A 72,089-nucleotide genomic window follows, 5' to 3' on the forward strand; every position below is an offset into this window, starting at 1 on the left:
TTCGCCGAGTGACGAGGCATTTGGCACCCTTAAGAGAGTCATAGTTACTGCTGCCAGCTGCTCGACCTACTTTCTTTCTTTCCACTCATTAATTATTACTGTGGTCAGTCCTGCAGGGGCAATATGCCACTACATGTATACCTTAACGTTGTCTGAACTACCTTAACGAAGATATTCTCGAGTTTTCAAAAAAAATTACACATGGTGACGAGGCATTTGGCTACCTTAAGAGAGTCATAGTACCCCTGCCTGCTGCTCCCACTTTTCTAAGCCCTTTCTCTCTATCATTCTTGCTATTGCTGTCCTACAGAACCGATGTGCCACTATATGTCCACGTCAACGTCGTCTCTGTTACTCCCACTACGAGTCTCTCGAGTTAGCAAATGTACCTCGCCGGATGACGAGGCATTTGGCTACCTTATAAGCGTCATAGTTACTGCAGCCAGCTGCTCCCCCTTCTTTGAATCTTTGCTCCCTTTAAATCGTACTGTGGTCAGTCCTGCAGAAGCGATCCGCCACCACCTGTCCATGTTACCGTTGTCTGAGTTACCTCAACAACGATTTCCTCGATTTTTCAAATAAATTTCGCCGAGTGACGAGGCATTTGGCTACCTTAAGAGAGTCATAGTTACTGTTGCCAGCTGCTCGACCTACCTTCTTTCTTTCCACTCTTTAATTATTACTGTGGTCAGTCCTGCAGGAGCAATATGCCACTACATGTAAACCTTAACGTTGTCTGAGCTACCTTATCGAAGATATCCTCGAGTTTTCAACAAAAAATTTCACATGGTGACAATTCATTTGGCTACCTTAAGAGAGTCATAGTACTCCTGCCTGCTGCTCCCACTTTTCTAAGCCCATTCTCTCTATCATTCCTGCTATGGCCTGTCCTACGGAACCGATGTGCCACTATATGTCCACGTTAACGTCGTCACTGTTACTCCCACTACGAGTCTCTCGAGTTAGCAAATGTACCTCGCCGCATGACGAGGCATTTGGCTACCTTAAGAGAGTCATAGTTACTGCAACCAGCTGCTCCCCCATCTTTGAATCTTTCCTCTCTTTAATTCGTACCTTGGTGTCCTGCAGAAGCGATACGCCACCACCTGTCCATGTTACCGTTGTCTGAGTTACCTCAACGACGATTTCCTCGAGTTTTCAAATAAATTTCGCCGAGTGACGAAGCATTTGGCTACCTTAAGAGAGTCATAGTTACTGCAGCCAGCTGCTCCCCCTTCTTTGAATCTTTCCTCCCATTAAATCGTACTGTGGTCAGTCCTGCAGAGCGATACGCCACCACCTGTGCAAGTTACCGTTGTCTGAGTAACCTCAACAACGATTTCCTCGAGTTTTCAAATAAATTTCGCCGAGTGACGAGGCATTTGGCTACCTTAAGAGAGTCATAGTTACTGCTCCCAGCTGCTCGACCTACTTTCTTTCTTTCCACTCTTTAATTATTACTGTGGTCAGTCCTGCAGGAGCAATATGCCACTACATGTAAACCTTAACGTTGTCTGAGCTACCTTATCGAAGATATCCTCGAGTTTTCAACAAAAAATTTCACATGGTGACAATTCATTTGGCTACCTTAAGAGAGTCATAGTACTCCTGCCTGCTGCTCCCACTTTTCTAAGCCCATTCTCTCTATCATTCTTGCTATGGCCTGTCCTACGGAACCGAAGTGCCACTATATGTCTACGTTAACGTCGTCACTGTTACTCCCACTACGAGTCTCTCGAGTTGGCAAATGTACCTCGCCGGATGACGAGGCATTTGGCTACCTTAAGAGAGTCATAGTTACTGCAGCCAGCTGCTCCCCCTTCTTTAAATCTTTCCTCTCTATAATTCGTACCTTGGTGTCCTGCAGAAGCGATACGCCACCACCTGTCCATGTTACCGTTGTCTGAGTTACTTCAACGACGATTTCCTCGAGTTTTCAAATAAATTTCGCCGAGTGACGAGGCATTTGGCACCCTTAAGAGAGTCATAGTTACTGCTGCCAGCTGCTCGACCTACTTTCTTTCTTTCCACTCATTAATTATTACTGTGGTCAGTCCTGCAGGAGCAATATGCCACTACATGTATACCTTAACGTTGTCTGAGCTACCTTAACGAAGATCTTCTCGAGTTTTCAAAAAAAATTACACATGGTGACGAGGCATTTGGCTACCTTAAGAGAGTCATAGTACCCCTGCCTGCTGCTCCCACTTTTCTAAGACCTTTCTCTCTATCTTTCTTGCTATGGCTGTCCTACAGAACCGATGTGCCACTATATGTCCACGTCAACGTCGTCTCTGTTACTCCCACTACGAGTCTCTCGAGTTAGCAAATGTACCTCGCCGGATGACGAGGCATTTGGCTACCTTATAAGCGTCATAGTTACTGCAGCCAGCTGCTCCCCCGTCTTTGAATCTTTAATCCCTTTAAATCGTACTGTGGTCAGTCCTGCAGAAGCGATACGCCACCACCTGTCCATGTTACCGTTGTCTGAGTTACCTCAACAACGATTTCCTCGAGTTTTCAAATAAATTTCGCCGAGTGACGAGGCATTTGGCTACCTTACGAGAGTCATAGTTACTGTTGCCAGCTGCTCGACCTACCTTCTTTCTTTCCACTCTTTAATTATTACTGTGGTCGGTCCTGCAGGAGCAATATGCCACTACATGTAAACCTTAACGTTGTCTGAGCTACCTTATCGAAGATATCCTCGAGTTTTCAACAAAAAATTTCACATGGTGACAAGTCATTTGGCTACCTTAAGAGAGTCATAGTACTCCTGCCTGCTGCTCCCACTTTTCTAAGCCCATTCTCTCTATCATTCCTGCTATGGCCTGTCCTACGGAACCGATGTGCCACTATATGTCCACGTTAACGTCGTTACTGTTACTCCCACTACGAGTCTCTCGAGTTAGCAAATGTACCTCGCCGCATGACGAGGCATTTGGCTACCTTAAGAGAGTCATAGTTACTGCAACCAGCTGCTCCCCCTTCTTTGAATCTTTCCTCTCTTTAATTCGTACATTGGTGTCCTGCAGAAGCGATACGCCACCACCTGTCCATGTTACCGTTGTCTGAGTTACTTCAACGACGATTTCCTCGAGTTTTCAAATAAATTTCGCCGAGTGACGAAGCATTTGGCTACCTTAAGAGAGTCATAGTTACTGCTGCCAGCTGCTCGACCTACTTTCTTTCTTTCCACTCTTTAATTATTACTGTGGTCAGTCCTGCAGGAGCAATATGCCACTACATGTAAACCTTAACGTTGTCTGAGCTACCTTATCGAAGATATCCTCGAGTTTTCAACAAAAAATTTCACATGGTGACGATTCATTTGGCTACCTTAAGAGAGTCATAGTACTCCTGCCTGCTGCTCCCACTTTTCTAAGCCCATTCTCTCTATCATTCTTGCTATGGCCTGTCCTACGGAACCGATATGCCACTATATGTCTACGTTAACGTCGTCACTGTTACTCCCACTACGAGTCTCTCGAGTTGGCAAATGTACCTCGCCGGATGACGAGGCATTTGGCTACCTTCAGAGAGTCATAGTTACTGCAGCCAGCTGCTCCCCCTTCTTTAAATCTTTCCTCTCTTTAATTCGTACCTTGGTGTCCTGCAGAAGCGATACGCCACCACCTGTCCATGTTACCGTTGTCTGAGTTACTTCAACGACGATTTTCTCGAGTTTTCAAATAAATTTCGCCGAGTGACGAGGCATTTGGCACCCTTAAGAGAGTCATAGTTACTGCTGCCAGCTGCTCGACCTACTTTCTTTCTTTCCACTCATTAATTATTACTGTGGTCAGTCCTGCAGGGGCAATATGCCACTACATGGATACCTTAACGTTGTCTGAGCTACCTTAACGAAGATATTCTCGAGTTTTCAAAAAAAATTACACATGGTGACGAGGCATTTGGCTACCTTAATTGAGTCATAGTACCCCTGCCTGCTGCTCCCACTTTTCTAAGCCCTTTCTCTCTATCATTCTTGCTATGGCTGTCCTACAGAACCGATGTGCCACTATATGTCCACGTCAACGTCGTCTCTGTTACTCCCACTACGAGTCTCTCGAGTTAGCAAATGTACCTCGCCGGATGACGAGGCATTTGGCTACCTTATAAGCGTCATAGTTACTGCAGCCAGCTGCTCCCCCTTCTTTGAATCTTTCCTGTCTTTAATTCGTACTGTGGTCAGTCCTGCAGAAGCGATACGCCACCACCTGTCCATGTTACCGTTGTCTGAGTTACCTCAACAACGATTTCCTCGAGTTTTCAAATAAATTTCGCCGATGACGAGGCATTTGGCTACCTTAAGAGAGTCATAGTTACTGTAGCCAGCTGCTCGACCTAAATTCTTTCTTTCCACTCTTTAATTATTACTGTGGTCAGTCCTGCAGGAGCAATATGCCACTACATGTAAACCTTAACGTTGTCTGAGCTACCTTATCGAAGATATCCTCGAGTTATCAACAAAAAATTTCACATGGTGACAATTCATTTGGCCACCTTAAGAGAGTCATAGTACTCCTGCCTGCTGCACCCACTTTTCTAAGCCCATTCTCTCTATCATTCCTGCTATGGCCTGTCCTACGGAACCGATGTGCCACTATATGTCCTCGTTAACGTCGTCACTGTTACTCCCACTACGAGTCTCTCGAGTTAGCAAATGTACCTCGCCGCATGACGAGGCATTTGGCTACCTTAAGAGAGTCATAGTTACGGCAACCAGCTGCTCCCCCTTCTTTGAATCTTTCCTCTCTTTAATTCGTACCTTGGTGTCCTGCAGAAGCGATACGCCACCACCTGTCCATGTTACCGTTGTCTGAGTTACCTCAACAACGATTTCCTCGAGTTTTCAAATAAATTTCGCCGAGTGACGAGGCATTTGGCTACCTTAAGAGAGTCATAGTTACTGTAGCCAGCTGCTCGACCTACCTTCTTTCTTTCCACTCTTTAATTATTACTGTGGTCAGTCCTGCAGGAGCAATATGCCACCACATGTAAACCTTAACGTTGTCTGAGCTACCTTATCGAAGATATCCTCGAGTTATCAACAAAAAATTTCACATGGTGACAATTCATTTGGCTACCTTAAGAGAGTCATAGTACTCCTGCCTGCTGCACCCACTTTTCTAAGCCCATTCTCTCTATCATTCCTGCTATGGCCTGTCCTACGGAACCGATGTGCCACTATATGTCCACGTTAACGTCGTCACTGTTACTCCCACTACGAGTCTCTCGAGTTAGCAAATGTACCTCGCCGCATGACGAGGCATTTGGCTACCTTAAGAGAGTCATAGTTACGGCAACCAGCTGCTCCCCCTTCTTTGAATCTTTCCTCTCTTTAATTCGTACCTTGGTGTCCTGCAGAAGCGATACGCCACCACCTGTCCATGTTACCGTTGTCTGAGTTACTTCAACGACGATTTCCTCGAGTTTTCAAATAAATTTCGCCGAGTGACGAGGCATTTGGCACCCTTAAGAGAGTCATAGTTACTGCTGCCAGCTGCTCGACCTACTTTCTTTCTTTCCACTCATTAATTATTACTGTGGTCAGTCCTGCAGGGGCAATATGCCACTACATGTATACCTTAACGTTGTCTGAGCTACCTTAACGAAGATCTTCTCGAGTTTTCAAAAAAAATTACACATGGTGACGAGGCATTTGGCTACCTTAAGAGAGTCATAGTACCCCTGCCTGCTGCTCCCACTTTTCTAAGCCCTTTCTCTCTATCATTCTTGCTATTGCTGTCCTACAGAACCGATGTGCCACTATATGTCCACGTCAACGTCGTCTCTGTTACTCCCACTACGAGTCTCTCGAGTTAGCAAATGTACCTCGCCGGATGACGAGGCATTTGGCTACCTTATAAGCGTCATAGTTACTGCAGCCAGCTGCTCCCCCGTCTTTGAATCTTTAATCCCTTTAAATCGTACTGTGGTCAGTCCTGCAGAAGCGATACGCCACCACCTGTCCATGTTACCGTTGTCTGAGTTACCTCAACAACGATTTCATCGAGTTTTCAAATAAATTTCGCCGAGTGACGAGGCATTTGGCTACCTTACGAGAGTCATAGTTACTGTTGCCAGCTGCTCGACCTACCTTCTTTCTTTCCACTCTTTAATTATTACTGTGGTCAGTCCTGCAGGAGCAATATGCCACTACATGTAAACCTTAACGTTGTCTGAGCTACCTTATCGAAGATATCCTCGAGTTTTCAACAAAAAATTTCACATGGTGACAATTCATTTGGCTACCTTAAGAGAGTCATAGTACTCCTGCCTGCTGCTCCCACTTTTCTAAGCCCATTCTCTCTATCATTCCTGCTATGGCCTGTCCTACGGAACCGATGTGCCACTATATGTCCACGTTAACGTCGTTACTGTTACTCCCACTACGAGTCTCTCGAGTTAGCAAATGTACCTCGCCGCATGACGAGGCATTTGGCTACCTTAAGAGAGTCATAGTTACTGCAACCAGCTGCTCCCCCTTCTTTGAATCTTTCCTCTCTTTAATTCGTACATTGGTGTCCTGCAGAAGCGATACGCCACCACCTGTCCATGTTACCGTTGTCTGAGTTACTTCAACGACGATTTCCTCGAGTTTTCAAATAAATTTCGCCGAGTGACGAAGCATTTGGCTACCTTAAGAGAGTCATAGTTACTGCTGCCAGCTGCTCGACCTACTTTCTTTCTTTCCACTCTTTAATTATTACTGTGGTCAGTCCTGCAGGAGCAATATGCCACTACATGTAAACCTTAACGTTGTCTGAGCTACCTTATCGAAGATATCCTCGAGTTTTCAACAAAAAATTTCACATGGTGACGATTCATTTGGCTACCTTAAGAGAGTCATAGTACTCCTGCCTGCTGCTCCCACTTTTCTAAGCCCATTCTCTCTATCATTCTTGCTATGGCCTGTCCTACGGAACCGATATGCCACTATATGTCTACGTTAACGTCGTCACTGTTACTCCCACTACGAGTCTCTCGAGTTGGCAAATGTACCTCGCCGGATGACGAGGCATTTGGCTACCTTCAGAGAGTCATAGTTACTGCAGCCAGCTGCTCCCCCTTCTTTAAATCTTTCCTCTCTTTAATTCGTACCTTGGTGTCCTGCAGAAGCGATACGCCACCACCTGTCCATGTTACCGTTGTCTGAGTTACTTCAACGACGATTTTCTCGAGTTTTCAAATAAATTTCGCCGAGTGACGAGGCATTTGGCACCCTTAAGAGAGTCATAGTTACTGCTGCCAGCTGCTCGACCTACTTTCTTTCTTTCCACTCATTAATTATTACTGTGGTCAGTCCTGCAGGGGCAATATGCCACTACATGGATACCTTAACGTTGTCTGAGCTACCTTAACGAAGATATTCTCGAGTTTTCAAAAAAAATTACACATGGTGACGAGGCATTTGGCTACCTTAAGAGAGTCATAGTACCCCTGCCTGCTGCTCCCACTTTTCTAAGCCCTTTCTCTCTATCATTCTTGCTATGGCTGTCCTACAGAACCGATGTGCCACTATATGTCCACGTCAACGTCGTCTCTGTTACTCCCACTACGAGTCTCTCGAGTTAGCAAATGTACCTCGCCGGATGACGAGGCATTTGGCTACCTTATAAGCGTCATAGTTACTGCAGCCAGCTGCTCCCCCTTCTTTGAATCTTTCCTGTCTTTAATTCGTACTGTGGTCAGTCCTGCAGACGCGATACGCCACCACCTGTCCATGTTACCGTTGTCTGAGTTACCTCAACAACGATTTCCTCGAGTTTTCAAATAAATTTCGCCGATGACGAGGCATTTGGCTACCTTAAGAGAGTCATAGTTACTGTAGCCAGCTGCTCGACCTACCTTCTTTCTTTCCACTCTTTAATTATTACTGTGGTCAGTCCTGCAGGAGCAATATGCCACTACATGTAAACCTTAACGTTGTCTGAGCTACCTTATCGAAGATATCCTCGAGTTATCAACAAAAAATTTCACATGGTGACAATTCATTTGGCCACCTTAAGAGAGTCATAGTACTCCTGCCTGCTGCACCCACTTTTCTAAGCCCATTCTCTCTATCATTCTTGCTATGGCCTGTCCTACGGAACCGATGTGCCACTATATGTCCTCGTTAACGTCGTCACTGTTACTCCCACTACGAGTCTCTCGAGTTAGCAAATGTACCTCGCCGCATGACGAGGCATTTGGCTACCTTAAGAGAGTCATAGTTACGGCAACCAGCTGCTCCCCCTTCTTTGAATCTTTCCTCTCTTTAATTCGTACCTTGGTGTCCTGCAGAAGCGATACGCCACCACCTGTCCATGTTACCGTTGTCTGAGTTACTTCAACGACGATTTCCTCGAGTTTTCAATTAAATTTCGCCGAGTGACGAGGCATTTGGCACCCTTAAGAGAGTCATAGTTACTGCTGCCAGCTGCTCGACCTACTTTCTTTCTTTCCACTCATTAATTATTACTGTGGTCAGTCCTGCAGGGGCAATATGCCACTACATGTATACCTTAACGTTGTCTGAGCTACCTTAACGAAGATATTCTCGAGTTTTCAAAAAAAATTACACATGGTGACGAGGCATTTGGCTACCTTAAGAGAGTCATAGTACCCCTGCCTGCTGCTCCCACTTTTCTAAGCCCTTTCTCTCTATCATTCTTGCTATTGCTGTCCTACAGAACCGATGTGCCACTATATGTCCACGTCAACGTCGTCTCTGTTACTCCCACTACGAGTCTCTCGAGTTAGCAAATGTACCTCGCCGCATGACGAGGCATTTGGCTACCTTAAGAGAGTCATAGTTACTGCAACCAGCTGCTCCCCCTTCTTTGAATCTTTCCTCTCTTTAATTCGTACCTTCCTGCAGAAGCGATACGCCACCACCTGTCCATGTTACCGTTGTCTGAGTTACTTCAACGACGATTTCCTCGAGTTTTCAAATAAATTTCGCCGAGTGACGAAGCATTTGGCTACCTTAAGAGAGTCATAGTTACTGCAGCCAGCTGCTCCCCCTTCTTTGAATCTTTCCTCCCATTAAATCGTACTGTGGTCAGTCCTGCAGAGCGATACGCCACCACCTGTGCATGTTACCGTTGTCTGAGTAACCTCAACAACGATTTCCTCGAGTTTTCAAATAAATTTCGCCAAGTGACGAGGCATTTGGCTACCTTAAGAGAGTTATAGTTACTGCTCCCAGCTGCTCGACCTACTTTCTTTCTTTCCACTCTTTAATTATTACTGTGGTCAGTCCTGCAGGAGCAATATGCCACTACATGTAAACCTTAACGTTGTCTGAGCTACCCTATCGAAGATATCCTCGAGTTTTCAACAAAAAATTTCACATGGTGACGATTCATTTGTCTACCTTAAGAGAGTCATAGTACTCCTGCCTGCTGCTCCCACTTTTCTAAGCCCATTCTCTCTATCATTCTTGCTATGGCCTGTCCTACGGAACCAAAGTGCCACTATATGTCTACGTTAACGTCGTCACTGTTACTCCCACTACGAGTCTCTCGAGTTGGCAAATGTACCTCGCCGGATGACGAGGCATTTGGCTACCTTAAGAGAGTCATAGTTACTGCAGCCAGCTGCTCCCCCTTCTTTAAATCTTTCCTCTCTATAATTCGTACCTAGGTGTCCTGCAGAAGCGATACGCCACCACCTGTCCATGTTACCGTTGTCTGAGTTACTTCAACGACGATTTCCTCGAGTTTTCAAATAAATTTCGCCGAGTGACGAGGCATTTGGCACCCTTAAGAGAGTCATAGTTACTGCTGCCAGCTGCTCGACCTACTTTCTTTCTTTCCACTCATTAATTATTACTGTGGTCAGTCCTGCAGGAGCAATATGCCACTACATGTATACCTTAACGTTGTCTGAGCTACCTTAACGAAGATCTTCTCGAGTTTTCAAAAAAAATTACACATGGTGACGAGGCATTTGGCTACCTTAAGAGAGTCATAGTACCCCTGCCTGCTGCTCCCACTTTTCTAAGACCTTTCTCTCTATCATTCTTGCTATGGCTGTACTACAGAACCGATGTGCCACTATATGTCCACGTCAACGTCGTCTCTGTTACTCCCACTACGAGTCTCTCGAGTTAGCAAATGTACCTCGCCGGATGAGGAGGCATTTGGCTACCTTATAAGCGTCATAGTTACTGCAGCCAGCTGCTCCCCCTTCTTTGAATCTTTAATCCCTTTAAATCGTACTGTGGTCAGTCCTGCAGAAGCGATTGCCACCACCTGTCCATGTTACCGTTGTCTGAGTTACCTCAACAACGATTTCCTCGAGTTTTCAAATAAATTTCGCCGAGTGACGAGGCATTTGGCTACCTTAAGAGAGTCATAGTTACTGCTGCCAGCTGCTCGAAATACTTTCTTTCTTTCCACTTTTTAATTATTACTGTGGTCAGTCCTGCAGGAGCAATATGCCACTACATGTAAACCTTAACGTTGTCTGAGCTACCTTATCGAAGATATCCTCGAGTTATCAACAAAAAATTTCACATGGTGACAATTCATTTGGCTACCTTAAGAGAGTCATAGTACTCCTGCCTGCTGCACCCACTTTTCTAAGCCCATTCTCTCTATCATTCCTGCTATGGCCTGTCCTACGGAACCGATGTGCCACTATATGTCCACGTTAACGTCGTCACTGTTACTCCCACTACGAGTCTCTCGAGTTAGCAAATGTACCTCGCCGCATGACGAGGCATTTGGCTACCTTAAGAGAGTCATAGTTACGGCAACCAGCTGCTCCCCCTTCTTTGAATCTTTCCTCTCTTTAATTCGTACCTTGGTGTCCTGCAGAAGCGATACGCCACCACCTGTCCATGTTACCGTTGTCTGAGTTACTTCAACGACGATTTCCTCGAGTTTTCAAATAAATTTCGCCGAGTGACGACGCATTTGGCTACCTTAAGAGAGTCATAGTTACTGCTGCCAGCTGCTCGAAATACTTTCTTTCTTTCCACTCTTTAATTATTACTGTGGTCAGTCCTGCAGGAGCAATATGCCACTACATGTAAACCTTAACGTTGTCTGAGCTACCTTATCGAAGATATCATCGAGTTTTCAACAAAAAATTTCACATGGTGACGATTCATTTGGCTACCTTAAGAGAGTCATAGTACTGCTGCCTGCTGCTCCCACTTTTCTAAGCCCATTCTCTCTATCATTCTTGCTATGGCCTGTCCTACGGAACCGATATGCCACTATATGTCTACGTTAACGTCGTCACTGTTACTCCCACTACGAGTCTCTCGAGTTGGCAAATGTACCTCGCCGGATGACGAGGCATTTGGCTACCTTCAGAGAGTCATAGTTACTGCAGCCAGCTGCTCCCCCTTCTTTAAATCTTTCCTCTCTTTAATTCGTACCTTGGTGTCCTGCAGAAGCGATACGCCACCACCTGTCCATGTTACCGTTGTCTGAGTTACTTCAACGACGATTTCCTCGAGTTTTCAAATAAATTTCGCCGAGTGACGAGGCATTTGGCACCCTTAAGAGAGTCATAGTTACTGCTGCCAGCTGCTCGACCTACTTTCTTTCTTTCCACTCATTAATTATTACTGTGGTCAGTCCTGCAGGGGCAATATGCCACTACATGTATACCTTAACGTTGTCTGAGCTACCTTAACGAAGATATTCTCGAGTTTTCAAAAAAAATTACACATGGTGACGAGGCATTTGGCTACCTTAAGAGAGTCATAGTACCCCTGCCTGCTGCTCCCACTTTTCTAAGCCCTTTCTCTCTATCATTCTTGCTATGGCTGTCCTACAGAACCGATGTGCCACTATATGTCCACGTCAACGTCGTCTCTGTTACTCCCACTACGAGTCTCTCGAGTTAGCAAATGTACCTCGCCGGATGACGAGGCATTTGGCCACCTTATAAGCGTCATAGTTACTGCAGCCAGCTGCTCCCCCTTCTTTGAATCTTTCCTGTTTTTAATTCGTACTGTGGTCAGTCCTGCAGAAGCGATACGCCACCACCTGTCCATGTTACCGTTGTCTGAGTTACCTCAACAACGATTTCCTCGAGTTTTCAAATAAATTTCGCCGAGTGACGAGGCATTTGGCACCCTTAAGAGAGTCATAGTTACTGCTGCCAGCTGCTCGACCTACTTTCTTTCTTTCCACTCATTAATTATTACTGTGGTCAGTCCTGCAGGGGCAATATGCCACTACATGTATACCTTAACGTTGTCTGAGCTACCTTAACGAAGATATTCTCGAGTTTTCAAAAAAAATTACACATGGTGACGAGGCATTTGGCTACCTTAAGAGAGTCATAGTACCCCTGCCTGCTGCTCCCACTTTTCTAAGCCCTTTCTCTCTATCATTCTTGCTATGGCTGTCCTACAGAACCGATGTGCCACTATATGTCCACGTCAACGTCGTCTCTGTTACTCCCACTACGAGTCTCTCGAGTTAGCAAATGTACCTCGCCGGATGACGAGGCATTTGGCCACCTTATAAGCGTCATAGTTACTGCAGCCAGCTGCTCCCCCTTCTTTGAATCTTTCCTGTTTTTAATTCGTACTGTGGTCAGTCCTGCAGAAGCGATACGCCACCACCTGTCCATGTTACCGTTGTCTGAGTTACCTCAACAACGATTTCCTCGAGTTTTCAAATAAATTTCGCCGAGTGACGAGGCATTTGGCTACCTTAAGGGAGTCATAGTTACTGTAGCCAGCTGCTCGACCTACCTTCTTTCTTTCCACTCTTTAATTATTACTGTGGTCAGTCCTGCAGGAGCAATATGCCACTACATGTAAACCTTAACGTTGTCTGAGCTACCTTATCGAAGATATCCTCGAGTTATCAACAAAAAATTTCACATGGTGACAATTCATTTGGCTAACTTAAGAGAGTCATAGTACTCCTGCCTGCTGCACCCACTTTTCTAAGCCCATTCTCTCTATCATTCCTGCTATGGCCTGTCCTACGGAACCGATGTGCCACTATATGTCCACGTTAACGTCGTCACTGTTACTCCCACTACGAGTCTCTCGAGTTAGCAAATGTACCTCGCCGCATGACGAGGCATTTGGCTACCTTAAGAGAGTCATAGTTACGGCAACCAGCTGCTCCCCCTTCTTTGAATCTTTCCTCTCTTTAATTCGTACCTTGGTGTCCTGCAGAAGCGATACGCCACCACCTGTCCATGTTACCGTTGTCTGAGTTACCTCAACAACGATTTCCTCGAGTTTTCAAATAAATTTCGCCGAGTGACGAGGCATTTGGCTACCTTAAGAGAGTCATAGTTACTGTAGCCAGCTGCTCGACCTACCTTCTTTCTTTCCACTCTTTAATTATTACTGTGGTCAGTCCTGCAGGAGCAATATGCCACCACATGTAAACCTTAACGTTGTCTGAGCTACCTTATCGAAGATATCCTCGAGTTATCAACAAAAAATTTCACATGGTGACAATTCATTTGGCTACCTTAAGAGAGTCATAGTACTCCTGCCTGCTGCACCCACTTTTCTAAGCCCATTCTCTCTATCATTCCTGCTATGGCCTGTCCTACGGAACCGATGTGCCACTATATGTCCACGTTAACGTCGTCACTGTTACTCCCACTACGAGTCTCTCGAGTTAGCAAATGTACCTCGCCGCATGACGAGGCATTTGGCTACCTTAAGAGAGTCATAGTTACGGCAACCAGCTGCTCCCCCTTCTTTGAATCTTTCCTCTCTTTAATTCGTACCTTGGTGTCCTGCAGAAGCGATACGCCACCACCTGTCCATGTTACCGTTGTCTGAGTTACTTCAACGACGATTTCCTCGAGTTTTCAAATAAATTTCGCCGAGTGACGAGGCATTTGGCACCCTTAAGAGAGTCATAGTTACTGCTGCCAGCTGCTCGACCTACTTTCTTTCTTTCCACTCATTAATTATTACTGTGGTCAGTCCTGCAGGGGCAATATGCCACTACATGTATACCTTAACGTTGTCTGAGCTACCTTAACGAAGATATTCTCGAGTTTTCAAAAAAAATTACACATGGTGACGAGGCATTTGGCTACCTTAAGAGAGTCATAGTACCCCTGCCTGCTGCTCCCACTATTCTAAGCCCTTTCTCTCTATCATTCTTGCTATTGCTTTCCTACAGAACCGATGTGCCACTATATGTCCACGTCAACGTCGTCTCTGTTACTCCCACTACGAGTCTCTCGAGTTAGCAAATGTACCTCGCCGGATGACGAGGCATTTGGCTACCTTATAAGCGTCATAGTTACTGCAGCCAGCTGCTCCCCCTTCTTTGAATCTTTGCTCCCTTTAAATCGTACTGTGGTCAGTCCTGCAGAAGCGATACGCCACCACCTGTCCATGTTACCGTTGTCTGAGTTACCTCAACAACGATTTCCTCGATTTTTCAAATAAATTTCGCCGAGTGACGAGGCATTTGGCTACCTTAAGAGAGTCATAGTTACTGTTGCCAGCTGCTCGACCTACCTTCTTTCTTTCCACTCTTTAATTTTTACTGTGGTCAGTCCTGCAGGAGCAATATGCCACTACATGTAAACCTTAACGTTGTCTGAGCTACCTTATCGAAGATATCCTCGAGTTTTCAACAAAAAATTTCACATGGTGACAATTCATTTGGCTACCTTAAGAGAGTCATAGTACTCCTGCCTGCTGCTCCCACTTTTCTAAGCCCATTCTCTCTATCATTCCTGCTATGGCCTGTCCTACGGAACCGATGTGCCACTATATGTCCACGTTAACGTCGTCACTGTTACTCCCACTACGATTCTCTCGAGTTAGCAAATGTACCTCGCCGCATGACGAGGCATTTGGCTACCTTAAGAGAGTCATAGTTACTGCAACCAGCCGCTCCCCCTTCTTTGAATCTTTCCTCTCTTTAATTCGTACCTTCCTGCAGAAGCGATACGCCACCACCTGTCCATGTTACCGTTGTCTGAGTTACTTCAACGACGATTTCCTCGAGTTTTCAAATAAATTTCGCCGAGTGACGAAGCATTTGGCTACCTTAAGAGAGTCATAGTTACTGCAGCCAGCTGCTCCCCCTTCTTTGAATCTTTCCTCCCAATAAATCGTACTGTGGTCAGTCCTGCAGAGCGATACGCCACCACCTGTCCATGTTACCGTTGTCTGAGTTACTTCAACGACGATTTCCTCGAGTTTTCAAATAAATTTCGCCGAGTGACGAGGCATTTGGCACCCTTAAGAGAGTCATAGTTACTGCTGCCAGCTGCTCGACCTACTTTCTTTCTTTCCACTCATTAATTATTACTGTGGTCAGTCCTGCAGGAGCAATATGCCACTACATGTATACCTTAACGTTGTCTGAGCTACCTTAACGAAGATCTTCTCGAGTTTTCAACAAAAAATTTCACATGGTGACAATTCATTTGGCTACCTTAAGAGAGTCATAGTACTCCTGCCTGCTGCTCCCACTTTTCTAAGCCCATTCTCTCTATCATTCCTGCTATGGCCTGTCCTACGGAACCAATGTGCCACTATATGTCCACGTTAACGTCGTCACTGTTACTCCCACTACGAGTCTCTCGAGTTAGCAAATGTACCTCGCCGCTTGACGAGGCATTTGGCTACCTTAAGAGAGTCATAGTTACTGCAACCAGCCGCTCCCCCTTCTTTGAATCTTTCCTCTCTTTAATTCGTACCTTCCTGCAGAAGCGATACGCCACCACCTGTCCATGTTACCGTTGTCTGAGTTACTTCAACGAGGATTTCCTCGAGTTTTCAAATAAATTTCGCCGAGTGACGAGGCATTTGGCACCCTTAAGAGAGTCATAGTTACTGCTGCCAGCTGCTCGACCTACTTTCTTTCTTTCCACTCTTTAATTATTACTGTGGTCAGTCCTGCAGGAGCAATATGCCACTACATGTAAACCTTAACGTTGTCTGAGCTACCTTATCGAAGATATCCTCGAGTTTTCAACAAAAAATTTCACATGGTGACAATTCATTTGGCTACCTTAAGAGAGTCATAGTACTCCTGCCTGCTGCTCCCACTTTTCTAAGCCCATTCTCTCTATCATTCCTGCTATGGCCTGTCCTACGGAACCGATGTGCCACTATATGTCCACGTTAACGTCGTCACTGTTACTCCCACTACGAGTCTCTCGAGTTAGCAAATGTACCTCGCCGCATGACGAGGCATTTGGCTACCTTAAGAGAGTCATAGTTACTGCAACCAGCTGCTCCCCCTTCTTTGAATCTTTCCTCTCTTTAATTCGTACATTGGTGTCCTGCAGAAGCGATACGCCACCACCTGTCCATGTTACCGTTGTCTGAGTTACTTCAACGACGATTTCCTCGAGTTTTCAAATAAATTTCGCCGAGTGACGAGGCATTTGGCTACCTTAAGAGAGTCATAGTTACTGCAGCCAGCTGCTCCCCCTTCTTTGAATCTTTCCTCCCATTAAATCGTACTGTGGTCAGTCCTGCAGAGCGATACGCCACCACCTGTGCATGTTACCGTTGTCTGAGTAACCTCAACAACGATTTCCTCGAGTTTTCAAATAAATTTCGCCAAGTGACGAGGCATTAGGCTACCTTAAGAGAGTCATAGTTACTGCTCCCAGCTGCTCGACCTACTTTCTTTCTTTCCACTCTTTAATTATTACTGTGGTCAGTCCTGCAGGAGCAATATGCCACTACATGTAAACCTTAACGTTGTCTGAGCTACCTTATCGAAGATATCCTCGAGTTTTCAACAAAAAATTTCACATGGTGACGATTCATTTGGCTACCTTAAGAGAGTCATAGTACTCCTGCCTGCTGCTCCCACTTTTCTAAGCCCATTCTCTCTATCATTCTTGCTATGGCCTGTCCTACGGAACCGAAGTGCCACTATATGTCTACGTTAACGTCGTCACTGTTACTCCCACTACGAGTCTCTCGAGTTGGCAAATGTACCTCGCCGCATGACGAGGCATTTGGCTACCTTAAGAGAGTCATAGTTACTGCAACCAGCTGCTCCCCCTTCTTTGAATCTTTCCTCTCTTTAATTCGTACCTTCCTGCAGAAGCGATACGCCACCACCTGTCCATGTTACCGTTGTCTGAGTTACTTCAACGACGATTTCCTCGAGTTTTCAAATAAATTTCGCCGAGTGACGAGGCATTTGGCACCCTTAAGAGAGTCATAGTTACTGCTGCCAGCTGCTCGACCTACTTTCTTTCTTTCCACTCATTAATTATTACTGTGGTCAGTCCTGCAGGAGCAATATGCCACTACATGTATACCTTAACGTTGTCTGAGCTACCTTAACGAAGATCTTCTCGAGTTTTCAAAAAAAATTACACATGGTGACGAGGCATTTGGCTACCTTAAGAGAGTCATAGTACCCCTGCCTGCTGCTCCCACTTTTCTAAGACCTTTCTCTCTATCATTCTTGCTATGGCTGTCCTACAGAACCGATGTGCCACTATATGTCCACGTCAACGTCGTCTCTGTTACTCCCACTACGAGTCTCTCGAGTTAGCAAATGTACCTCGCCGGATGACGAGGCATTTGGCTACCTTATAAGCGTCATAGTTACTGCAGCCAGCTGCTCCCCCTTCTTTGAATCTTTAATCCCTTTAAATCGTACTGTGGTCAGTCCTGCAGAAGCGATACGCCACCACCTGTCCATGTTACCGTTGTCTGAGTTACCTCAACAACGATTTCCTCGAGTTTTCAAATAAATTTCGCCGAGTGACGAGGCATTTGGCTACCTTACGAGAGTCATAGTTACTGTTGCCAGCTGCTCGACCTACCTTCTTTCTTTCCACTCTTTAATTATTACTGTGGTCAGTCCTGCAGGAGCAATATGCCACTACATGTAAACCTTAACGTTGTCTGAGCTACCTTATCGAAGATATCCTCGAGTTATCAACAAAAAATTTCACATGGTGACAATTCATTTGGCTACCTTAAGAGAGTCATAGTACTCCTGCCTGCTGCACCCACTTTTCTAAGCCCATTCTCTCTATCATTCCTGCTATGGCCTGTCCTACGGAACCGATGTGCCACTATATGTCCACGTTAACGTCGTCACTGTTACTCCCACTACGAGTCTCTCGAGTTAGCAAATGTACCTCGCCGCATGACGAGGCATTTGGCTACCTTAAGAGAGTCATAGTTACGGCAACCAGCTGCTCCCCCTTCTTTGAATCTTTCCTCTCTTTAATTCGTACCTTGGTGTCCTGCAGAAGCGATACGCCACCACCTGTCCATGTTACCGTTGTCTGAGTTACTTCAACGAGGATTTCCTCGAGTTTTCAAATAAATTTCGCCGAGTGACGAGGCATTTGGCACCCTTAAGAGAGTCATAGTTACTGCTGCCAGCTGCTCGACCTACTTTCTTTCTTTCCACTCTTTAATTATTACTGTGGTCAGTCCTGCAGGAGCAATATGCCACTACATGTAAACCTTAACGTTGTCTGAGCTACCTTATCGAAGATATCCTCGAGTTTTCAAAAAAAAATGTCACATGTTGACGAGGCATTTAACTACCTTAAGAGAGTCATAGTACTCCTGCCTGCTGCTCCCACTTTTCTAAGCCCATTCTCTCTATCATTCCTGCTATGGCCTGTCCTACGGAACCGATGTGCCACTATATGTCTACGTTAACGTCGTCACTGTTACTCCCACTACGAGTCTCTCGAGTTGGCAAATGTACCTCGCCGGATGACGAGGCATTTGGCTACCTTAAGAGAGTCATAGTTACTGCAGCCAGCTGCTCCCCCTTCTTTGAATCTTTCCTCCCTTTAAATCGAACTGTGGTCAGTCCTGCAGAGCGATACGCCACCACCTGTGCATGTTACCGTTGTCTGATTTACTTCAACGACGATTTCCTCGAGTTTTCAAATAAATCACGCCGAGTGACGAGGCATTTGGCTACCTTAAGAGAGTCATAGTTACTGCTGCCAGCTGCTCGACCTACTTTCTTTCTTTCCACTCTTTAATTATTACTGTGGTCAGTCCTGCAGGAGCAATATGCCACTACATGTAAACCTTAACGTTGTCTGAACTACCTTATCGAAGATATCCTCGAGTTTTCAAAAAAAATTTTACATGGTGACGAGGCATTTGGCTACCTTAAGGGAGTCATAGTACCCCTGCCTGCTGCTCCCACTTTTCTAAGCCCTTTCTCTCTATCATTCTTGCTATGGCTGTCCTACAGAACCGATGTGCCACTATATGTCCACGTCAACGTTGTCTCTGTTACTCCCACTACGAGTCTCTCGAGTTAGCAAATGTACCTCGCCGGATGACGAGGCATTTGGCTACCTTATAAGCGTCATAGTTACTGCAGCCAGCTGCTCCCCCTTCTTTGAATCTTTGCTCCCTTTAAATCGTACTGTGGTCAGTCCTGCAGAAGCGATACGCCACCACCTGTCCATGTTACCGTTGTCTGAGTTACCTCAACAACGATTTCCTCGAGTTTTCAAATAAATTTCGCCGAGTGACGAGGCATTTGGCTACCTTAAGAGAGTCATAGTTACTGTAGCCAGCTGCTCGACCTACCTTCTTTCTTTCCACTCTTTAAATATTACTGTGGTCAGTCCTGCAGGAGCAATATGCCACTACATGTAAACCTTAACGTTGTCTGAGCTACCTTATCGAAGATATCCTCGAGTTATCAACAAAAAATTTCACATGGTGACAATTCATTTGGCTACCTTAAGAGAGTCATAGTACTCCTGCCTGCTGCACCCACTTTTCTAAGCCCATTCTCTCTATCATTCCTGCTATGGCCTGTCCTACGGAACCGATGTGCCACTATATGTCCACGTTAACGTCGTCACTGTTACTCCCACTACGAGTCTCTCGAGTTAGCAAATATACCTCGCCGCATGACGAGGCATTTGGCTACCTTAAGAGAGTCATAGTTACGGCAACCAGCTGCTCCCCCTTCTTTGAATCTTTCCTCTCTTTAATTCGTACATTGGTGTCCTGCAGAAGCGATACACCACCACCTGTCCATGTTACCGTTGTCTGAGTTACCTCAACAACGATTTCCTCGATTTTTCAAATAAATTTCGCCGAGTGACGAGGCATTTGGCTACCTTAAGAGAGTCATAGTTACTGTTGCCAGCTGCTCGACCTACCTTCTTTCTTTCCACTCTTTAATTATTACTGTGGTCAGTCCTGCAGGAGCAATATGCCACTACATGTAAACCTTAACGTTGTCTGAGCTACCTTATCGAAGATATCCTCGAGTTTTCAACAAAAAATTTCACATGGTGACAATTCATTTGGCTACCTTAAGAGAGTCATAGTACTCCTGCCTGCTGCTCCCACTTTTCTAAGCCCATTCTCTCTATCATTCCTGCTATGGCCTGTCCTACGGAACCGATGTGCCACTATATGTCCACGTTAACGTCGTCACTGTTACTCCCACTACGAGTCTCTCGAGTTAGCAAATGTACCTCGCCGCATGACGAGGCATTTGGCTACCTTAAGAGAGTCATAGTTACTGCAACCAGCTGCTCCCCCTTCTTTGAATCTTTCCTCTCTTTAATTCGTACCTTGGTGTCCTGCAGAAGCGATACGCCACCACCTGTCCATGTTACCGTTGTCTGAGTTACTTCAACGACGATTTCCTCGAGTTTTCAAATAAATTTCGCCGAGTGACGAAGCATTTGGCTACCTTAAGAGAGTCATAGTTACTGCTGCCAGCTGCTCGACCTACTTTCTTTCTTTCCACTCTTTAATTATTACTGTGGTCAGTCCTGCAGGAGCAATATGCCACTACATGTAAACCTTAACGTTGTCTGAGCTACCTTATCGAAGATATCCTCGAGTTTTCAACAAAAAATTTCACATGGTGACGATTCATTTGGCTACCTTAAGAGAGTCATAGTACTCCTGCCTGCTGCTCCCACTTTTCTAAGCCCATTCTCTCTATCATTGTTGCTATGGCCTGTCCTACGGAACCGATATGCCACTATATGTCTACGTTAACGTCGTCACTGTTACTCCCACTACGAGTCTATCGAGTTGGCAAATGTACCTCGCCGGATGACGAGGCATTTGGCTACCTTCAGAGAGTCATAGTTACTGCAGCCAGCTGCTCCCCCTTCTTTAAATCTTCCCTCTCTTTAATTCGTAACTTGGTGTCCTGCAGAAGCGATACGCCACCACCTGTCCATGTTACCGTTGTCTGAGTTACTTCAACGACGATTTCCTCGAGTTTTCAAATAAATTTCGCCGAGTGACGAGGCATTTGGCACCCTTAAGAGAGTCATAGTTACTGCTGCCAGCTGCTCGACCTACTTTCTTTCTTTCCACTCATTAATTATTACTGTGGTCAGTCCTGCAGGGGCAATATGCCACTACATGTATACCTTAACGTTGTCTGAGCTACCTTATCGAAGATATCCTCGAGTTTTCAACAAAAAATTTCACATGGTGACAATTCATTTGGCTACCTTAAGAGAGTCATAGTACTCCTGCCTGCTGCTCCCACTTTTCTAAGCCCATTCTCTCTATCATTCCTGCTATGGCCTGTCCTACGGAACCGATGTGCCACTATATGTCCACGTTAACGTCGTCACTGTTACTCCCACTACGAGTCTCTCGAGTTGGCAAATGTACCTCGCCGGATGACGAGGCATTTGGCTACCTTCAGAGAGTCATAGTTACTGCAGCCAGCTGCTCCCCCTTCTTTAAATCTTTCCTCTCTTTAATTCGTACCTTGGTGTCCTGCAGAAGCGATACGCCACCACCTGTCCATGTTACCGTTGTCTGAGTTACTTCAACGACGATTTCCTCGAGTTTTCAAATAAATTTCGCCGAGTGACGAGGCATTTGGCACCCTTAAGAGAGTCATAGTTACTGCTGTCAGCTGCTCGACCTACTTTCTTTCTTTCCACTCTTTAATTATTACTGTGGTCAGTCCTGCAGGAGCAATATGCCACTACATGTAAACCTTAACGTTGTCTGAACTACCTTATCGAAGATATCCTCGAGTTTTCAAAAAAAATTTTACATGGTGACGAGGCATTTGGCTACCTTAAGAGAGTCATAGTACCCCTGCCTGCTGCTCCCACTTTTCTAAGCCCTTTCTCTCTATCATTCGTGCTATGGCTGTCCTACAGAACCGATGTGCCACTATATGTCCACGTCAACGTTGTCTCTGTTACTCCCACTACGAGTCTCTCGAGTTAGCAAATGTACCTCGCCGGATGACGAGGCATTTGGCTACCTTATAAGCGTCATAGTTACTGCAGCCAGCTGCTCCCCCTTCTTTGAATCTTTGCTCCCTTTAAATCGTACTGTGGTCAGTCCTGCAGAAGCGATACGCCACCACCTGTCCATGTTACCGTTGTCTGAGTTACCTCAACAACGATTTCCTCGAGTTTTCAAATAAATTTCGCCGAGTGACGAGGCATTTGGCTACCTTAAGAGAGGCATAGTTACTGTAGCCAGCTGCTCGACCTACCTTCTTTCTTTCCACTCTTTAATTATTACTGTGGTCAGTCCTGCAGGAGCAATATGCCACTACATGTAAACCTTAACGTTGTCTGAGCTACCTTATCGAAGATATCCTCGAGTTATCAACAAAAAATTTCACATGGTGACAATTCATTTGGCTACCTTAAGAGAGTCATAGTACTCCTGCCTGCTGCACCCACTTTTCTAAGCCCATTCTCTCTATCATTCCTGCTACGGCCTGTCCTACGGAACCGATGTGCCACTATATGTCCACGTTAACGTCGTCACTGTTACTCCCACTACGAGTCTCTCGAGTTAGCAAATATACCTCTCCGCAAGACGAGGCATTTGGCTATCTTAAGAGAGTCATAGTTACGGCAACCAGCTGCTCCCCCTTCTTTGAATCTTTCCTCTCTTTAATTCGTACATTGGTGTCCTGCAGAAGCGATACGCCACCACCTGTCCATGTTACCGTTGTCTGAGTTACTTCAACGACGATTTCCTCGAGTTTTCAAATAAATTTCGCCGAGTGACGAGGCATTTGGCTACCTTAAGAGAGTCATAGTACCCCTGCCTGCTGCTCCCACTTTTCTAAGCCCTTTCTCTCTATCATTCTTGCTATGGCTGTCCTACAGAACCGATGTGCCACTATATGTCTACGTTAACGTCGTCACTGTTACTCCCACTACGAGTCTCTCGAGTTGGCAAATGTACCTCGCCGGATGACGAGGCATTTGGCTACCTTAAGAGAGTCATAGTTACTGCAGCCAGCTGCTCCCCCTTCTTTGAATCTTTCCTCCCTTTAAATCGAACTGTGGTCAGTCCTGCAGAGCGATACGCCATCGCCTGTGCATGTTACCGTTGTCTGATATACTTCAACGACGATTTCCTCGAGTTTTCAAATAAATCACTCCGAGTGACGAGGCATTTGGCTACCTTAAGAGAGTCATAGTTACTGCTGCCAGCTGCTCGACCTACTTTCTTTCTTTCCACTCTTTAATTATTACTGTGGTCAGTCCTGCAGGAGCAATATGCCACTACATGTAAACCTTAACGTTGTCTGAACTACCATATCGAAGATATCCTCGAGTTTTCAAAAAAAAGTTTACATGGTGACGAGGCATTTGGCTACCTTAAGGGAGTCATAGTACCCCTGCCTGCTGCGCCCACTTTTCTAAGCCCTTTCTCTCTATCATTCTTGCTATGGCTGTCCTACAGAACCGATGTGCCACTGTATGTCCAAGTTAACGTCGTCTCTGTTACTCCCACTACGAGTCTCTCGAGTTAGCAAATGTACCTCGCCGGATGACGAGGCATTTGGCTACCTTATAAGCGTCATAGTTACTGCAGCCAGCTGCTCCCCCTTCATTGAATCTTTGCTCCCTTTAAATCGTACTGTGGTCAGTCCTGCAGAAGCGATACGCCACCACCTGTCCATGTTACCGTTGTCTGAGTTACCTCAACAACGATTTCCTCGAGTTTTCAAATAAATTTCGCCGAGTGACGAGGCATTTGGCTACCTTAAGAGAGTCATAGTTACTGTAGCCAGCTGCTCGACCTACCTTCTTTCTTTCCACTCTTTAATTATTACTGTGGTCAGTCCTGCAGGAGCAATATGCCACTACATGTAAACCTTAACGTTGTCTGAGCTACCTTATCGAAGATATCCTCGAGTTTTCAACAAAAAATTTCACATGGTGACAATTCATTTTGCTACCTTAAGAGAGTCATAGTACTCCTTCCTGCTGCACCCACTTTTCTAAGCCCATTCTCTCTATCATTCCTGCTATGGCCTGTCCTATGGAACCGATGTGCCACTATATGTCCACGTTAACGTCGTCACTGTTACTCCCACTACGAGTCTCTCGAGTTAGCAAATGTACCTCGCCGCATGACGAGGCATTTGGCTACCTTAAGAGAGTCATAGTTACGGCAACCAGCTGCTCCCCCTTCTTTGAATCTTTCCTCTCTTTAATTCGTACCTTGGTGTCCTGCAGAAGCGATACGCCACCACCTGTCCATGTTACCGTTGTCTGAGTTACTTCAACGACGATTTCCTCGAGTTTTCAAATAAATTTCGCCGAGTGACGAGGCATTTAGCTACCTTAAGAGAGTCATAGTTACTGCAGCCAGCTTCTCCCCCTTCTTTGAATCTTTCCTCCCATTAAATCGTACTGTGGTCAGTCCTGCAGAGCGATACGCCACCACTTGTGCATGTTACCGTTGTCTGAGTAACCTCAACAACGATTTCCTCGAGTTTTCAAATAAATTTCGCCGAGTGACGAGGCATTTGGCTACCTTAAGAGAGTCATAGTTATTGTTGCCAGCTGCTCGACCTACTTTCTTTCTTTCCACTCTTTAATTATTACTGTGGTTAGTCCTGCAGGAGCAATATGCCACTACATGTAAACCTTAACGTTCTCTGAGCTACCTTATCGAAGATATCCTCGAGTTATCAAAAAAAAATGTCACATGTTGACGAGGCATTTAACTACCTTAAGAGATTCATAGTACTCCTGCCTGCTGCTCGCACTTTTCTAAGCCCATTCTCTCTATCATTCTTGCTATGGCTGTCCTACAGAACCGATGTGCCACTACATGTCCACGTCAACGTCGTCTCTGTTACTCCCACTACGAGTCTCTTGAGTTAGCAAATGTACCTCGCCGGATGACGAGGCATTTGGCTACCTTATAAGCGTCATAGTTACTGCAGCCAGCTGCTCCCCCTTCTTTGAATCTTTGCTCCCTTTAAATCGTACTGTGGTCAGTCCTGCAGAGCGATACGCCACCGCCTGTGCATGTTACCGTTGTCTGATATACTTCAACGACGATTTCCTCGAGTTTTCAAATAAATCACGCCGAGTGACGAGGCATTTGGCTACCTTAAGAGAGTCATAGTTACTGCTGCCAGCTGCTCGACCTACTTTCTTTCTTTCCACTCTTTAATTATTACTGTGGTCAGTCCTGCAGGAGAAATATGCCACTACATGTAAACCTTAACGTTGTCTGAACTACCTTATCGAAGATATCCTCGAGTTTTCAAAAAAAATTTTACATGGTGACGAGGCATTTGGCTACCTTAAGGGAGTCATAGTACCCCTGCCTGCTGCGCCCACTTTTCTAAGCCCTTTCTCTCTATCATTCTTGCTATGGCTGTCCTACAGAACCGATGTGCCACTGTATGTCCAAGTTAACGTCGTCTCTGTTACTCCCACTACGAGTCTCTCGAGTTAGCAAATGTACCTCGCCGGATGACGAGGCATTTGGCTACCTTATAAGCGTCATAGTTACTGCAGCCAGCTGCTCCCCCTTCTTTGAATCTTTGCTCCCTTTAAATCGTACTGTGGTCAGTCCTGCAGAAGCGATACGCCACCACCTGTCCATGTTACCGTTGTCTGAGTTACCTCAACAACGATTTCCTCGAGTTTTCAAATAAATTTCGCCGAGTGACGAGGCATTTGGCTACCTTAAGAGAGTCATAGTTACTGTAGCCAGCTGCTCGACCTACCTTCTTTCTTTCCACTCTTTAATTATTACTGTGGTCAGTCCTGCAGGAGCAATATGCCACTACATGTAAACCTTAACGTTGTCTGAGCTACCTTATCGAAGATATCCTCGAGTTTTCAACAAAAAATTTCACATGGTGACAATTCATTTGGCTACCTTAAGAGAGTCATAGTACTCCTTCCTGCTGCACCCACTTTTCTAAGCCCATTCTCTCTATCATTCCTGCTATGGCCTGTCCTACGGAACCGATGTGCCACTATATGTCCACGTTAACGTCGTCACTGTTACTCCCACTACGAGTCTCTCGAGTTAGCAAATGTACCTCGCCGAGTGACGAGGCATTTAGCTACCTTAAGAGAGTCATAGTTACTGCAGCCAGCTTCTCCCCCTTCTTTGAATCTTTCCTCCCATTAAATCGTACTGTGGTCAGTCCTGCAGAGCGATACGCCACCACTTGTGCATGTTACCGTTGTCTGAGTAACCTCAACAACGATTTCCTCGAGTTTTCAAATAAATTTCGCCGAGTGACGAGGCATTTGGCTACCTTAAGAGAGTCATAGTTATTGTTGCCAGCTGCTCGACCTACTTTCTTTCTTTCCACTCTTTAATTATTACTGTGGTTAGTCCTGCAGGAGCAATATGCCACTACATGTAAACCTTAACGTTGTCTGAGCTACCTTATCGAAGATATCCTCGAGTTTTCAAAAAAAAATGTCACATGTTGACGAGGCATTTAACTACCTTAAGAGATTCATAGTACTCCTGCCTGCTGCTCGCACTTTTCTAAGCCCATTCTCTCTATCATTCTTGCTATGGCTGTCCTACAGAACCGATGTGCCACTATATGTCCACGTCAACGTCGTCTCTGTTACTCCCACTACGAGTCTCTCGAGTTAGCAAATGTACCTCGCCGGATGACGAGGCATTTGGCTACCTTATAAGCGTCATAGTTACTGCAGCCAGCTGCTCCCCCTTCTTTGAATCTTTGCTCCCTTTAAATCGTACTGTGGTCAGTCCTGCAGAAGCGATACGCCACCACCTGTCCATGTTACCGTTGTCTGAGTTACCTCAACAACGATTTCCTCGAGTTTTCAAATAAATTTCGCCGAGTGACGAGGCATTTGGCTACCTTAAGAGAGGCATATATACTGTAGCCAGCTGCTCGACCTACCTTCTTTCTTTCCACTCTTTAATTATTACTGTGGTCAGTCCTGCAGGAGCAATATGCCACTACATGTAAACCTTAACGTTGTCTGAGCTACCTTATCGAAGATATCCTCGAGTTATCAACAAAAAATTTCACATGGTGACAATTCATTTGGCTACCTTAAGACAGTCATAGTACTCCTGCCTGCTGCACCCACTTTTCTAAGCCCATTCTCTCTATCATTCCTGCTATGGCCTGTCCTACGGAACCGATGTGCCACTATATGTCCACGTTAACGTCGTCACTGTTACTCCCACTACGAGTCTCTCGAGTTAGCAAATATACCTCGCCGCATGACGAGGCATTTGGCTACCTTAAGAGAGTCATAGTTACGGCAACCAGCTGCTCCCCTTTCTTTGAATCTTTCCTCTCTTTAATTCGTACATTGGTGTCCTGCAGAAGCGATACGCCACCACCTGTCCATGTTACCGTTGTCTGAGTTACTTCAACGACGTTTTCCTCGAGTTTTCAAATAAATTTCGCCGAGTGACGGGGCATTTGGCTACCTTAAGAGAGTCATAGTACCCCTGCCTGCTGCTCCCACTTTTCTAAGCCCTTTCTCTCTATCATTCTTGCTATGGCTGTCCTACAGAACCGATGTGCCACTATATGTCTACGTTAACGTCGTCACTGTTACTCCCACTACGAGTCTCTCGAGTTGGCAAATGTACCTCGCCGGATGACGAGGCATTTAGCTACCTTAAGAGAGTCATAGTTACTGCAGCCAGCTGCTCCCCCTTCTTTGAATCTTTCCTCCCTTTAAATCGAACTGTGGTCAGTCCTGCAGAGCGATACGCCACCGCCTGTGCATGTTACCGTTGTCTGATATACTTCAACGACGATTTCCTCGAGTTTTCAAATAAATCACGCCGAGTGACGAGGCATTTGGCTACCTTAAGAGAGTCATAGTTACTGCTGCCAGCTGCTCGACCTACTTTCTTTCTTTCCACTCTTTAATTATTACTGTGGTCAGTCCTGCAGGAGCAATATGCCACTACATGTAAACCTTAACGTTGTCTGAACTACCTTATCGAAGATATCCTCGAGTTTTCAAAAAAAATTTTACATGGTGACGAGGCATTTGGCTACCTTAAGGGAGTCATAGTACCCCTGCCTGCTGCGCCCACTTTTCTAAGCCCTTTCTCTCTATCATTCTTGCTATGGCTGTCCTACAGAACCGATGTGCCACTGTATGTCCAAGTTAACGTCGTCTCTGTTACTCCCACTACGAGTCTCTCGAGTTAGCAAATGTACCTCGCCGGATGACGAGGCATTTGGCTACCTTATAAGCGTCATAGTTACTGCAGCCAGCTGCTCCCCCTTCTTTGAATCTTTGCTCCCTTTAAATCGTACTGTGGTCAGTCCTGCAGAAGCGATACGCCACCACCTGTCCATGTTACCGTTGTCTGAGTTACCTCAACAACGATTTCCTCGAGTTTTCAAATAAATTTCGCCGAGTGACGAGGCATTTGGCTACCTTAAGAGAGTCATAGTTACTGTAGCCAGCTGCTCGACCTACCTTCTTTCTTTCCACTCTTTAATTATTACTGTGGTCAGTCCTGCAGGAGCAATATGCCACTACATGTAAACCTTAACGTTGTCTGAGCTACCTTATCGAAGATATCCTCGAGTTTTCAACAAAACATTTCACATGGTGACAATTCATTTGGCTACCTTAAGAGAGTCATAGTACTCCTTCCTGCTGCACCCACTTTTCTAAGCCCATTCTCTCTATCATTCCTGCTATGGCCTGTCCTACGGAACCGATGTGCCACTATATGTCCACGTTAACGTCGTCACTGTTACTCCCACTACGAGTCTCTCGAGTTAGCAAATGTACCTCGCCGAGTGACGAGGCATTTAGCTACCTTAAGAGAGTCATAGTTACTGCAGCCAGCTTCTCCCCCTTCTTTGAATCTTTCCTCCCATTAAATCGTACTGTGGTCAGTCCTGCAGAGCGATACGCCACCACTTGTGCATGTTACCGTTGTCTGAGTAACCTCAACAACGATTTCCTCGAGTTTTCAAATAAATTTCGCCGAGTGACGAGGCATTTGGCTACCTTAAGAGAGTCATAGTTATTGTTGCCAGCTGCTCGACCTACTTTCTTTCTTTCCACTCTTTAATTATTACTGTGGTTAGTCCTGCAGGAGCAATATGCCACTACATGTAAACCTTAACGTTGTCTGAGCTACCTTATCGAAGATATCCTCGAGTTTTCAAAAAAAAATGTCACATGTTGACGAGGCATTTAACTACCTTAAGAGATTCATAGTACTCCTGCCTGCTGCTCGCACTTTTCTAAGCCCATTCTCTCTATCATTCTTGCTATGGCTGTCCTACAGAACCGATGTGCCACTATATGTCCACGTCAACGTCGTCTCTGTTACTCCCACTACGAGTCTCTCGAGTTAGCAAATGTACCTCGCCGGATGACGAGGCATTTGGCTACCTTATAAGCGTCATAGTTACTGCAGCCAGCTGCTCCCCCTTCTTTGAATCTTTGCTCCCTTTAAATCGTTCTGTGGTCAGTCCTGCAGAAGCGATACGCCACCACCTGTCCATGTTACCGTTGTCTGAGTTACCTCAACAACGATTTCCTCGAGTTTTCAAATAAATTTCGCCGAGTGACGAGGCATTTGGCTACCTTAAGAGAGGCATATATACTGTAGCCAGCTGCTCGACCTACCTTCTTTCTTTCCACTCTTTAATTATTACTGTGGTCAGTCCTGCAGGAGCAATATGCCACTACATGTAAACCTTAACGTTGTCTGAGCTACCTTATCGAAGATATCCTCGAGTTATCAACAAAAAATTTCACATGGTGACAATTCATTTGGCTACCTTAAGACAGTCATAGTACTCCTGCCTGCTGCACCCACTTTTCTAAGCCCATTCTCTCTATCATTCCTGCTATGGCCTGTCCTACGGAACCGATGTGCCACTATATGTCCACGTTAACGTCGTCACTGTTACTCCCACTACGAGTCTCTCGAGTTAGCAAATATACCTCGCCGCATGACGAGGCATTTGGCTACCTTAAGAGAGTCATAGTTACGGCAACCAGCTGCTCCCCTTTCTTTGAATCTTTCCTCTCTTTAATTCGTACATTGGTGTCCTGCAGAAGCGATACGCCACCACCTGTCCATGTTACCGTTGTCTGAGTTACTTCAACGACGTTTTCCTCGAGTTTTCAAATAAATTTCGCCGAGTGACGAGGCATTTGGCTACCTTAAGAGAGTCATAGTACCCCTGCCTGCTGCTCCCACTTTTCTAAGCCCTTTCTCTCTATCATTCTTGCTATGGCTGTCCTACAGAACCGATGTGCCACTATATGTCTACGTTAACGTCGTCACTGTTACTCCCACTACGAGTCTCTCGAGTTGGCAAATGTACCTCGCCGGATGACGAGGCATTTAGCTACCTTAAGAGAGTCATAGTTACTGCAGCCAGCTGCTCCCCCTTCTTTGAATCTTTCCTCCCTTTAAATCGAACTGTGGTCAGTCCTGCAGAGCGATACGCCACCGCCTGTGCATGTTACCGTTGTCTGAGTTACCTCAACAACGATTTCCTCGAGTTTTCAAACAAATTTCGCCGAGTGACGAGGCATTTGGCTACCTTAAGAGAGTCATAGTTACTGCAGCCAGCTGCTCCCCCGTCATTGAATCTTTCCTCTCTTTAATTCGTACTGTGGTGTCCTGCAGAAGCGATACGCCACCACCTGTCCATGTTACCGTTGTCTGAGTTACTTCAACGACGATTTCCTCGAGTTTTCAAATAAATTTCGTCGAGTGACGAGGCATTTGGCTACCTTAAGAGAGTCATAGTTACTGTTGCCAGCTGCTCGACCTACCTTCTTTCTTTCCACTCTTTAATTATTACTGTGGTCAGTCCTGCAGGAGCAATATGCCACTACATGTAAACCTTAACATTGTCTGAGCTACCTTATCGAAGATATCCTCGAGTTTTCAAAAAAAAATGTCACATGTTGACGAGGCATTTAACTACCTTAAGAGAGTCATAGTACTCCTGCCTGCTGCTCCCACTTTTCTAAGCTCATTCTCTCTATCATTCTTGCTATGGCCTGTCCTACGGAACCGATGTGCCACTATATGTCCACGTTAACGTCGTCACTGTTATTCCCACTACGAGTCTCTCGAGTTAGCAAATGTACCTCGCCGGATGACGAGCCATTTGACTACCTTAAGAGAGTCATAGTTACTGCAGCCAGCTGCTCCCCCGTCTTTGAATCTTTCCTCTCTTTAATTCGTACTGTGGTGTCCTGCAGAAGCGATACGCCACCACCTGTCCATGTTACCGTTGTCTGAGTTACTTTAACGACGATTTCCTCGAGTTTTCAAATAAATTTCGCCGAGTGACGAGGCATTTGGCTACCTTAAGAGAGTCATAGTTACTGCTGCCAGCTGCTCGACCTACTTTCTTTCTTTCCACTCTTTAATTATTACTGTGGTCAGTCCTGCAGGAGCAATATGCCACTACATGTAAACCTTAACGTTGTCTGAGCTACCTTATTGAAGATATCCTCGAGTTTTCAACAAAAAATTTCACATGGTGACGATTCATTTGGCTACCTTAAGAGAGTCATAGTACTCCTGCCTGCTGCTCCCACTTTTCTAAGCCCATTCTCTCTATCATTCTTGCTATGGCCTGTCCTACGGAACCGATGTGCCACTATATGTCTACGTTAACGTCGTCACTGTTACTCCCACTACGAGTCTCTCGAGTTGGCAAATGTACCTCGCCGGATGACGAGGCATTTGGCTACCTTAAGAGAGTCATAGTTACTGCAGCCAGCTGCTCCCCCTTCTTTAAATCTTTCCTCTCTTTAATTCGTACCTTGGTGTCCTGCAGAAGCGATACGCCACCACCTGTCCATGTTACCGTTGTCTGAGTTACTTCAACGACGATTTCCTCGAGTTTTCAAATAAATTTCGCCGAGTGACGAGGCATTTGCCACCCTTAAGAGAGTCATAGTTACTGCTGCCAGCTGCTCGACCTACTTTCTTTCTTTCCACTCATTAATTATTACTGTGGTCAGTCCTGCAGGAGCAATATGCCACTACATGTATACCTTAACGTTGTCTGAGCTACCTTAACGAAGATATTCTCGAGTTTTCAAAAAAAATTTAAAATGGTGACGAGGCATTTGGCTACCTTAAGAGAGTCATAGTACCCCCGCCTGCTGCTCCCACTTTTCTAAGCCCTTTCTCTCTATCATTCTTGCTATGGCTGTCCTACAGAACCGATGTGCCACTATATGTCCACGTCAACGTCGTCACTGTTACTCCCACTACGAGTCTCTCGAGTTAGCAAATGTACCTCGCCGCATGACGAGGCATTTGGCTACCTTAAGAGAGTCATAGTTACGGCAACCAGCTGCTCCCCCTTCTTTGAATCTTTCCTCTCTTTAATTCGTATCGTGGTGTCCTGCAGAAGCGATACGCCACCACCTGTCCATGTTACCGCTGTCTGAGTTATTTTAACGACGATTTCCTCGAGTTTTCAAATAAATTTCGCCGAGTGACGAGGCATTTGGCTACCTTAAGAGAGTCATAGTAACTGCTGCCAGCTGCTCGACCTACTTTCTTTCTTTCCACTCTTTAATTATTACTGTGGTCAGTCCTGCAGGAGCAATATGCCACTACATGTAAACCTTAACGTTGTCTGAGCTACCTTATCGAAGATATCCTCGAGTTTTCAACAAAAAATTTCACATGGTGACGATTCATTTGGCTACCTTAAGAGAGTCATAGTACTCCTGACTGCTGCTCCCACTTTTCTAAGCCCATTCTCTCTATCATTCTTGCTATGGCCTGTCCTACGGAACCGATGGGCCACTATATGTCTACGTTAACGTCGTCACTGTTACTCCCACTACGAGTCTCTCGAGTTGGCAAATGTACTTCGCCGGATGACGAGGCATTTGGCTACCTTAAGAGAGTCATAGTTACTGCAGCCAGCTGCTCTCCCTTCTTTAAATCTTTCCTCTCTTTAATTCGTACCTTGGTGTCCTGCAGAAGCGATACGCCACCACCTGTCCATGTTACCGTTGTCTGAGTTACTTCAACGACGATTTCCTCGAGTTTTCAAATAAATTTCGCCGAGTGACGAGGCATTTGGCACCCTTAAGAGAGTCATAGTTACTGCTGCCAGCTGCTCGACCTACTTTCTTTCTTTCCACTCATTAATTATTACTGTGGTCAGTCCTGCAGGAGCAATATGCCACTACATGTATACCTTAACGTTGTCTGAGCTACCTTAACGAAGATATTCTCGAGTTTTCAAAAAAAATTACACATGGTGACGAGGCATTTGGCTACCTTAAGAGAGTCATAGTACACCTGCCTGCTGCTCCCACTTTTCTAAGCCCTTTCTCTCTATCATTCTTGCTATGGCTGTCCTACAGTACCGATGTGCCACTATATGTCCACGTCAACGTCGTCACTGTTACTCCCACTACGAGTCTCTCGAGTTAGCAAATGTACCTCGCCGCATGACGAGGCATTTGGCTACCTTAAGATGGTCATAGTTACGGCAACCAGCTGCTCCCCCTTCTTTGAATCTTTCCTCTCTTTAATTCGTACCTTGGTGTCCTGCAGAAGCGATACGCCACCACCTGTCCATGTTACCGTTGTCTGAGTTACTTCAACGACGATTTCCTCGAGTTTTCAAATAAATTTCGCCGAGTGACGAGGCATTTGGCTACCTTAAGAGAGTCATAGTTACTGCAGCCAGCTTCTCCCCCTTCTTTGAATCTTTCCTCCCATTAAATCGTACTGTGGTCAGTCCTGCAGAGCGATACGCCACCACCTGTGCATGTTACCGTTGTCTGAGTAACCTCAACAACGATTTCCTCGAGTTTTCAAATAAATTTCGCCGAGTGACGAGGCATTTGGCTACCTTAAGAGAGTCATAGTTATTGTTGCCAGCTGCTCGACCTACTTTCTTTCTTTCCACTCTTTAATTATTACTGTGGTTAGTCCTGCAGGAGCAATATGCCACTACATGTAAACCTTAACGTTGTCTGAGCTACCTTATCGAAGATATCCTCGAGTTTTCAAAAAAAAATGTCACATGTTGACGAGGCATTTAACTACCTTAAGAGAGTCATAGTACCCCCGCCTGCTGCTCCCACTTTTCTAAGCCCTTTCTCTCTATCATTCTTGCTATGGCTGTCCTACAGAACCGATGTGCCACTATATGTCCAAGTTAACGTCGTCTCTGTTACTCCCACTACGAGTCTCTCGAGTTAGCAAATGTACCTCGCCGGATGACGAGGCATTTGGCTACCTTATAAGCGTCATAGTTACTGCAGCCAGCTGCTCCCCCTTCTTTGAACCTTTCCTGTCTTTAATTCGTACTGTGGTCAGTCCTGCAGAAGCGATACGCCACCACCTGTCCATGTCACCGTTGTCTGAGTTACTTCAACAACGATTTCCTCGAGTTTTCAAACAAATTTCGCCGAGTGACGAGGCATTTGGCTACCTTAAGAGAGTCATAGTTACTGCAGCCAGCTGCTCCCCCGTCATTGAATTTTTCCTCTCTTTAATTCGTACTGTGGTGTCCTGCAGAAGCGATACGCCACCACCTGTCCATGTTACCGTTGTCTGAGTTACTTTAACGACGATTTCCTCGAGTTTTCAAATAAATTTCGCCGAGTGACGAGGCATTTGGCTACCTTAAGAGAGTCATAGTTACTGCTGCCAACTGCTCGACCTACTTTCTTTCTTTCCACTCTTTAATTTTTACTGTGGTCAGTCCTGCAGGAGCAATATGCCACTACATGTAAACCTTAACGTTGTCTGAGCTACCTTATAGAAGATATCCTCGAGTTTTCAACAAAAAATTTCACATGGTGACGATTCATTTGGCTACCTTAAGAGAGTCATAGTACTCCTGCCTGCTGCTCCTACTTTTCTAAGCCCATTCTCTCTATTATTCTTGCTATGGCCTGTCCTACGGAACCGATGTGCCACTATATGTCTACGTTAACGTCGTCACTGTTACTCCCACTACGAGTCTCTCGAGTTGGCAAATGTACCTCGCCGGATGACGAGGCATTTGGCTACCTTAAGAGAGTCATAGTTACTGCAGCCAGCTGCTCCCCCTTCTTTAAATCTTTCCTCTCTTTAATTCGTACCTTGGTGTCCTGCAGAAGCGATACGCCACCACCTGTCCATGTTACCGTTGTCTGAGTTACTTCAACGACGATTTCCTCGAGTTTTCAAATATATTTCGCCGAGTGACGAGGCATTTGGCACCCTTAAGAGAGTCATAGTTACTGCTGCCAGCTGCTCGACCTACTGTCTTTCTTTCCACTCATTAATTATTACTGTGGTCAGTCCTGCAGGAGCAATATGCCACTACATGTATACCTTAACGTTGTCTGAGCTACCTTAACGAAGATATTCTCGAGTTTTCAAAAAAAATTACACATGGTGACGAGGCATTTGGCTACCTTAAGAGAGTCATAGTACCCCTGCCTGCTGCTCCCACTTTTCTAAGCCCTTTCTCTCTATCATTCTTGCTATGGCTGTCCTACAGAACCGATGTGCCACTATATGTCCACGTCAACGTCGTCTCTGTTACTCCCACTACGAGTCTCTCGAGTTAGCAAATGTACCTCGCCGGATGACGAGGCATTTGGCTACCTTATAAGCGTCATAGTTACTGCAGCCAGCTGCTCCCCCTTCTTTGAATCTTTCCTGTCTTTAATTCGTACTGTGGTCAGTCCTGCAGAAGCGATACACCACCACCTGTCCATGTTACCGTTGTCTGCTCCCCCTTTTTGAATCTTTCCTGTCTTTAATTCGTACTGTGGTCAGTCCTGCAGAAGCGATACACCACCACCTGTCCATGTTACCGTTGTCTGAGTTACTTCAACAACGATTTCCTCTAGTTTTCAAACAAATATCGCCGAGTGACGAGGCATTTGGCTACCTTAAGAGAGTCATAGTTACTGCAGCCAGCTGCTCCCCCGTCTTTGAATCTTTCCTATCTTTAATTCGTACTGTGGTCAGTCCTGCAGAAGCGATACGCCACCACCTGTCCATGTTACCGTTGTCTGAGTTACTTCAACGACGATTTCCTCGAGTTTTCAAATAAATTTCGACGAGTGACGAGGCATTTGGCTACCTTAAGACAGTCATAGTTACTGCTGCCAGATGCTCGACCTACTTTCTTTCTTTCCACTCTTTAATTATTACTGTGGTCAGTCCTGCAGGAGCAATATGCCACTACATGTAAACCTTAACGTTGTCTGAGCTACCTTAACGAAAATATCCTCGAGTTTTCAAAAGAAATTTTACATGGTGACGAGGCTTTTGGCTAAATTAAGGGAGTCATAGTACCCCTGCCTGCTGCTCCCACTTTCCTAAGCCCTTTCTCTCTATCATTCTTGCTATGGGTGTCCTACAGAACCGATGTGCCACTATATGTCCACGTTAACGTCGTCTCTGTTACTCCCACTACGAGTCTCTTGAGTTAGCAAATGTGACTCGCCGGATGACGAGGCATTTGGCTACCTTAAGAGCGTCATAGTTACTGCAGGCAGCTGCTCCCCCTTCTTTGAATCTTTCCTCCCTTTAAATCGTACTGTGGTCAGTCCTGCAGAAGCGATACGCCACCACCTGTCCATGTTACCGTTGTCTGAGTTACCTCAACAACGATTTCCTCGAGTTTTCAAACAAATTTTGCCGAGTGACGAGGCATTTGGCTACCTTAAGAGAGTCATAGTTACTGTTGCCAGCTGCTCGACCTACCTTCTTTCTTTCCACTCTTTAATTATTACTGTGGTCAGTCCTGCAGGAGCAATATGCCACTACATGTTAACCTTAACGTTGTCTGAGCTACCTTATCGAAGCTATCCTCGAGTTTTCAACAAAAAATTTCACATGGTGACGAGGCATTTGGCTCCCTTAAGGGAGTCATAACACCCCTGCCTGCTGCTCCCACTTTTCTAAGACCATTCTCTCTATCATTCTTGCTATGGCTGTCCTACAGAACCGATGTGCCACTATATGTCCACGTTAACGTCGTCTCTGTTACTCCCACTACGAGTCTCTCGAGTTAGCAAATGTACCTCGCCGGATGACGAGGCATTTGGCTACCTTATAAGCGTCATAGTTACTGCAGCCAGCTGCTCCCCCTTCTTTGAATCTTTCCTGTCTTTAATTCGTACTGTGGTCAGTCCTGCAGAAGCGATACGCCACCACCTGTCCATGTCACCGTTCTCTGAGTTACTTCAACAACGATTTCCTCGAGTTTTCAAACAAATTTCGCCGAGTGACGAGGCATTTGGCTACCTTAAGAGAGTCATAGTTACTGCAGCCAGCTGCTCCCCCGTCATTGAATCTTTCCTCTCTTTAATTCGTACTTTGGTGTCCTGCAGAAGCGATACGCCACCACCTGTCCATGTTACCGTTGTCTGAGTTACTTCAACGACGATTTCCTCTAGTTTTCAAACAAATATCGCCGAGTGACGAGGCATTTGGCTACCTTAAGAGAGTCATAGTTACTGCAGCCAGCTGCTCCCCCGTCTTTGAATCTTTCCTATCTTTAATTCGTACTGTGGTGTCCTGCAGAAGCGATACGCCACCACCTGTCCATGTTACCGTTGTCTGAGTTACTTCAACGACGATTTCCTCGAGTTTTCAAATAAATTTCGACGAGTGACGAGGCATTTGGCTACCTTAAGACAGTCATAGTTACTGCTGCCAGATGCTCGACCTACTTTCTTTCTTTCCACTCTTTAATTATTACTGTGGTCAGTCCTGCAGGAGCAATATGCCACTACATGTAAACCTTAACGTTGTCTGAGCTACCTTAACGAAAATATCCTCGAGTTTTCAAAAGAAATTTTACATGGTGACGAGGCTTTTGGCTAAATTAAGGGAGTCATAGTACCCCTGCCTGCTGCTCCCACTTTCCTAAGCCCTTTCTCTCTATCATTCTTGCTATGGGTGTCCTACAGAACCGATGTGCCACTATATGTCCACGTTAACGTCGTCTCTGTTACTCCCACTACGAGTCTCCTGAGTTAGCAAATGTGACTCGCCGGATGACGAGGCATTTGGCTACCTTAAGAGCGTCATAGTTACTGCAGGCAGCTGCTCCCCCTTCTTTGAATCTTTCCTCCCTTTAAATCGTACTGTGGTCAGTCCTGCAGAAGCGATACGCCACCACCTGTCCATGTTACCGTTGTCTGAGTTACCTCAACAACGATTTCCTCGAGTTTTCAAACAAATTTCGCCGAGTGACGAGGGATTTGGCTACCTTAAGAGAGTCATAGTTACTGTTGCCAGCTGCTCGACCTACCTTCTTTCTTTCCACTCTTTAATTATTACTGTGGTCAGTCCTGCAGGAGCAATATGCCACTACATGTAAACCTTAACATTGTCTGAGCTACCTTATCGAAGATATCCTCGAGTTTTCAAAAAAAAAATGTCACATGTTGACGAGGCATTTAACTACCTTAAGAGAGTCATAGTACTCCTGCCTGCTGCTCCCACTTTTCTAAGCTCATTCTCTCTATCATTCTTGCTATGGCCTGTCCTACGGAACCGATGTGCCACTGTATGTCCACGTTAACGTCGTCACTGTTATTCCCACTACGAGTCTCTCGAGTTAGCAAATGTACCTCGCCGGATGACGAGCCATTTGACTACCTAAAGAGACTCATAGTTACTGCAGCCAGCTGCTCCCCCGTCTTTGAATCTTTCCTCTCCTTAATTCGTACTGTGGTGTCCTGCAGAAGCGATACGCCACCACCTGTCCATGTTACCGTTGTCTGAGATACTTTAACGACGATTTCCTCGAGTTTTCAAATAAATTTCGCCAAGTGACGAGGCATTTGGCTACCTTAAGAGAGTCATAGTTACTGCTGCCAGCTGCTCGACCTACGTTCTTTCTTTCCACTCTTTAATTATTACTGTGGTCAGTCCTGCAGGAGCAATATGCCACTACATGTAAACCTTAACGTTGTCTGAGCTACCTTATCGAAGATATCCTCGAGTTTTCAACAAAAAATTTCACATGGTGACGATTCATTTGGCTACCTTAAGAGAGTCATAGTACTCCTGCCTGCTGCTCCCACTTTTCTAAGCCCATTCTCTCTATCATTCTTGCTATGGCCTGTCCTACGGAACCGATGTGCCACTATATGTCTACGTTAACGTCGTCACTGTTACTCCCACTACGAGTCTCTCGAGTTGGCAAATGTACCTCGCCGGATGACGAGGCATTTGGCTACCTTAAGATAGTCATAGCTACTGCAGCCAGCTTCTCCCCCTTCTTTGAATCTTTCCTCCCGTTAAATCGTACTGTGGTCAGTCCTGCAGAGCGATACGCCACCACCTGTGCATGTTACCGTTGTCTGAGTAACCTCAACAACGATTTCCTCGAGTTTTCAAATAAATTTCGCCGAGTGACGAGGCATTTGGCTACCTTAAGAGAGCCATAGTTATTGTTGCCAGCTGCTCGACCTACTTTCTTTCTTTCCACTCTTTAATTATTACTGTGGTTAGTCCTGCAGGAGCAATATGCCACTACATGTAAACCTTAACGTTGTCTGAGCTACCTTATCGAAGATATCCTCGAGTTTTCAAAAAAAAATGTCACATGTTGACGAGGCATTTAACTACCTTAAGAGAGTCGTAGTACTCCTGCCTGCTGCTCCCACTTTTCTAAGCCCATTCTCTCTATCATTCCTGCTATGGCCTGTCCTACGGAACCGATGTGCCACTACATGTCTACGTTAACGTCGTCACTGTTACTCCCACTACGAGTCTCTCGAGTTGGCAAATGTACCTCGCCGGATGACGAGGCATTTGGCTACCTTAAGAGAGTCATAGTTACTGCAGCCAGCTGCTCCCCCTTCTTTGAATCTTTCCTCCCTTTAAATCGTACTGTGGTCAGTCCTGCAGAGCGATACGCCACCACCTGTGCATGTTACCGTTGTCTGATTTACTTCAACGACGATTTCCTCGAGTTTTCAAATAAATCACGCCGAGTGACGAGGCATTTGGCTACCTTAAGAGAGTCATAGTTACTGCTGCCAGCTGCTCGACCTACTTTCTTTCTTTCCACTCTTTAATTATTACTGTGGTCAGTCCTGCAGGAGCAATATGCTACTACATGTAAACCTTAACGTTGTCTGAACTACCTTATCGAAGATATCCTCGAGTTTTCAAAAAAAATTTTACATGGTGACGAGGCATTTGGCTACCTTAAGGGAGTCATAGTACCCCTGCCTGCTGCTCCCACTTTTCTAAGCCCTTTCTCTCTATCATTCTTGCTATGGCTGTCCTACAGAACCGATGTGCCACTGTATGTCCAAGTTAATGTCGTCTCTGTTACTCCCATTACGAGTCTCTCGAGTTAGCAAATGTACCTCGCCGGATGACGAGGCATTTGGCTACCTTAAGAGCGTCATAGTTACTGCAGCCAGCTGCTCCCCCTTTTTTTGAATGTTTCCTGTCTTTAATTCGTACTGTGGGCAGTCCTACAGAAGCGATACGCCACCACCTGTCCATGTTACCGTTGTCTGAGTTACCTCAACAACGATTTCCTCGAGTTTTCAAAAAAATTTCGCCGAGTGACGAGGCATTTGACTACCTTAAGAGAGTCATAGTTACTGTTTCCAGCTGCTCACCTTCTTTCTTTCTTTCCACTCTTCAATTATTACTGTGGTCAGTCCTGCAGGAGCAATATGCCACTACATGTAAAGCTTAACGTTGTCTGAGCTACCTGAACGAAAATATCCTCGAGTTTTAAAAAAAAATTTTACATGGTGACGAGGCATTTGGCTACCTTAAGGGAGTTATAGTACTCCTGCCTGCTGCTCCCACTTTTCTAAGCCCTTTCTCTCTATCATTCTTGCTATGGCTGTCCTACAGAACCGATGTGCCACTATATATCCACGTTAACGTCGTCTCTGTTACTCCCACTACGAGTCTCTCGAGTTAGCAAATGTACCTCGCCGGATGACGAGGCATTTGGCTACCTTATAAGCGTCATAGTTACTGCAGCCAGCTGCTCCCCCTTCTTTGAATCTTTCCTGTCTTTAATTCGTACTGTGGTCAGTCCTGCAGAAGCGATACGCCACCAACTGTCCATGTCACCGTTGTCTGAGTTACTTCAACAACGATTTCCTCGAGATTTCAAACAAATTTCGCCGAGTGACGAGGCATTTGGCTACCTTAAGAGAGTCATAGTTACTGCAGCCAGCTGCTACCCCGTCTTTGAATCTTTCCTCTCTTTAATTCGTACTGTGGTGTCCTGCAGAAGCGATACGCCACCACCTGTCCATGTTACCGTTGTCTGAGTTACTGCAACGACGATTTCCTCGAGTTTTCAATAATTTCGTCGAGTGACGAGGCATTTGGCTACCTTAAGACAGTCATAGTTACTGCTGCCAGCTGCTCGACCTACTTTCTTTCTTTCCACTCTTTAATTATTACTGTGGTCAGTCCTGCAGGAGCAATATGCCACTACATGTAAACCTTAACGTTGTCTGAGCTACCTTAACGAAAATATCCTCGAGTTTTCAAAAAAAATTTTACATGGTGACGAGGCATTTGGCTACCTTAAGGGAGTCATAGTACCCCTGCCTGCTGCTCCCACTTTTCTAAGACCTTTCTCTCTATCATTCTTGCTATGGGTGTCCTACAGAACCGATGTGCCACTATATGTCCACGTTAACGTCGTCTCTGTTACTCCCACTACGAGTCTCTTGAGTTAGCAAATGTGACTCGCCGGATGACGAGGCATTTGGCTACCTTAAGAGCGTCATAGTTACTGCAGCCAGCTGCTCCCCCTTCTTTGAATCTTTCCTGTCTTTAATTCGTACTGTGGTCAGTCCTGCAGAAGCGATACACCACTACCTGTCCATGTTACCGTTGTCTGAGTTACCTCAACAACGATTTCCTCGAGTTTTCAAAAAAATTTCGCCGAGTGACGAGGCATTTGGCTACCTTAAGAGAGTCATAGTTACTGTTTCCAGCTGCTCGACCTTCTTTCTTTCTTTCCACTCTTCAATTATTACTGTGGTCAGTCCTGCAGGAGCAATATGCCACTACATGTAAAGCTTAACGTTGTCTGAGCTACCTGAACGAAAATATGCTCGAGTTTTAAAAAAAAATTTTACATGGTGACGAGGCATTTGGCTACCTTAAGGGAGTTATAGTACTCCTGCCTGCTGCTCCCACTTTTCTAAGCCCTTTCTCTCTATCATTCTTGCTATGGCTGTCCTACAGAACCGATGTGCCACTATATATCCACGTTAACGTCGTCTCTGTTACTCCCACTACGAGTCTCTCGAGTTAGCAAATGTGACTCGCCGGATGACGAGGCATTTGGCTACCTTATAAGCGTCATAGTTACTGCAGCCAGCTGCTCCCCCTTCTTTGAATCTTTCCTGTCTTTAATTCGTACTGTGGTCAGTCCTGCAGAAGCGATACGCCACCACCTGTCCATGTCACCGTTGTCTGAGTTACTTCAACAACGATTTCCTCGAGTTTTCAAACAAATTTCGCCGAGTGACGAGGCATTTGGCTACCTTAAGAGAGTCATAGTTACTGCAGCCAGCTGCTCCCCCGTCTTTGAATCTTTCCTATCTTTAATTCGTACTTTGGTGTCCTGCAGAAGCGATACGCCACCACCTGTCCATGTTACCGTTGTCTGAGTTACTTCAACGACGATTTCCTCGAGTTTTCAAATAAATTTCGACGAGTGACGAGGCATTTGGCTACCTTAAGACAGTCATAGTTACTGCTGCCAGATGCTCGACCTACTTTCTTTCTTTCCACTCTTTAATTATTACTGTGGTCAGTCCTGCAGGAGCAATATGCCACTACATGTAAACCTTAACGTTGTCTGAGCTACCTTAACGAAAATATCCTCGAGTTTTCAAAAGAAATTTTACATGGTGACGAGGCTTTTGGCTAAATTAAGGGAGTCATAGTACCCCTGCCTGCTGCTCCCACTTTCCTAAGCCCTTTCTCTCTATCATTCTTGCTATGGGTGTCCTACAGAACCGATGTGCCACTATATGTCCACGTTAACGTCGTCTCTGTTACTCCCACTACGAGTCTCTTGAGTTAGCAAATGTGACTCGCCGGATGACGAGGCATTTGGCTACCTTAAGAGCGTCATAGTTACTGCAGGCAGCTGCTCCCCCTTCTTTGAATCTTTCCTCCCTTTAAATCGTACTGTGGTCAGTCCTGCAGAAGCGATACGCCACCACCTGTCCATGTTACCGTTGTCTGAGTTACCTCAACAACGATTTCCTCGAGTTTTCAAATAAATTTTGCCGAGTGACGAGGCATTTGGCTACCTTAAGAGAGTCATAGTTACTGTTGCCAGCTGCTCGACCTACCTTCTTTCTTTCCACTCTTTAATTATTACTGTGGTCAGTCCTGCAGGAGCAATATGCCACTACATGTAAACCTTAACGTTGTCTGAGCTACCTTATCGAAGATATCCTCGAGTTTTCAACAAAAAATTTCACATGGTGACGAGGCATTTGGCTCCCTTAAGGGAGTCATAACACCCCTGCCTGCTGCTCCCACTTTTCTAAGCCCATTCTCTCTATCATTCTTGCTATGGCTGTCCTACAGAACCGATGTGCCACTATATGTCCACGTTAACGTCGTCTCTGTTACTCCCACTACGAGTCTCTCGAGTTAGCAAATGTACCTCGCCGGATGACGAGGCATTTGGCTACCTTATAAGCGTCATAGTTACTGCAGCCAGCTGCTCCCCCTTCTTTGAATCTTTCCTGTCTTTAATTCGTACTGTGGTCAGTCCTGCAGAAGCGATACGCCACCACCTGTCCATGTCACCGTTGTCTGAGTTACTTCAACAACGATTTCCTCGAGTTTTCAAACAAATTTCGCCGAGTGACGAGGCATTTGGCTACCTTAAGAGAGTCATAGTTACTGCAGCCAGCTGCTCCCCCGTCATTGAATCTTTCCTCTCTTTAATTCGTACTTTGGTGTCCTGCAGAAGCGATACGCCACCACCTGTCCATGTTACCGTTGTCTGAGTTACTTCAACGACGATTTCCTCGAGTTTTCAAATAAATTTCGTCGAGTGACGAGGCATTTGGCTACCTTAAGAGAGTCATAGTTACTGTTGCCAGCTGCTCGACCTACCTTCTTTCTTTCCACTCTTTAATTATTACTGTGGTCAGTCCTGCAGGAGCAATATGCCACTACATGTAAACCTTAACATTGTCTGAGCTACCTTATCGAAGATATCCTCGAGTTTTCAAAAAAAAAATGTCACATGTTGACGAGGCATTTAACTACCTTAAGAGAGTCATAGTACTCCTGCCTGCTGCTCCCACTTTTCTAAGCTCATTCTCTCTATCATTCTTGCTATGGCCTGTCCTACGGAACCGATGTGCCACTATATGTCCACGTTAACGTCGTCACTGTTATTCCCACTACGAGTCTCTCGAGTTAGCAAATGTACCTCGCCGGATGACGAGCCATTTGACTACCTTAAGAGAGTCATAGTTACTGCAGCCAGCTGCTCCCCCGTCTTTGAATCTTTCCTCTCCTTAATTCGTACTGTGGTGTCCTGCAGAAGCGATACGCCACCACCTGTCCATGTTACCGTTGTCTGAGTTACTTTAACGACGATTTCCTCGAGTTTTCAAATAAATTTCGCCGAGTGACGAGGCATTTGGCTACCTTAAGAGAGTCATAGTTACTGCTGCCAGCTGCCCGACCTACGTTCTTTCTTTCCACTCTTTAATTATTACTGTGGTCAGTCCTGCAGGAGCAATATGCCACTACATGTAAACCTTAACGTTGTCTGAGCTACCTTATCGAAGATATCCTCGAGTTTTCAACAAAAAATTTCACATGGTGACGATTCATTTGGCTACCTTAAGAGAGTCATAGTACTCCTGCCTGCTGCTCCCACTTTTCTAAGCCCATTCTCTCTATCATTCTTGCTATGGCCTGTCCTACGGAACCGATGTGCCACTATATGTCTACGTTAACGTCGTCACTGTTACTCCCACTACGAGTCTCTCGAGTCAGCAAATGTACCGCGCCGGATGACGAGGCATTTGGCTACCTTAAGAGAGTCATAGTTACTGCAGCCAGCTGCTCCCCCTTCTTTAAATCTTTCCTCTCTTTAATTCGTACCTTGGTGTCCTGCAAAAGCGATACGCCACCACCTGTCCATGTTACCGTTGTCTGAGTTACCTCAACAACGATTTCCTCGAGTTTTCAAATAAATTTCGCCGAGTGACGAGGCATTTGGCTACCTTAAGAGAGTCATAGTTACTGTAGCCAGCTGCTCGACCTACCTTCTTTCTTTCCACTCTTTACTTATTACTGTGGTCAGTCCTGCAGGAGCAATATGCCACTACATGTAAACCTTAACGTTGTCTGAGCTACCTTATCGAAGATATCCTCGAGTTTTCAACAAAAAATTTCACATGGTGACAATTCATTTGGCTACCTTAAGAGAGTCATAGTACTCCTGCCTGCTGCACCCACTTTTCTAAGCCCATTCTCTCTATCATTCCTGCTATGGCCTGTCCTACGGAACCGATGTGCCACTATATGTCCACGTTAACGTCGTCACTGTTACTCCCACTACGAGTCTCTCGAGTTAGCAAATGTACCTCGCCGCATGACGAGGCATTTGGCTACCTTAAGAGAGTCATAGTTACGGCAACCAGCTGCTCCCCCTTCTCTGAATCTTTCCTCTCTTTAATTCGTACCTTGGTGTCCTGCAGAAGCGATACGCCACCACCTGTCCATGTTACCGTTGTCTGAGTTACTTCAACGACGATTTCCTCGAGTTTTCAAATAAATTTCGCAGAGTGACGAGGCATTTGGCTACCTTAAGAGAGTCATAGCTACTGCAGCCAGCTTCTCCCCCTTCTTTGAATCTTTCCTCCCATTAAATCGTACTGTGGTCAGTCCTGCAGAGCGATACGCCACCACCTGTGCATGTTACCGTTGTCTGAGTAACCTCAACAACGGTTTCCTCGAGTTTTCAAATAAATTTCGCCGAGTGACGAGGCATTTGGCTACCTTAAGAGAGTCATAGTTATTGTTGCCAGCTGCTCGACCTACTTTCTTTCTTTCCACTCTTTAATTATTACTGTGGTTAGTCCTGCAGGAGCAATATGCCACTACATGTAAACCTTAACGTTGTCTGAGCTACCTTATCGAAGATATCCTCGAGTTTTCAAAAAAAAATGTCACATGTTGACGAGGCATTTAACTACCTTAAGAGAGTCGTAGTACTCCTGCCTGCTGCTCCCACTTTTCTAAGCCCATTCTCTCTATCATTCCTGCTATGGCCTGTCCTACGGAACCGATGTGCCACTACATGTCTACGTTAACGTCGTCACTGTTACTCCCACTACGAGTCTCTCGAGTTGGCAAATGTACCTCGCCGGATGACGAGGCATTTGGCTACCTTAAGAGAGTCATAGTTACTGCAGCCAGCTGCTCCCCCTTCTTTGAATCTTTCCTCCCTTTAAATCGTACTGTGGTCAGTCCTGCAGAGCGATACGCCACCACCTGTGCATGTTACCGTTGTCTGATTTACTTCAACGACGATTTCCTCGAGTTTTCAAATAAATCACGCCGAGTGACGAGGCAGTTGGCTACCTTAAGAGAGTCATAGTTACTGCTGCCAGCTGCTCGACCTACTTTCTTTCTTTCCACTCTTTAATTATTACTGTGGTCAGTCCTGCAGGAGCAATATGCTACTACATGTAAACCTTAACGTTGTCTGAACTACCTTATCGAAGATATCCTCGAGTTTTCAAAAAAAATTTTACATGGTGACGAGGCATTTGGCTACCTTAAGGGAGTCATAGTACCCCTGCCTGCTGCTCCCACTTTTCTAAGCCCTTTCTCTCTATCATTCTTGCTATGGCTGTCCTACAGAACCGATGTGCCACTGTATGTCCAAGTTAACGTCGTCTCTGTTACTCCCACTACGAGTCTCTCGAGTTAGCAAATGTACCTCGCCGGATGACGAGGCATTTGGCTACCTTAAGAGCGTCATAGTTACTGCAGCCAGCTGCTCCCCCTTCTTTGAATGTTTCCTGTCTTTAATTCGTACTGTGGGCAGTCCTACAGAAGCGATACGCCACCACCTGTCCATGTTACCGTTGCTGAGTTACCTCAACAACGATTTCCTCGAGTTTTCAAAAAAATTTCGCCGAGTGACGAGGCATTTGGCTACCTTAAGAGAGTCATAGTTACGGTTTCCAGCTGCTCGACCTTCTTTCTTTCTTTCCACTCTTCAATTATTACTGTGGTCAGTCCTGCAGGAGCAATATGCCACTACATGTAAAGCTTAACGTTGTCTGAGCTACCTGAACGAAAATATCCTCGAGTTTTAAAAAAAAATTTTACATGGTGACGAGGCATTTGGCTACCTTAAGGGAGTTATAGTACTCCTGCCTGCTGCTCCCACTTTTCTAAGCCCTTTCTCTCTATCATTCTTGCTATGGCTGTCCTACAGAACCGATGTGCCACTATATATCCACGTTAACGTCGTCTCTGTTACTCCCACTACGAGTCTCTCGAGTTAGCAAATGTACCTCGCCGGATGACGAGGCATTTGGCTACCTTATAAGCGTCATAGTTACTGCAGCCAGCTGCTCCCCCTTCTTTGAATCTTTCCTGTCTTTAATTCGTACTGTGGTCAGTCCTGCAGAAGCGATACGCCACCAACTGTCCATGTCACCGTTGTCTGAGTTACTTCAACAACGATTTCCTCGAGTTTTCAAACAAATTTCGCCGAGTGACGAGGCATTTGGCTACCTTAAGAGAGTCATAGTTACTGCAGCCAGCTGCTACCCCGTCTTTGAATCTTTCCTCTCTTTAATTCGTACTGCGGTGTCCTGCAGAAGCGATACGCCACCACCTGTCCATGTTACCGTTGTCTGAGTTACTGCAACGACGATTTCCTCGAGTTTTCAATAATTTCGTCGAGTGACGAGGCATTTGGCTACCTTAAGACAGTCGTAGTTACTGCTGCCAGCTGCTCGACCTACTTTCTTTCTTTCCACTCTTTAATTATTACTGTGGTCAGTCCTGCAGGAGCAATATGCCACTACATGTAAACCTTAACGTTGTCTGAGCTACCTTAACGAAAATATCCTCGAGTTTTCAAAAAAAATTTTACATGGTGACGAGGCATTTGGCTACCTTAAGGGAGTCATAGTACCCCTGCCTGCTGCTCCCACTTTTCTAAGACCTTTCTCTCTATCATTCTTCCTATGGGTGTCCTACAGAACCGATGTGCCACTATATGTCCACGTTAACGTCGTCTCTGTTACTCCCACTACGAGTCTCTTGAGTTAGCAAATGTGACTCGCCGGATGACGAGGCATTTGGCTACCTTAAGAGCGTCATAGTTACTGCAGCCAGCTGCTCCCCCTTCTTTGAATCTTTCCTGTCTTTAATTCGTACTGTGGTCAGTCCTGCAGAAGCGATACACCACTACCTGTCCATGTTACCGTTGTCTTAGTTACTTCAACAACGATTTCCTCGAGTTTTCAAATAAATTTCGCCGAGTGACGAGGCATTTGGCTACCTTAAGAGAGTCATAGTTACTGCTGCCAGCTGCTCGACCTACTTTCTTTCTTTCCACTCTTTAATTATTACTGTGGTCAGTCCTGCAGGAGCAATATGCCACTACATGTAAACCTTAACGTTGTCTGAGCTACCTTATCGAAGATATCCTCGAGTTTTCAAAAAAAATTTTACATGGTGACGAGGCATTTGGCTACCTTAAGGGAGTCATAGTACACCTGCCTGCTGCTCCCACTTTTCTAAGCCCTTTCTCTCTATCATTCTTGCTATGGCTGTCCTACAGAACCGATGTGCCACTATATGTCCACGTTAACGTCGTCCCTGTTACTCCCTCTACGAGCCTCTCGAGTTAGCAAATGTACCTCGCCGGATGACGAGGCATTTGGCTACCTTAAGAGCGTCATAGTTACTGCAGCCAGCTGCTCCCCCTTCTTTGAATGTTTCCTGTCTTTAATTCGTACTGTGGGCAGTCCTGCAGAAGCGATATGCCACCACCTGTCCATGTTACCGTTGTCTGAGTTACCTCAACAACGATTTCCTCGAGTTTTCAAAAAAATTTCGCCGAGTGACGAGGCATTTGGCTACCTTAAGAGAGTCATAGTTACTGTTTCCAGCTGCTCGACCTTCTTTCTTTCTTTCCACTCTTTAATTATTACTGTGGTCAGTCCTGCAGGAGCAATATGCCACTACATGTAAACCTTAACGTTGTCTGAGCTACCTTAACGAAAATATCCTCGAGTTTTCAAAAGAAATTTTACATGGTGACGAGGCTTTTGGCTAAATTAAGGGAGTCATAGTACCCCTGCCTGCTGCTCCCACTTTCCTAAGCCCTTTCTCTCTATCATTCTTGCTATGGGTGTCCTACAGAACCGATGTGCCACTATATGTCCACGTTAACGTCGTCTCTGTTACTCCCACTACGAGTCTCTTGAGTTAGCAAATGTGACTCGCCGGATGACGAGGCATTTGGCTACCTTAAGAGCGTCATAGTTACTGCAGGCAGCTGCTCCCCCTTCTTTGAATCTTTCCTCCCTTTAAATCGTACTGTGGTCAGTCCTGCAGAAGCGATACGCCACCAACTGTCCATGTCACCGTTGTCTGAGTTACTTCAACAACGATTTCCTCGAGTTTTCAAACAAATTTCGCCGAGTGACGAGGCATTTGGCTACCTTAAGAGAGTCATAGTTACTGCAGCCAGCTGCTACCCCGTCTTTGAATCTTTCCTCTCTTTAATTCGTACTGCGGTGTCCTGCAGAAGCGATACGCCACCACCTGTCCATGTTACCGTTGTCTGAGTTACTGCAACGACGATTTCCTCGAGTTTTCAATAATTTCGTCGAGTGACGAGGCATTTGGCTACCTTAAGACAGTCGTAGTTACTGCTGCCAGCTGCTCGACCTACTTTCTTTCTTTCCACTCTTTAATTATTACTGTGGTCAGTCCTGCAGGAGCAATATGCCACTACATGTAAACCTTAACGTTGTCTGAGCTACCTTAACGAAAATATCCTCGAGTTTTCAAAAAAAATTTTACATGGTGACGAGGCATTTGGCTACCTTAAGGGAGTCATAGTACCCCTGCCTGCTGCTCCCACTTTTCTAAGACCTTTCTCTCTATCATTCTTCCTATGGGTGTCCTACAGAACCGATGTGCCACTATATGTCCACGTTAACGTCGTCTCTGTTACTCCCACTACGAGTCTCTTGAGTTAGCAAATGTGACTCGCCGGATGACGAGGCATTTGGCTACCTTAAGAGCGTCATAGTTACTGCAGCCAGCTGCTCCCCCTTCTTTGAATCTTTCCTGTCTTTAATTCGTACTGTGGTCAGTCCTGCAGAAGCGATACACCACTACCTGTCCATGTTACCGTTGTCTTAGTTACTTCAACAACGATTTCCTCGAGTTTTCAAATAAATTTCGCCGAGTGACGAGGCATTTGGCTACCTTAAGAGAGTCATAGTTACTGCTGCCAGCTGCTCGACCTACTTTCTTTCTTTCCACTCTTTAATTATTACTGTGGTCAGTCCTGCAGGAGCAATATGCCACTACATGTAAACCTTAACGTTGTCTGAGCTACCTTATCGAAGATATCCTCGAGTTTTCAAAAAAAATTTTACATGGTGACGAGGCATTTGGCTACCTTAAGGGAGTCATAGTACACCTGCCTGCTGCTCCCACTTTTCTAAGCCCTTTCTCTCTATCATTCTTGCTATGGCTGTCCTACAGAACCGATGTGCCACTATATGTCCACGTTAACGTCGTCCCTGTTACTCCCTCTACGAGCCTCTCGAGTTAGCAAATGTACCTCGCCGGATGACGAGGCATTTGGCTACCTTAAGAGCGTCATAGTTACTGCAGCCAGCTGCTCCCCCTTCTTTGAATGTTTCCTGTCTTTAATTCGTACTGTGGGCAGTCCTGCAGAAGCGATATGCCACCACCTGTCCATGTTACCGTTGTCTGAGTTACCTCAACAACGATTTCCTCGAGTTTTCAAAAAAATTTCGCCGAGTGACGAGGCATTTGGCTACCTTAAGAGAGTCATAGTTACTGTTTCCAGCTGCTCGACCTTCTTTCTTTCTTTCCACTCTTTAATTATTACTGTGGTCAGTCCTGCAGGAGCAATATGCCACTACATGTAAACCTTAACGTTGTCTGAGCTACCTTAACGAAAATATCCTCGAGTTTTCAAAAGAAATTTTACATGGTGACGAGGCTTTTGGCTAAATTAAGGGAGTCATAGTACCCCTGCCTGCTGCTCCCACTTTCCTAAGCCCTTTCTCTCTATCATTCTTGCTATGGGTGTCCTACAGAACCGATGTGCCACTATATGTCCACGTTAACGTCGTCTCTGTTACTCCCACTACGAGTCTCTTGAGTTAGCAAATGTGACTCGCCGGATGACGAGGCATTTGGCTACCTTAAGAGCGTCATAGTTACTGCAGGCAGCTGCTCCCCCTTCTTTGAATCTTTCCTCCCTTTAAATCGTACTGTGGTCAGTCCTGCAGAAGCGATACGCCACCACCTGTCCATGTTACCGTTGTCTGAGTTACCTCAACAACGATTTCCTCGAGTTTTCAAATAAATTTTGCCGAGTGACGAGGCATTTGGCTACCTTAAGAGAGTCATAGTTACTGTTGCCAGCTGCTCGACCTACCTTCTTTCTTTCCACTCTTTAATTATTACTGTGGTCAGTCCTGCAGGAGCAATATGCCACTACATGTAAACCTTAACGTTGTCTGAGCTACCTTATCGAAGATATCCTCGAGTTTTCAACAAAAAATTTCACATGGTGACGAGGCATTTGGCTCCCTTAAGGGAGTCATAACACCCCTGCCTGCTGCTCCCACTTTTCTAAGCCCATTCTCTCTATCATTCTTGCTATGGCTGTCCTACAGAACCGATGTGCCACTATATGTCCACGTTAACGTCGTCTCTGTTACTCCCACTACGAGTCTCTCGAGTTAGCAAATGTACCTCGCCGGATGACGAGGCATTTGGCTACCTTATAAGCGTCATAGTTACTGCAGCCAGCTGCTCCCCCTTCTTTGAATCTTTCCTGTCTTTAATTCGTACTGTGGTCAGTCCTGCAGAAGCGATACGCCACCACCTGTCCATGTCACCGTTGTCTGAGTTACTTCAACAACGATTTCCTCGAGTTTTCAAACAAATTTCGCCGAGTGACGAGGCATTTGGCTACCTTAAGAGAGTCATAGTTACTGCAGCCAGCTGCTCCCCCGTCATTGAATCTTTCCTCTCTTTAATTCGTACTTTGGTGTCCTGCAGAAGCGATACGCCACCACCTGTCCATGTTACCGTTGTCTGAGTTACTTCAACGACGATTTCCTCGAGTTTTCAAATAAATTTCGTCGAGTGACGAGGCATTTGGCTACCTTAAGAGAGTCATAGTTACTGTTGCCAGCTGCTCGACCTACCTTCTTTCTTTCCACTCTTTAATTATTACTGTGGTCAGTCCTGCAGGAGCAATATGCCACTACATGTAAACCTTAACATTGTCTGAGCTACCTTATCGAAGATATCCTCGAGTTTTCAAAAAAAAAATGTCACATGTTGACGAGGCATTTAACTACCTTAAGAGAGTCATAGTACTCCTGCCTGCTGCTCCCACTTTTCTAAGCTCATTCTCTCTATCATTCTTGCTATGGCCTGTCCTACGGAACCGATGTGCCACTATATGTCCACGTTAACGTCGTCACTGTTATTCCCACTACGAGTCTCTCGAGTTAGCAAATGTACCTCGCCGGATGACGAGCCATTTGACTACCTTAAGAGAGTCATAGTTACTGCAGCCAGCTGCTCCCCCGTCTTTGAATCTTTCCTCTCCTTAATTCGTACTGTGGTGTCCTGCAGAAGCGATACGCCACCACCTGTCCATGTTACCGTTGTCTGAGTTACTTTAACGACGATTTCCTCGAGTTTTCAAATAAATTTCGCCGAGTGACGAGGCATTTGGCTACCTTAAGAGAGTCATAGTTACTGCTGCCAGCTGCTCGACCTACGTTCTTTCTTTCCACTCTTTAATTATTACTGTGGTCAGTCCTGCAGGAGCAATATGCCACTACATGTAAACCTTAACGTTGTCTGAGCTACCTTATCGAAGATATCCTCGAGTTTTCAACAAAAAATTTCACATGGTGACGATTCATTTGGCTACCTTAAGAGAGTCATAGTACTCCTGCCTGCTGCTCCCACTTTTCTAAGCCCATTCTCTCTATCATTCTTGCTATGGCCTGTCCTACGGAACCGATGTGCCACTATATGTCTACGTTAACGTCGTCACTGTTACTCCCACTACGAGTCTCTCGAGTCAGCAAATGTACCGCGCCGGATGACGAGGCATTTGGCTACCTTAAGAGAGTCATAGTTACTGCAGCCAGCTGCTCCCCCTTCTTTAAATCTTTCCTCTCTTTAATTCGTACCTTGGTGTCCTGCAAAAGCGATACGCCACCACCTGTCCATGTTACCGTTGTCTGAGTTACCTCAACAACGATTTCCTCGAGTTTTCAAATAAATTTCGCCGAGTGACGAGGCATTTGGCTACCTTAAGAGAGTCATAGTTACTGTAGCCAGCTGCTCGACCTACCTTCTTTCTTTCCACTCTTTACTTATTACTGTGGTCAGTCCTGCAGGAGCAATATGCCACTACATGTAAACCTTAACGTTGTCTGAGCTACCTTATCGAAGATATCCTCGAGTTTTCAACAAAAAATTTCACATGGTGACAATTCATTTGGCTACCTTAAGAGAGTCATAGTACTCCTGCCTGCTGCACCCACTTTTCTAAGCCCATTCTCTCTATCATTCCTGCTATGGCCTGTCCTACGGAACCGATGTGCCACTATATGTCCACGTTAACGTCGTCACTGTTACTCCCACTACGAGTCTCTCGAGTTAGCAAATGTACCTCGCCGCATGACGAGGCATTTGGCTACCTTAAGAGAGTCATAGTTACGGCAACCAGCTGCTCCCCCTTCTCTGAATCTTTCCTCTCTTTAATTCGTACCTTGGTGTCCTGCAGAAGCGATACGCCACCACCTGTCCATGTTACCGTTGTCTGAGTTACTTCAACGACGATTTCCTCGAGTTTTCAAATAAATTTCGCAGAGTGACGAGGCATTTGGCTACCTTAAGAGAGTCATAGCTACTGCAGCCAGCTTCTCCCCCTTCTTTGAATCTTTCCTCCCATTAAATCGTACTGTGGTCAGTCCTGCAGAGCGATACGCCACCACCTGTGCATGTTACCGTTGTCTGAGTAACCTCAACAACGGTTTCCTCGAGTTTTCAAATAAATTTCGCCGAGTGACGAGGCATTTGGCTACCTTAAGAGAGTCATAGTTATTGTTGCCAGCTGCTCGACCTACTTTCTTTCTTTCCACTCTTTAATTATTACTGTGGTTAGTCCTGCAGGAGCAATATGCCACTACATGTAAACCTTAACGTTGTCTGAGCTACCTTATCGAAGATATCCTCGAGTTTTCAAAAAAAAATGTCACATGTTGACGAGGCATTTAACTACCTTAAGAGAGTCGTAGTACTCCTGCCTGCTGCTCCCACTTTTCTAAGCCCATTCTCTCTATCATTCCTGCTATGGCCTGTCCTACGGAACCGATGTGCCACTACATGTCTACGTTAACGTCGTCACTGTTACTCCCACTACGAGTCTCTCGAGTTGGCAAATGTACCTCGCCGGATGACGAGGCATTTGGCTACCTTAAGAGAGTCATAGTTACTGCAGCCAGCTGCTCCCCCTTCTTTGAATCTTTCCTCCCTTTAAATCGTACTGTGGTCAGTCCTGCAGAGCGATACGCCACCACCTGTGCATGTTACCGTTGTCTGATTTACTTCAACGACGATTTCCTCGAGTTTTCAAATAAATCACGCCGAGTGACGAGGCAGTTGGCTACCTTAAGAGAGTCATAGTTACTGCTGCCAGCTGCTCGACCTACTTTCTTTCTTTCCACTCTTTAATTATTACTGTGGTCAGTCCTGCAGGAGCAATATGCTACTACATGTAAACCTTAACGTTGTCTGAACTTCCTTATCGAAGATATCCTCGAGTTTTCAAAAAAAATTTTACATGGTGACGAGGCATTTGGCTACCTTAAGGGAGTCATAGTACCCCTGCCTGCTGCTCCCACTTTTCTAAGCCCTTTCTCTCTATCATTCTTGCTATGGCTGTCCTACAGAACCGATGTGCCACTGTATGTCCAAGTTAACGTCGTCTCTGTTACTCCCACTACGAGTCTCTCGAGTTAGCAAATGTACCTCGCCGGATGACGAGGCATTTGGCTACCTTAAGAGCGTCATAGTTACTGCAGCCAGCTGCTCCCCCTTCTTTGAATGTTTCCTGTCTTTAATTCGTACTGTGGGCAGTCCTACAGAAGCGATACGCCACCACCTGTCCATGTTACCGTTGTCTGAGTTACCTCAACAACGATTTCCTCGAGTTTTCAAAAAAATTTCGCCGAGTGACGAGGCATTTGGCTACCTTAAGAGAGTCATAGTTACGGTTTCCAGCTGCTCGACCTTCTTTCTTTCTTTCCACTCTTCAATTATTACTGTGGTCAGTCCTGCAGGAGCAATATGCCACTACATGTAAAGCTTAACGTTGTCTGAGCTACCTGAACGAAAATATCCTCGAGTTTTAAAAAAAAATTTTACATGGTGACGAGGCATTTGGCTACCTTAAGGGAGTTATAGTACTCCTGCCAGCTGCTCCCACTTTTCTAAGCCCTTTCTCTCTATCATTCTTGCTATGGCTGTCCTACAGAACCGATGTGCCACTATATATCCACGTTAACGTCGTCTCTGTTACTCCCACTACGAGTCTCTCGAGTTAGCAAATGTACCTCGCCGGATGACGAGGCATTTGGCTACCTTATAAGCGTCATAGTTACTGCAGCCAGCTGCTCCCCCTTCTTTGAATCTTTCCTGTCTTTAATTCGTACTGTGGTCAGTCCTGCAGAAGCGATACGCCACCAACTGTCCATGTCACCGTTGTCTGAGTTACTTCAACAACGATTTCCTCGAGTTTTCAAACAAATTTCGCCGAGTGACGAGGCATTTGGCTACCTTAAGAGAGTCATAGTTACTGCAGCCAGCTGCTACCCCGTCTTTGAATCTTTCCTCTCTTTAATTCGTACTGCGGTGTCCTGCAGAAGCGATACGCCACCACCTGTCCATGTTACCGTTGTCTGAGTTACTGCAACGACGATTTCCTCGAGTTTTCAATAATTTCGTCGAGTGACGAGGCATTTGGCTACCTTAAGACAGTCGTAGTTACTGCTGCCAGCTGCTCGACCTACTTTCTTTCTTTCCACTCTTTAATTATTACTGTGGTCAGTCCTGCAGGAGCAATATGCCACTACATGTAAACCTTAACGTTGTCTGAGCTACCTTAACGAAAATATCCTCGAGTTTTCAAAAAAAATTTTACATGGTGACGAGGCATTTGGCTACCTTAAGGGAGTCATAGTACCCCTGCCTGCTGCTCCCACTTTTCTAAGACCTTTCTCTCTATCATTCTTCCTATGGGTGTCCTACAGAACCGATGTGCCACTATATGTCCACGTTAACGTCGTCTCTGTTACTCCCACTACGAGTCTCTTGAGTTAGCAAATGTGACTCGCCGGATGACGAGGCATTTGGCTACCTTAAGAGCGTCATAGTTACTGCAGCCAGCTGCTCCCCCTTCTTTGAATCTTTCCTGTCTTTAATTCGTACTGTGGTCAGTCCTGCAGAAGCAATACACCACTACCTGTCCATGTTACCGTTGTCTTAGTTACTTCAACAACGATTTCCTCGAGTTTTCAAATAAATTTCGCCGAGTGACGAGGCATTTGGCTACCTTAAGAGAGTCATAGTTACTGCTGCCAGCTGCTCGACCTACTTTCTTTCTTTCCACTCTTTAATTATTACTGTGGTCAGTCCTGCAGGAGCAATATGCCACTACATGTAAACCTTAACGTTGTCTGAGCTACCTTATCGAAGATATCCTCGAGTTTTCAAAAAAAATTTTACATGGTGACGAGGCATTTGGCTACCTTAAGGGAGTCATAGTACACCTGCCTGCTGCTCCCACTTTTCTAAGCCCTTTCTCTCTATCATTCTTGCTATGGCTGTCCTACAGAACCGATGTGCCACTATATGTCCACGTTAACGTCGTCCCTGTTACTCCCTCTACGAGCCTCTCGAGTTAGCAAATGTACCTCGCCGGATGACGAGGCATTTGGCTACCTTAAGAGCGTCATAGTTACTGCAGCCAGCTGCTCCCCCTTCTTTGAATGTTTCCTGTCTTTAATTCGTACTGTGGGCAGTCCTGCAGAAGCGATATGCCACCACCTGTCCATGTTACCGTTGTCTGAGTTACCTCAACAACGATTTCCTCGAGTTTTCAAAAAAATTTCGCCGAGTGACGAGGCATTTGGCTACCTTAAGAGAGTCATAGTTACTGTTTCCAGCTGCTCGACCTTCTTTCTTTCTTTCCACTCTTTAATTATTACTGTTTTCAGTCCTGCAGGAGCAATATGCCACTACATGTAAACCTTAACGTTGTCTGAGCTACCTTAACGAAAATATCCTCGAGTTTTAAAAAAAAAATTTACACGGTGACGAGGCATTTGGCTACCTTAAGGGAGTTATAGTACTCCTGCCTTCTGCTCCCACTATTCTAAGCCCTTTCTCTCTATCATTCTTGCTACGGCAGTCCTACAGAACCGATGTCCCACTATATGTCCACGTTAACGTCGTCTCTGTTACTACCACTACGAGTCTCTCGAGTTAGCAAATGTACCACGCCGGATGACGAGGCATTTGGCTACGTTATAAGCGTCATAGTTACTGCAGCCAGCTGCACCCCCTTCTTTGAATCTTTCCTGTCTTTAATTCGTACTGTGGTCAGTCCTGCAGAAGCGATACGCCACCACCTGTCCATGTTACCGTTGTCTGAGTTACTTCAACAACGATTTCCTCGAGTTTTCAAACAAATTTCGCCGAGTGACGAGGCATTTGGCTACCTTAAGAGAGTCATAGTTACTGCAGCCAGCTGCTCCCCCTTCTTTGAATCTTTCCTCTCTTTAATTCGTACCTTGGTGTCCTGCAGAAGCGATACGCCACCACCTGTCCATGTTACCGTTGTCTGAGTTACTTCAACGACGATTTCCTCGAGTTTTCAAACAAATTTCGTCGAGTGACGAGGCATTTGGCTTCCATAAGAGAGTCATAGTTACTGCAGCCAGCTGCTACCCCGTCTTTGAATCTTTCCTCTCTTTAATTCGTACTGTGGTGTCCTGCAGAAGCGATACGCCACCACCTGTCCATGTTACCGTTGTCTTGCTCGACCTACTTTCTTTCTTTCCACTCTTTAATTATTACTGTGGTCAGTCCTGCAGGAGCAATATGCCACTACATGTAAACCTTAACGTTGTCTGAGCTACCTTAACGAAAATATCCTCGAGTTTTCAAAAAAAATTTTACATGGTGACGAGGCATTTGGCTACCTTAAGGGAGTCATAGTACCCCTGCCTGCTGCTCCCACTTTTCTAAGACCTTTCTCTCTATCATTCTTGCTATGGGTGTCCTACAGAACCGATGTGCCACTATATGTCCACGTTAACGTCGTCTCTGTTACTCCCACTACGAGTCTCTTGAGTTAGCAAATGTGACTCGCCGGATGACGAGGCATTTGGCTACCTTAAGGGCGTCATAGTTACTGCAGCCAGCTGCTCCCCCTTCTTTGAATCTTTCCTGTCTTTAATTCGTACTGTGGTCAGTCCTGCAGAAGCGATACACCACCACCTGTCCATGTTACCGTTGTCTGAGTTACTTCAACAACGATTTCCTCGAGTTTTCAAATAAATTTCGCCGAGTGACGAGGCATTTGGCTACCTTAAGAGAGTCATAGTTACTGCTGCCAGCTGCTCGACCTACTTTCTTTCTTTCCACTCTTTAATTATTACTGTGGTCAGTCCTGCAGGAGCAATATGCCACTACATGTAAACCTTAACGTTGTCTGAGCTACCTTATCGAAGATATCCTCGAGTTTTCAAAAAAAATTTTACATGGTGACGAGGCATTTGGCTACCTTAAGGGAGTCGTAGTACACCTGCCTGCTGCTCCCACTTTTCTAAGCCCTTTCTCTCTATCATTCTTGCTATGGCTGTCCTACAGAACCGATGTGCCACTATATGTCCACGTTAACGTCGTCCCTGTTACTCCCTCTACGAGTCTCTCGAGTTAGCAAATGTACCTCGCCGGATGACGAGGCATTTGGCTACCTTAAGAGCGTCATAGTTACTGCAGCCAGCTGCTCCCCCTTCTTTGAATGTTTCCTGTCTTTAATTCGTACTGTGGGCAGTCCTGCAGAAGCGATACGCCACCACCTGTCCATGTTACCGTTGTCTGAGTTACCTCAACAACGATTTCCTCGAGTTTTCAAAAAAATTTCCCCGAGTGACGAGGCATTTGGCTACCTTAAGAGAGTCATAGTTACGGCAACCAGCTGCTCCCCCTTCTCTGAATCTTTCCTCTCTTTAATTCGTACCTTGGTGTCCTGCAGAAGCGATACGCCACCACCTGTCCATGTTACCGTTGTCTGAGTTACTTCAACGACGATTTCCTCGAGTTTTCAAATAAATTTCGCCGAGTGACGAGGCATTTGGCTACCTTAAGAGAGTCATAGCTGCTGCAGCCAGCTTCTCCCCCTTCTTTGAATCCGTCCTCCCATTAAATCGTACTGTGGTCATTCCTGCAGAGCGATACGCCACCACCTGTGCATGTTACCGTTGTCTGAGTAACCTCAACAACGATTTCCTCGAGTTTTCAAATAAATTTCGCAGAGTGACGAGGCATTTGGCTACCTTAAGAGAGTCATAGTTACTGTTTCCAGCTGCTCGACCTTCTTTCTTTCTTTCCACTCTTTAATTATTACTGTTTTCAGTCCTGCAGGAGCAATATGCCACTACATGTAAACCTTAACGTTGTCTGAGCTACCTTAACGAAAATATCCTCGAGTTTTAAAAAAAAAAAAATACACGGTGACGAGGCATTTGGCTACCTTAAGGGAGTTATAGTACTCCTGCCTGCTGCTCCCACTATTCTAAGCCCTTTCTCTCTATCATTCTTGCTACGGCAGTCCTACAGAACCGATGTGCCACTATATGTCCACGTTAACGTCGTCTCTGTTACTACCACTACGAGTCTCTCGAGTTAGCAAATGTACCACGCCGGATGACGAGGCATTTGGCTACGTTATAAGCGTCATAGTTACTGCAGCCAGCTGCACCCCCTTCTTTGAATCTTTCCTGTCTATAATTCGTACTGTGGTCAGTCCTGCAGAAGCGATACGCCACCACCTGTCCATGTTACCGTTGTCTGAGTTACTTCAACAACGATTTCCTCGAGTTTTCAAACAAATTTCGCCGAGTGACGAGGCATTTGGCTACCTTAAGAGAGTCATAGTTACTGCAGCCAGCTGCTCCCCCGTCTTTGAATCTTTCCTCTCTTTAATTCGTACCTTGGTGTCCTGCAGAAGCGATACGCCACCACCTGTCCATGTTACCGTTGTCTGAGTTACTTCAACGACGATTTCCTCGAGTTTTCAAACAAATTTCGTCGAGTGACGAGGCATTTGGCTTCCATAAGAGAGTCATAGTTACTGCAGCCAGCTGCTACCCCGTCTTTGAATCTTTCCTCTCTTTAATTCGTACTGTGGTGTCCTGCAGAAGCGATACGCCACCACCTGTCCATGTTACCGTTGTCTGAGTTACTGCAACGACGATTTCCTCGAGTTTTCAATAATTTCGTCGAGTGACGAGGCATTTGGCTACCTTAAGACAGTCATAGTTACTGCTGCCAGCTGCTCGACCTACTTTCTTTCTTTCCACTCTTTAATTATTACTGTGGTCAGTCCTGCAGGAGCAATATGCCACTACATGTAAACCTTAACGTTGTCTGAGCTACCTTAACGAAAATATCCTCGAGTTTTCAAAAAAAATTTTGCATGGTGACGAGGCATTTGGCTACCTTAAGGGAGTCATAGTACCCCTGCCTGCTGCTCCCACTTTTCTAAGACCTTTCTCTCTATCATTCTTGCTATGGGTGTCCTACAGAACCGATGTGCCACTATATGTCCACGTTAACGTCGTCTCTGTTACTCCCACTACGAGTCTCTTGAGTTAGCAAATGTGACTCGCCGGATGACGAGGCATTTGGCTACCTTAAGGGCGTCATAGTTACTGCAGCCAGCTGCTCCCCCTTCTTTGAATCTTTCCTCTCTTTAATTCGTACCTTGGTGTCCTGCAGAAGCGATACGCCACCACCTGTCCATGTTACCGTTGTCTGAGTTACTTCAACGACGATTTCCTCGAGTTTTCAAACAAATTTCGTCGAGTGACGAGGCATTTGGCTTCCATAAGAGAGTCATAGTTACTGCAGCCAGCTGCTACCCCGTCTTTGAATCTTTCCTCTCTTTAATTCGTACTGTGGTGTCCTGCAGAAGCGATACGCCACCACCTGTCCATGTTACCGTTGTCTGAGTTACTGCAACGACGATTTCCTCGAGTTTTCAATAATTTCGTCGAGTGACGAGGCATTTGGCTACCTTAAGACAGTCATAGTTACTGCTGCCAGCTGCTCGACCTACTTTCTTTCTTTCCACTCTTTAATTATTACTGTGGTCAGTCCTGCAGGAGCAATATGCCACTACATGTAAACCTTAACGTTGTCTGAGCTACCTTAACGAAAATATCCTCGAGTTTTCAAAAAAAATTTTACATGGTGACGAGGCATTTGGCTACCTTAAGGGAGTCATAGTACCCCTGCCTGCTGCTCCCACTTTTCTAAGACCTTTCTCTCTATCATTCTTGCTATGGGTGTCCTACAGAACCGATGTGCCACTATATGTCCACGTTAACGTCGTCTCTGTTACTCCCACTACGAGTCTCTTGAGTTAGCAAATGTGACTCGCCGGATGACGAGGCATTTGGCTACCTTAAGGGCGTCATAGTTACTGCAGCCAGCTGCTCCCCCTTCTTTGAATCTTTCCTGTCTTTAATTCGTACTGTGGTCAGTCCTGCAGAAGCGATACACCACCACCTGTCCATGTTACCGTTGTCTGAGTTACTTCAACAACGATTTCCTCGAGTTTTCAAATAAATTTCGCCGAGTGACGAGGCATTTGGCTACCTTAAGAGAGTCATAGTTACTGCTGCCAGCTGCTCGACCTACTTTCTTTCTTTCCACTCTTTAATTATTACTGTGGTCAGTCCTGCAGGAGCAATATGCCACTACATGTAAACCTTAACGTTGTCTGAGCTACCTTATCGAAGATATCCTCGAGTTTTCAAAAAAAATTTTACATGGTGACGAGGCATTTGGCTACCTTAAGGGAGTCGTAGTACACCTGCCTGCTGCTCCCACTTTTCTAAGCCCTTTCTCTCTATCATTCTTGCTATGGCTGTCCTACAGAACCGATGTGCCACTATATGTCCACGTTAACGTCGTCCCTGTTACTCCCTCTACGAGTCTCTCGAGTTAGCAAATGTACCTCGCCGGATGACGAGGCATTTGGCTACCTTAAGAGCGTCATTGTTACTGCAGCCAGCTGCTCCCCCTTCTTTGAATGTTTCCTGTCTTTAATTCGTACTGTGGGCAGTCCTGCAGAAGCGATACGCCACCACCTGTCCATGTTACCGTTGTCTGAGTTACCTCAACAACGATTTCCTCGAGTTTTCAAAAACATTTCCCCGAGTGACGAGGCATTTGGCTACCTTAAGAAAGTCATAGTTACTGTATCCAGCTGCTCGACCTTCTTTCTTTCTTTCCACTCTTTAATTATTACTGTTTTCAGTCCTGCAGGAGCAATATGCCAGTACATGTAAACCTTAACGTTGTCTGAGCTACCTTATCGAAGATATCCTCGAGTTTTCAAAAAAAAATGTCACATGGTGACGAGGCATTTAACTACCTTAAGAGAGTCATAGTTACTGCAGCCAGCTGCTCCCCCGTCTTTGAATCTTTCCTCTCTTTAATTCGTACTGTGGCGTCCTGCAGAAGCGATACGCCACCACCTGTAAATGTTACCGTTGTCTGAGTTACTTCAACGACGATTTCCTCGAGTTTTCAAATAAATTTCGCCGAGTGACGAGGCATTTGGCCACCTTAAGAGAGTCATAGTTACTGCTGCCAGCTGCTCGACCTACTTTCTTTCTTTCCACTCTTTAATTATTACTGTGGTCAGTCCTGCAGGAGCAATATGCCACTACATGTAAACCTTAACGTTGTCTGAGCTACCTTATCGAAGATATCCTCGAGTTTTCAACAAAAAATTTCACATGGTGACGAGGCATTTGGCTCCCTTAAGGGAGTCATAACACCCCTGCCTGCTGCTCCCACTTTTCTAAGCCCATTCTCTCTATCATTCTTGCTATGGCTGTCCTACAGAACCGATGTGCCACTATATGTCCACGTTAACGTCGTCTCTGTTACTCCCACTACGAGTTAGCAAATGTGACGCGCCGGATGACGAAGCATTTGGCTACCTTAAGTGCGTCATAGTTACTGCAGGCAGCTGCTCCCCCTTCTTTGAATCTTTCCTCTCTTTAATTCGTACCATGGTGTCCTGCAGAAGCGATACGCCACCACCTGTCCATGTCACCGTTGTCTGAGTTACTTCAACAACGATTTCCTCGAGTTTTCAAATAAATTTCGCCGAGTGACGAGGCATTTGGCTACCTTAAGAGAGTCATAGTTACTGCTGCCAGATGCTCGACCTACTTTCTTCCTTTCCACTCTTTTACTATTACTGTGGTCAGTCCTGCAGGAGCAATATGCCACTACGTGTAAACCTTAACGTTGTCTGAGCTACCTTATCGAAGATATCCTCGAGTTTTCAACAAAAAATTTCACATGGTGACAATTCATTTGGCTACCTTAAGAGAGTCATAGTACTCCTGCCTGCTGCACCCACTTTTCTAAGCCCATTCTCTCTATCATTCCTGCTATGGCCTGTCCTACGGAACCGATGTGCCACTATATGTCCACGTTAACGTCGTCACTGTTACTCCCACTACGAGTCTCTCGAGTTAGCAAATGTACCTCGCCGCATGACGAGGCATTTGGCTACCTTAAGAGAGTCATAGTTACGGCAACCAGCTGCTCCCCCTTCTCTGAATCTTTCCTCTCTTTAATTCGTACCTTGGTGTCCTGCAGAAGCGATACGCCACCACCTGTCCATGTTACCGTTGTCTGAGTTACTTCAACGACGATTTCCTCGAGTTTTCAAATAAATTTCGCCGAGTGACGAGGCATTTGGCTACCTTAAGAGAGTCATAGCTACTGCAGCCAGCTTCTCCCCCTTCTTTGAATCCTTCCTCCCATTAAATCGTACTGTGGTCATTCCTGCAGAGCGATACGCCACCACCTGTGCATGTTACCGTTGTCTGAGTAACCTCAACAACGATTTCCTCGAGTTTTCAAATAAATTTCGCCGAGTGACGAGGCATTTGGCTACCTTAAGAGAGTCATAGTTATTGTTGCCAGCTGCTCGACCTACTTTCTTTCTTTCCACTCTTTAATTATTACTGTGGTTAGTCCTGCAGGAGCAATATGCCACTACATGTAAACCTTAACGTTGTCTGAGCTACCTTATCGAAGATATCCTCGAGTTTTCAAAAAAAAATGTCACATGTTGACGAGGCATTTAACTACCTTAAGAGAGTCGTAGTACTCCTGCCTGCTGCTCCCACTTTTCTAAGCCCATTCTCTCTATCATTCCTGCTATGGCCTGTCCTACGGAACCGATGTGCCACTATATGTCTACGTTAACGTCGTCACTGTTACTCCCACTACGAGTCTCTCGAGTTGGCAAATGTACCTCGCCGGATGACGAGGCATTTGGCTACCTTAAGAGAGTCATAGTTACTGCAGCCAGCTGCTCCCCCTTCTTTGAATCTTTCCTCCCTTTAAATCGTACTGTGGTCAGTCCTGCAGAGCGATACGCCACCACCTGTGCATGTTACCGTTGTCTGATTTACTTCAACGACGATTTCCTCGAGTTTTCAAATAAATCACGCCGAGTGACGAGGCATTTGGCTACCTTAAGAGAGTCATAGTTACTGCTGCCAGCTGCTCGACCTACTTTCTTTCTTTCCACTCTTTAATTATTACTGTGGTCAGTCCTGCAGGAGCAATATGCCACTACATGTAAACCTTAACGTTGTCTGAACTACCTTATCGAAGATATCCTCGAGTTTTCAAAAAAAATTTTACATGGTGACGAGGCATTTGGCTACCTTAAGGGAGTCATAGTACCCCTGCCTGCTGCTCCCACTTTTCTAAGCCCTTTCTCTCTATCATTCTTGCTATGGCTGTCCTACAGAACCGATGTGCCACTGTATGTCCAAGTTAACGTCGTCTCTGTTACTCCCACTACGAGTCTCTCGAGTTAGCAAATGTACCTCGCCGGATGACGAGGCATTTGGCTACCTTAAGAGCGTCATAGTTACTGCAGCCAGCTGCTCCCCCTTCTTTGAATGTTTCCTGTCTTTAATTCGTACTGTGGGCAGTCCTGCAGAAGCGATACGCCACCACCTGTCCATGTTACCGTTGTCTGAGTTACCTCAACAACGATTTCCTCGAGTTTTCAAAAAAATTTCGCCGAGTGACGAGGCATTTGGCTACCTTAAGAGAGTCATAGTTACTGTTTCCAGCTGCTCGACCTTCTTTCTTTCTTTCCACTCTTCAATTATTACTGTGGTCAGTCCTGCAGGAGCAATATGCCACTACATGTAAACCTTAACGTTGTCTGAGCTACCTTAACGAAAATATCCTCGAGTTTTAAAAAAAAATTTTACATGGTGACGAGGCATTTGGCTACCTTAAGGGAGTTATAGTACTCCTGCCTGCTGCTCCCACTTTTCTAAGCCCTTTCTCTCTATCATTCTTGCTATGGCTGTCCTACAGAACCGATGTGCCACTATATGTCCACGTTAACGTCGTCTCTGTTACTCCCACTACGAGTCTCTCGAGTTAGCAAATGTACCTCGCCGGATGACGAGGCATTTGGCTACCTTATAAGCGTCATAGTTACTGCAGCCAGCTGCTCCCCCTTCTTTGAATCTTTCCTGTCTTTAATTCGTACTGTGGTCAGTCCTGCAGAAGCGATACGCCACCAACTGTCCATGTCACCGTTTTCTGAGTTACTTCAACAACGATTTCCTCGAGTTTTCAAATAAATTTCGCCGAGTGACGAGGCATTTGGCTACCTTAAGAGAGTCATAGCTACTGCAGCCAGCTTCTCCCCCTTCTTTGAATCCTTCCTCCCATTAAATCGTACTGAGGTCATTCCTGCAGAGCGATACGCCACCACCTGTGCATGTTACCGTTGTCTGAGTAACCTCAACAACGATTTCCTCGAGTTTTCAAATAAATTTCGCAGAGTGACGAGGCATTTGGCTACCTTAAGAGAGTCATAGTTACTGTTTCCAGCTGCTCGACCTTCTTTCTTTCTTTCCACTCTTTAATTATTACTGTTTTCAGTCCTGCAGGAGCAATATGCCACTACATGTAAACCTTAACGTTGTCTGAGCTACCTTAACGAAAATATCCTCGAGTTTTAAAAAAAAAATTTACACGGTGACGAGGCATTTGGCTACCTTAAGGGAGTTATAGTACTCCTGCCTGCTGCTCCCACTATTCTAAGCCCTTTCTCTCTATCATTCTTGCTACGGCAGTCCTACAGAACCGATGTGCCACTATATGTCCACGTTAACGTCGTCTCTGTTACTACCACTACGAGTCTCTCGAGTTAGCAAATGTACCACGCCGGATGACGAGGCATTTGGCTACGTTATAAGCGTCATAGTTACTGCAGCCAGCTGCACCCCCTTCTTTGAATCTTTCCTGTCTTTAATTCGTACTGTGGTCAGTCCTGCAGAAGCGATACGCCACCACCTGTCCATGTTACCGTTGTCTGAGTTACTTCAACAACGATTTCCTCGAGTTTTCAAACAAATTTCGCCGAGTGACGAGGCATTTGGCTACCTTAAGAGAGTCATAGTTACTGCAGCCAGCTGCTCCCCCGTCTTTGAATCTTTCCTCTCTTTAATTCGTACCTTGGTGTCCTGCAGAAGCGATACGCCACCACCTGTCCATGTTACCGTTGTCTGAGTTACTTCAACGACGATTTCCTCGAGTTTTCAAACAAATTTCGTCGAGTGACGAGGCATTTGGCTTCCATAAGAGAGTCATAGTTACTGCAGCCAGCTGCTACCCCGTCTTTGAATCTTTCCTCTCTTTAATTCGTACTGTGGTGTCCTGCAGAAGCGATACGCCACCACCTGTCCATGTTACCGTTGTCTGAGTTACTGCAACGACGATTTCCTCGAGTTTTCAATAATTTCGTCGAGTGACGAGGCATTTGGCTACCTTAAGACAGTCATAGTTACTGCTGCCAGCTGCTCGACCTACTTTCTTTCTTTCCACTCTTTAATTATTACTGTGGTCAGTCCTGCAGGAGCAATATGCCACTACATGTAAACCTTAACGTTGTCTGAGCTACCTTAACGAAAATATCCTCGAGTTTTCAAAAAAAATTTTGCATGGTGACGAGGCATTTGGCTACCTTAAGGGAGTCATAGTACCCCTGCCTGCTGCTCCCACTTTTCTAAGACCTTTCTCTCTATCATTCTTGCTATGGGTGTCCTACAGAACCGATGTGCCACTATATGTCCACGTTAACGTCGTCTCTGTTACTCCCACTACGAGTCTCTTGAGTTAGCAAATGTGACTCGCCGGATGACGAGGCATTTGGCTACCTTAAGGGCGTCATAGTTACTGCAGCCAGCTGCTCCCCCTTCTTTGAATCTTTCCTGTCTTTAATTCGTACTGTGGTCAGTCCTGCAGAAGCGATACACCACCACCTGTCCATGTTACCGTTGTCTGAGTTACTTCAACAACGATTTCCTCGAGTTTTCAAATAAATTTCGCCGAGTGACGAGGCATTTGGCTACCTTAAGAGAGTCATAGTTACTGCTGCCAGCTGCTCGACCTACTTTCTTTCTTTCCACTCTTTAATTATTACTGTGGTCAGTCCTGCAGGAGCAATATGCCACTACATGTAAACCTTAACGTTGTCTGAGCTACCTTATCGAAGATATCCTCGAGTTTTCAAAAAAAATTTTACATGGTGACGAGGCATTTGGCTACCTTAAGGGAGTCGTAGTACACCTGCCTGCTGCTCCCACTTTTCTAAGCCCTTTCTCTCTATCATTCTTGCTATGGCTGTCCTACAGAACCGATGTGCCACTATATGTCCACGTTAACGTCGTCCCTGTTACTCAATCTACGAGTCTCTCGAGTTAGCAAATGTACCTCGCCGGATGACGAGGCATTTGGCTACCTTAAGAGCGTCATAGTTACTGCAGCCAGCTGCTCCCCCTTCTTTGAATGTTTCCTGTCTTTAATTCGTACTGTGGGCAGTCCTGCAGAGGCGATACGCCACCACCTGTCCATGTTACCGTTGTCTGAGTTACCTCAACAACGATTTCCTCGAGTTTTCAAAAACATTTCCCCGAGTGACGAGGCATTTGGCTACCTTAAGAGAGTCATAGTTACTGTATCCAGCTGCTCGACCTTCTTTCTTTCTTTCCACTCTTTAATTATTACTGTTTTCAGTCCTGCAGGAGCAATATGCCAGTACATGTAAACCTTAACGTTGTCTGAGCTACCTTATCGAAGATATCCTCGAGTTTTCAAAAAAAAATGTCACATGGTGACGAGGCATTTAACTACCTTAAGAGAGTCATAGTACTCCTGCCTGCTGCTCCCACTTTTCTAAGCCCATTCTCTCTATCATTCTTGCTATGGCCTGTCCTACGGAACCGATGTGCCCCTATATGTCCTCGTTAACGTCGTCACTGTTACTCCCACTACGAGTCTCTCGAGTTAGCAAATGTACCTCGCCCGATGACGAGCCATTTGACTACCTTAAGAGAGTCATAGTTACTGCAGCCAGCTGCTCCCCCGTCTTTGAATCTTTCCTCTCTTTAATTCGTACTGTGGCGTCCTGCAGAAGCGATACGCCACCACCTGTAAATGTTACCGTTGTCTGAGTTACTTCAACGACGATTTCCTCGAGTTTTCAAATAAATTTCGCCGAGTGACGAGGCATTTGGCCACCTTAAGAGAGTCATAGTTAGTGTTGCCAGCTGCTCGACCTACTTTCTTTCTTTCCACTCTTTAATTATTACTGTGGTCAGTCCTGCAGGAGCAATATGCCACTACATGTAAACCTTAACGTTGTCTGAGCTACCTTATCGAAGATATCCTCGAGTTTTCAACAAAAAATTTCACATGGTGACGAGGCATTTGGCTCCCTTAAGGGAGTCATAACACCCCTGCCTGCTGCTCCCACTTTTCTAAGCCCATTCTCTCTATCATTCTTGCTATGGCTGTCCTACAGAACCGATGTGCCACTATATGTCCACGTTAACGTCGTCTCTGTTATTCCCACTACGAGTCTCTCGAGTTAGCAAATGTGACGCGCCGGATGACGAAGCATTTGGCTACCTTAAGTGCGTCATAGTTACTGCAGGCAGCTGCTCCCCCTTCTTTGAATCTTTCCCCTCTTTAATTCGTACCATGGTGTCCTGCAGAAGCGATACGCCACCACCTGTCCATGTCACCGTTGTCTGAGTTACTTCAACAACGATTTCCTCGAGTTTTCAAATAAATTTCGCCGAGTGACGAGGCATTTGGCTACCTTAAGAGAGTCATAGTTACTGCTGCCAGATGCTCGACCTACTTTCTTCCTTTCCACTCTTTTACTATTACTGTGGTCAGTCCTGCAGGAGCAATATGCCACTACATGTAAACCTTAACGTTGTCTGAGCTACCTTATCGAAGATATCCTCGAGTTTTCAACAAAAAATTTCACATGGTGACAATTCATTTGGCTACCTTAAGAGAGTCATAGTACTCCTGCCTGCTGCACCCACTTTTCTAAGCCCATTCTCTCTATCATTCCTGCTATGGCCTGTCCTACGGAACCGATGTGCCACTATATGTCCACGTTAACGTCGTCACTGTTACTCCCACTACGAGTCTCTCGAGTTGGCAAATGTACCTCGCCGGATGACGAGGCATTTGGCTACCTTAAGAGAGTCATAGTTACTGCAGCCAGCTGCTCCCCCTTCTTTGAATCTTTCCTCCCTTTAAATCGTACTGTGGTCAGTCCTGCAGAGCGATACGCCACCACCTGTGCATGTTACCGTTGTCTGATTTACTTCAACGACGATTTCCTCGAGTTTTCAAATAAATCACGCCGAGTGACGAGGCATTTGGCTACCTTAAGAGAGTCATAGTTACTGCTGCCAGCTGCTCGACCTACTTTCTTTCTTTCCACTCTTTAATTATTACTGTGGTCAGTCCTGCAGGAGCAATATGCCACTACATGTAAACCTTAACGTTGTCTGAACTACCTTATCGAAGATATCCTCGAGTTTTCAAAAAAAATTTTACATGGTGACGAGGCATTTGGCTACCTTAAGGGAGTCATAGTACCCCTGCCTGCTGCTCCCACTTTTCTAAGCCCTTTCTCTCTATCATTCTTGCTATGGCTGTCCTACAGAACCGATGTGCCACTGTATGTCCAAGTTAACGTCGTCTCTGTTACTCCCACTACGAGTCTCTCGAGTTAGCAAATGTACCTCGCCGGATGACGAGGCATTTGGCTACCTTAAGAGCGTCATAGTTACTGCAGCCAGCTGCTCCCCCTTCTTTGAATGTTTCCTGTCTTTAATTCGTACTGTGGGCAGTCCTGCAGAAGCGATACGCCACCACCTGTCCATGTTACCGTTGTCTGAGTTACCTCAACAACGATTTCCTCGAGTTTTCAAAAAAATTTCGCCGAGTGACGAGGCATTTGGCTACCTTAAGAGAGTCATAGTTACTGTTTCCAGCTGCTCGACCTTCTTTCTTTCTTTCCACTCTTCAATTATTACTGTGGTCAGTCCTGCAGGAGCAATATGCCACTACATGTAAACCTTAACGTTGTCTGAGCTACCTTAACGAAAATATCCTCGAGTTTTAAAAAAAAATTTTACATGGTGACGAGGCATTTGGCTACCTTAAGGGAGTTATAGTACTCCTGCCTGCTGCTCCCACTTTTCTAAGCCCTTTCTCTCTATCATTCTTGCTATGGCTGTCCTACAGAACCGATGTGCCACTATATGTCCACGTTAACGTCGTCTCTGTTACTCCCACTACGAGTCTCTCGAGTTAGCAAATGTACCTCGCCGGATGACGAGGCATTTGGCTACCTTATAAGCGTCATAGTTACTGCAGCCAGCTGCTCCCCCTTCTTTGAATCTTTCCTGTCTTTAATTCGTACTGTGGTCAGTCCTGCAGAAGCGATACGCCACCAACTGTCCATGTCACCGTTGTCTGAGTTACTTCAACAACGATTTCCTCGAGTTTTCAAACAAATTTCGCCGAGTGACGAGGCATTTGGCTACCTTAAGAGAGTCATAGTTACTGCAGCCGGCTGCTACCCCGTCTTTGAATCTTTCCTCTCTTTAATTCGTACTGTGGTGTCCTGCAGAAGCGATACGCCACCACCTGTCCATGTTACCGTTGTCTGAGTTACTGCAACGACGATTTCCTCGAGTTTTCAATAATTTCGTCGAGTGACGAGGCATTTGGCTACCTTAAGACAGTCATAGTTACTGCTGCCAGCTGCTCGACCTACTTTCTTTCTTTCCACTCTTTAATTATTACTGTGGTCAGTCCTGCAGGAGCAATATGCCACTACATGTAAACCTTAACGTTGTCT

The sequence above is a fragment of the Schistocerca americana genome, chromosome 4, assembly GCF_021461395.2.
Source record: "Schistocerca americana isolate TAMUIC-IGC-003095 chromosome 4, iqSchAmer2.1, whole genome shotgun sequence".
NCBI classification, from domain to species: domain Eukaryota; kingdom Metazoa; phylum Arthropoda; class Insecta; order Orthoptera; family Acrididae; genus Schistocerca; species Schistocerca americana.